The 66,948-nt window shown below is 33.1% G+C and overlaps 1 protein-coding gene across 1 annotated transcript; it reads left to right on the top strand.

Annotated features, from left to right (window-relative positions):
- The first annotated feature begins 25,734 nt into the window (after nucleotides 1–25,734).
- On the top strand, nucleotides 25,735–59,053 carry LOC143233782 (somatostatin receptor type 5-like). The gene is made up of 2 exons (XM_076470439.1): nucleotides 25,735–25,861; nucleotides 54,945–59,053. Exon 2 carries the CDS (start codon nucleotides 55,265–55,267, stop codon nucleotides 56,507–56,509), a length of 1,245 nt encoding a protein of 414 aa, XP_076326554.1. The 5' UTR covers nucleotides 25,735–25,861; nucleotides 54,945–55,264; the 3' UTR covers nucleotides 56,510–59,053.
- Nucleotides 59,054–66,948: the final 7,895 nt, after the last annotated feature.

Here is a 66,948-nt window from a genome sequence, read left to right as displayed (position 1 = left end):
CTCATCTTAGTAGTGCGAGTCAATACCGTATTAATTCTTCATTTTCATCTTGGTGGTGATAGTCAATACCCTAATAGTCTTTTATTGTCACTTTAGTAGGATCAGTCAATACTCTAGTATTTCTTTATTGTGTTAGTCAGTAGGTTCGCAATTCTTTATTCTCATCATAGTAGTATCAGTCTTTACTACAGTATTTCTTTTTTCTCACCTAATTAGTGTCAGTAAATATTCTAGTATTTCTTTATTGTCACCTTAGTAGTGTCAGTCAATACCCTAGTAATTCTTTATTCTCACTTTAGTAGCGTCAGTCAATAGTCTCGCAATTCTTTATTAATATTTAGTATCTTTTAGTATACTTTAATATCTTTTATTCTCCCACTAGTAGTGACAGTAAATACCACAGTAATTATTTATTCTCACCTTAATAATATCAGTCAGTACCTTAGTAATGCTTTATCCTCACCTTAGTTGTATCAGTCAATACCCTAGTATTCCTTTATTCTCACCTTAGGAGTGTCAGTTTATACTCTACTAATTCTCTTTCTCACCTAAGTGATGTCAGCTAAAACCCCAGTATTTCTTTATTGTCACCTACCTTAGTAGTAACAGTCAATACCCTAGTATTTATTTATTCTTTCCCTATTAGTGTCAGTCAATACCCCAGTAATTCTTTATTCTCACATTTGTAACGTCAGTGAATACTCTAGTAGTTCTTTATTCTTACCATAGTAGTTTCAGTTAATACCATAGTAATTCTTTATTCTCATTTTAGCAGTGTCAGTCAATAGACTCGCAATTCTTTATTAATATTTTAGTAGTGTCAGTGAATAATCTCGCAATTCTTTAGTGTCCTTTAATACTCTAGTAGTTCTTTATGCTCACATTAGTAATGTCAATCAGTAACCAAGTAATTCTCTTTTCTCTCATTAGAAGTGTCAGTCAATATTCTTCTTATTCTTTATTCGTGACTTAGTAGTATCAATCAATACTCTAGTAGTTCTTGTTCTCACTTCCGTAGTGCCATTCAATACCGTAGAAATTCTTTATTCTCACCTTAGTGGTGTTAGTCAATAATCTTCTAATTCTTCATTCTCACCTTAGTTGTGTACGTCAATACCCTAGTAATTCTTTATTCTCACCTTTGTAGTTTCAGTCGTTACTTTAATAATTCTTTATTCTCACCTTGGTAGTGTCAGTCATATTCTAGTAATTCTTTATTCTCTCTTTAGTAGTGTCAGTCAGTACCCTAGTAATTTTTTATTCTTACCTTAGTAGTGTCAGATAATACGTTAATAAGTCTTTAGTCTCGCTTTAGTTGTATCAGTCAATACGCTAATAATTGTTTATTCTTACCTTAGTAGTGTCAGTCAATGCTCTAGTAATTCTTTATTTTTAGATATTCTTTCTGGTCTGTGAAGACGTGGTCGTAATTTTTAGATTCGTAGATTTCTGACAGTAACCAGAAAGAGTGCTGATGAGTAACTTAGATTAAGACAATTTTGGCGTCTTATCACTAACATTATCGCCACGTCGGTTGTTTCCTATGTGACGACCATATATGATGACAACAGCTGTATACCATATTTTTCATAATAGACGAATCTGTTTTTAGATGTGTTTTTTCGTAGCAGAAGTTTCTCTCTGCTTCTATATATATATATATATTGTTTAAAGAAAATTATTGCTAATAAAGTTAAGTAGAAATTCAATAGAAAGGACTACATTAAAAACAGCAAATTCAAACCTTTGACTTATATTAGTTCGTCATAACAAAAAGAAACAGGCCAAAAAAAAACCAAAAACGCTGCACTAATTGAAAAGATCCTAGAGTGCAACCTATAATATGGGATTATGAAGTATATCCTAGGTTTGGGAAGTAACAGAATGTAGGGCCCACGTTGCGGTGGGGATACACTGTCTATCAATCTTAACCTTCATTCGCCAGTTTCGTCAGAATTAAAAGAGTAGCAATAGATACAGAAATAGAAATTAGGTGAGCGGGATGTGGGTGCTCAAGCCCACAACGTCTTACACTATATCACCTTTCACTGCCTGCAAACTGTTGTGGGAAGGTGATTGTTTTCCAAAGTAAAGAACGAAAAAATAATTGAAATAAGAATGTAAGGTACTGCTACCTGGGGGTAAGTATATCGAAAACTTACTTCTTGAAGTTAGCAGTCGAACCTCCAATATGGTAGAAAGACACCAACTGATAGCACAGTAAACGAATTATGCTAGTAGGAAGCGTCCCATCCAGTTATCTAAACAATCTAGTATAGCTCCCAACCAACACCTATTTATTAAGTCTACTGTGACTATCATGCTCTAAACAAGCCTTTATATGTGGCAAGATGTATATCTGCATAAAGTAATCCCAAGTTCTTAAATTACTTTATTCATAACTAAAAATAGTTAGTAGAAGTTTAAGTAAAATTTCTCTAATATTTATTTAATACATTCTTATATTTGTTACAGAATGATTTCTTAATTTTATTTAAAGTTTCTTTATTAAGTCCATTAACTATGAATTTTTGTATCAGTATTTAAACATGACTGATAAAATATCGTAATTTGTTACAAATTTTGCAATATCTGACTAATATCTGCGTTAGTCGTCCCTAATTTAGCAGTGTAAGACTAGAGAGAAGGCATCTAGTCATCACCACCCACTACCAACTATTGGGCTACTCTTTTACAAACAAATAGTGTGATTGAGCAAACATTATAACGCACTCACAGCTGAAAGGGCGAGTATATTTGGTGTGACAGGGATTCGAACCCATGACTCTCAGATTAGGAGTCAAATGCCTTAACCACCTGGCCATGCCGAGCCGAAGGTTATGGTACATTACTATTAAAATAGGATAAACTATAAATTAGAAAGGCAAAATATTTTCTTTTATCAAAAATATGTATATTGATATCCTTATCAGTTATTTTAACTTCTAAATCTAAATAATGTGTTTCTGTATTAGATATTGAAGTATTTTGAGTTTCTAATTACGCTGGATAAATAGTATTAATAACATTATTTATTTCAGGATTATTTATACTAATTAAATCATCTGTAAGTTAAAGTAAAAATATCTGGATTTGTGTAGTTTTCAATAAATATATTCTCATAATAGTAAAGATATACATTTGTTATACAAATAGAATAGTTAACTACTATTGGAACTACTATTACTTGTTAAAAAATGAGTGCTCGTTTGTACCCTAACTCCTTTCGAGCTCATTGGGCCAATCTCAACCAAACTTCTTATGTAAACACTATGAACTCCGTGGAATGTCTTAAGAGGATCAAAATTAAACTTAATCCTATTTATATTCAGTAAACTCTTTTGATTAATTATTTCCAGCCTGATAAGTCAATCTCAAATAATCTTGGCAAGTTGACATTTTAAACAATGTTCAATATTCTAAAGGGATTGCAGTTACTGGACTGTTTCTTATAAACAACCATAATTTTCTCATGGTTAATGAGATTATGTTGTTTAAGGTGGAGTCTCCACAAAATCTTCTTCATTTGTTGGTTTAGACAATGTTTATGAAGAAGCTTTGTTATAAATTTAAAGGATGAGATAAAGCTAACCTTCAAGTTTTTCTTGGGAATATATGATCATCGTTAAAGTAAAAAAATCGTGTTAATTTGCAATATATGATTGTTATTAAAATTACATCGTGTTAGTTTGGAATATATGATTGTTATTAAAATTACATCGTGTTAGTTTGGAATATATGATTGTTATTAAGATTACATCGTGTTAATTTGGAATATATGATTATTGTTAAAATTACATCGTGTTAATTTGGAATATATGATTGTTGTTAAAATTACATCGTGTTAGTTTGGAATATATGATTGTTGTTAAAATTACATCGTGTTAGTTTGGAATATATGATTGTTATTAAAATTACATCGTGCTAGTTTGGAATATATGATTATTGTTAAAATTACATCGTGTTAGTTTGGAATATATGATTGTTATTAAAATTACATCGTGTTAGTTTGGAATATATGATTGTTATTAAAATTACATCGTGTTAGTTTGGAATATATGATTGTTATTGAAATTACATCGTGTTAGTTAAGGTTAAACATTCCTCATCAGTTGACTGGTATTTCAGCATCCAATTTATATGAGCCAAATGGTGTATGAAGACAAACGTTTGAAACGTCGGACTGGAATTTATAAGTGCTGCTTTAGAGAATTTGACCGGTATGTAGTAATACATCTAAAAATACATGACTAGCTGCCTTCCCTCTAGTCTTACACTGCTAAATTAGGGACGGCTAGCGCAGATAGCCCTAGAGTAGCTTTGCACGTAATTCAAAACAAACAAACAAACAAACAAGACGCCTTACTTTCCTTACCACATTGGGATACGTCTTGCTGTAGACCTCTTTCTAAACGTTCGTTGTTTCTCTAAGTTGATCCATATTCCTTTGTTTCTAATGTCATTCGGAACAAGTTATGTCCCATCTTGGGAATTCTGAATTCCCTATGCGAACAGATTTTTGTGATCGAAGTGTATGAATGCTTAGTGTCGGAAAGAGTTGTTATACACCTTTTACTGAAATGATAAATTTTTGGCTAACCCAGTCAAACGTAGTTCTGATACATTCCCTTATACTATGGCTTTGTTATGTTAGATTTTATTAAAACTTATTCTACCCTTTATAATGTCCATGGGAGTTAAAATTCTACACTGTTTTTAAAATATGAACAATTATTAAAATAATACGATACACTCTTACACAAATTACAGTGTACGTTCCTTGATCATTCGTCCAATGTTAACCTAAACATAAAGTTGTGAGTGGCAATTAATGTGAATAACATAACCTTCATAAAAGAACGAAAAGCATTTCCTGCTATTGTTTTTAATGTTCGCAACGAATTCTGAAACCGCGTAATTTTTCTGATAATGGTTAACTTCAGGAAGGGAAGGGAAATGTCACGTATAACTAGACTAGTAAGTGAACGTGCATTATGAAGTTAGAATATTTTGTATGCTTGTGGAAATCCTCGGATGGGAAAGATTAAATATTAAGCCTCATTTGTATTATTTAATCATGACTATACTGCTCTCACTGGGTTCGTATCAATATATTATGGCGACCCGTAACCAAGATTATTTTATTCGAAGTATATTATTAAATCATGACTATACTGCCCCCAGTGGTATCTCTATCAATAAATCATGGCGACATGTTACCAAGATTATTTTATTCCAATTATATTATTAAATCATGACTATACTGCTCCTAGTGGTATCTACATCAATATATAATGGCGACATGTTACTAAAGTTATTTTATTCGTTTATTAACCGCTTGGGTTGTTTTCGTAACAAGTTTTCAGATATTTCAGGGAATTTGTTTGCAACGCCATGGTTAATCGTAGTCTGATTTGATCAAATGTCATAATTACGCGTCACTACACAATTACCTACTGAATAGTGCATAATTACTGGAATACAGGTGTCGCTCCTGTACAAGCTCTTATAAAATGTCGATAACAGGTAATCGGTTATCCCGATGAGTAAATGATTGGAACTGTTTGAAGAAATAATACCTTTGATCTCATGTTGAATTCTAAATAATTGTTGAAACACGGGTTTCGGAAAGCGATTGCTAATATAAAGCCTGTATATGTCTAATATATTTATTGTTTTATATTTTCTAATATATATATATATATATATATATTTTAGGGAATAAAAGTAACGTTTGGTAATGTGTGCAGTGTAATATTTGTTCATCGAATGCTTTCGGCGCTAGCCGTTCCTAATTTTGAAATGATAGACCAGAAGAAGTGAAAAAATAAAATAAAAAACACACCGTATAGTTTTGGACGTTACATTATAACAATACCACGGCTTGAAAGGCAAGAACGTTCGCAAACGGGTTACGATTGCTCTTGGAGTATCCTAATTACCAGACTGTAACAGAAGTTAAGAGGAACTTGTTTGAAATCTTTATAAGTAGATACTGGTTATATTTTTTAAGATCAAATACAAAACTGAACAATTTAACATTTTAATGATGTTTGAAATACAATAATGTGAGATGCTTCTTGGTTTTACAAATTTTGATTATGATCAGTTTACTATGAAAACCATTCATGCAAATGTGACCGTTAGTTTATTTTTAAAATTAGCCATGGTAGTGTGGACAATAGCACAACGAGAGAGTTTGAACGTCAGTTTCAATAAAACTTTTCCTGATCAAAATCGTAACAGGTTACAACATTGTTATGAAATAAATAGTTTCAATAAAACTTTTCCTGATCAAAATCGTAACAGGTTACAACATTGTTATGAAATAAATAGTTTCAATAAAACTTTTCTTGATCAAAATCGTAACAGGTTACAACATTGTTATGAAATAAATAGTTTCAATAAAACTTTTCCTGATCAAAATCGTAACAGGTTACAACATTGTTATGAAATAAATAGTTTCAATAAAACTTTTCCTGATCAAAATCGTAACAGGTTACAACATTGTTATGAAATAAACAGTTTCAATAAAACTTTTCCTGATCAAAATCGTAACAGGTTACAACATTGTTATGAAATAAACAGTTTCAATAAAACTTTTCCTGATCAAAATCGTAACAGGTTACAACATTGTTATGAGATAAATAGTTTTCAGTTGAATGCCGCGTTTCTTTTTCCATTCTAATGTTGTTTAAAATAACGTTTCTCTGAAAATCACTGACAGTTGTTTGACGTGATAATATATTTTGTCAGTAACTAATTTAGTGAAGTAATGAATCGCTCTGTTTGTTTACTTCTTGGTTTGGAAGCTAGACACTTCAGACATCCTGATGACAACTAGTGATTGGATTTTATTTGTAAAACCACTTCACATCGGGCTGTGTGTGTAACATCATGTGGTAATTATAGTGTGTGCAACATCATGTCTCTCTTTTTTGTCCCCCGCTGGTGCAGCGGTAAGTCTACGGATTTACAACGCTAAAATCAGGGGTTATATTCCCTTCGGTGGATCCAACAGATAGCCCGATGTGGCTTTGCTAAAAGAAAAACGCGCATACACTCTATATATAATAGCTAAATTTCTGTCTGTCCCACACTGTATCTCCCCAACCGTTAATTGTATAAATAAATAAATATATACATACACACACATCTATCAAAATGCTTTTTCTCAAGAATACTACAGAAACATTGTTCATTTTTTGCAATCCCTGAAATTTTACATCGATATCAACTTCGATCCGTCAGTATTCGTGCTGAACGGTCGGTCTGAGAAAAACTTATTAAGATCAAACACGTTTCTTTTTATGATGAAATTTCGTGTAAAAAACAACAAACGGGGCCTCCTTAGTTGACTGATTATTCGAAGTATTTTAAAGATAAGCGCATGAACGAAAAAGAAACATATAGAGAGGTCTGTGCTTGACTATATACATATTGTTGTTCGGTTTTATATATGTGTACCTATATTTTCATGTCAGTATTATATATAAACATGATTTTATTGTACCATGTCGAATAAATTGATTTGAATTGAATATCTCACTTTTCATGCTTAAAAAAATTATACTTATCTAAATATATTTATTTCGGCAGCGGTGTTTTTTACGCTCAGTAAATTGATAAAGAACGGTGGCATCCAATGAGAAAATCCTCGTGGCTACTTAGCGAGCTTGAGCGCTCTGTTTTGCTGGCTGTGCCCATTGTACTAAAACCCAAATATTTTTGACAATAAAATATTGTAGCAAGACTCTTTTGCTCAAAAACAAACGCAATGCGGTTGTCCTTATTCAAATAGCACATGGAATGAGAGGAAACGGTTGTAAATGGCCCACTAGACAATTATATTGCGTCCACGCTTCGATCTTAGAGATTAGATTAGCTGCACATTTTATACTTATTAATAAGTATTTTTATAAAAATGCTACGTTGTGTCAATGAGCCTCTCTAGTATTACATAAAAATATGATAGCTAAACATAGAGGTTTCCTTCTTTAAGCTCGTAACGCCATATATTAGTTGTTGATACACGTGGAGCTTGTAAAATGAAGTACATTTGTTGTGGACAGCTGCAATTAAATGTGACTATCATAGTAGCCTAGCAAGTGTAATCTGTTATATGATACAGCATCTATTGAGGTATGAAATTGGGCATCGTGGATAGAAAGATGCTTGTTAAAATGTAATAAAATGGAAGATGAAAATTAGGTTGATGAAATTGGGCATCGTGGTTAGAAAAATGCTTGTTATAATGTAATAAAATGGAAGATGAAAATTAGGTTGATACTACGACAGCCAATAACAAGCAATCTTTTGCTAGCACGGAGTTACCAAAACAGCCCATTTCTTCCACATGAAAATGATCAACAGTTCGAACACAAGGGTTAAGAGTGAAAACAGCTGTTACAGAACACAATATAAATTAAATGACCCAGGAAGACTATAATCCAATTGTAGAACTTTATTGACTCTAAAGATTTACTGCCGAGGTTGATGAATCTTCTAGAAATCAACATGAAACGACAACAACAGCTTTTACTTAAAACAAAAGGGAATTCTCAATAGCTACAGCACTTGAGACTGCTTTTGGCACGATTAGAGTAAATTAATCTATGAGATCCTTTCCCCCCAACAATACACCCGATTCAATTTTATTACTCTTCAGAATTTCTACCAGCCTACCCTCAAATTAAAATTCTTTTAGGCAGGATTAAAGCGCATTAATCTATGAAACATTGAGCATGGTCAAATATATCAATCAAAAGGTTTGACATCCTGAGTCCAAAACTGTAATTAGATCTCAAATCTGTCAAGAAATGACGACAGAGCTATGTACCTGAAAAATCAAAGCTGTTTTGTAAGCCAATACTCCGAGACTAAAAAACAAACTAATACCCAACTGAGTTTCAGAACAAACATCCATGATGAAAAATTTAAAGTATTTAAAAATCCTTTCACGTGTTGTATTGTCACTAATTATACAGTAATATCTCATTATTGGGTCTTAAAATCAAGTACCAGTTAACAACTAGTTACCATGTTTTATAACTAAATACCAGATAACAACATGTTACTGGATTTTATAACTAAGCACTAGGTAACAACTCTTTACTTGGTTTCATAACACCAGGTAACAACTAGTTCTAGGTTTTATAACTAAACACCAAGTAACAACTAGTTCTGAGTGTTATAACTAAATACCAGGTAACAACTAGTTCTGGGTTTTATAACTAAATACCAGCTAACAACCAGTTCTGGATTTTATAACTAAATACCAGCTAACAACTAGTTCTGGGTTTTGTAACTAAATACCAGGTAACAACATGTTATTGAATCTTATAACTATATACTAGGTAACAACTAGTTCTGGGTTTTATAATCAAGTTTAGGATCTAGTTTTATGTCCTTTTTTACATTTATAAAATAAAATTACGTGGATAACGACTGTGACAAGCTATAAACTCTATCATAATATACTATTTTTTATAAAGTAAAACAATTTATTTTTATTCTAAATATTTAAAGCACCTGCTTTTCGCTCATTTCTTCTAATGTTATTAAACTTCGTCTGTTTGGTCCGTATATGTATCATTAACAGTGCATCTTTCAGTCCATTTAGGTAGCCTTCTACTGACATTTAATAAATATCTTTCATCAATTTTTGTATGATAGTCCTTGAAATTTTTTTTAATTTTCCATATACATCTGTCTCTGGCATGACTGGGTTGTCACTCCAAACATGCTCGCCCTTTCAGCCGTGAGGGCGTTATAATGTGTCGATCAATCCCACTATTCGTTGGTGTAAAAGAGTAGTCCAAACGTTGGCAATGACTAGCTGCCTTCCCTCTAGTCTTACACTGCTAAATTAGGGACGGCTAGCGCAGATAGCGTTCGAGTAGCTTTGCGTGAAATTCAAAAAACAAACAAACTTACTTGAACTCCATTGTCTGTTCAAATGGCTGTCAATTTTGTCAAGCCATGATTTGAAACTATTCCGTCGTACTTCTGTTGTCAGTTCAAATTACACATTCACAAACTCATCATTTATTGCGGTTGTTTGAGTGTTTTTCCTAGCGATGACTAGGAAGATTAATTTATGTCGGGTTTCAAGCCAAAGATGTATTAAGTGGCACTTACAGTGCGCGCCTTTTAGATTAGACCATTGTATCATCTTATTAAGAAACTAAACTTTTCACACCCTCTTAACTTTACTGACATTGTATATCATCCAGCTACCTTTAACAACCATGTATTATAACTTTAATTTTAAGTTATAAACTTATACTTCTAACTTTACTGACATTGTATCGCAACCTCTTGGCTTAAAGGAAATTGTCCCACACCTTCCAATCTTTGAGAAAATTGGACTATTTTCCAACGAGTCCAGATCTTCACAGTTTCCAGACAGCGGACTAGCTTCTGTTTGCTATATATCCTTCAAAGGTTAACTGTCTGCAAAGCACAACAAAATACGGTGGCATTTTTGTCGTGTTGTGATTGTCGTTTTGGTAGGTGGAAAATAACAACTGCTAGTATCGGAAGAAATGCCCGCTGCTGCTCGATATGTCACAATTTTTGAACAAATCATTCCTTCTGTTTATATCGATGACCATCTTATCACAAAACTGTCTTTATGCAAAATGGGGTTTCTGGTAATTCTACTCGACTCCAAAGACTTCGGTTTTATCATCCTCTCGTGACTACGTCAGTCACCGGATATGAACCAGTGCTTTGGAGCATAGTTATCCCGTTCTTGATAGGTTCTTGTGAAAGCTTCCCAAACAACCAAATTATGGGAATCGTCTCAGCCAAGTTCTTTGTCAGAACTTGTTCTAACCTCACGGAAACAGGTATTAGATCTAGTAATTGCGATGTGCAACTACGATCAATTTCTAACAATGCGAGTAACATTTATTAACTCTTAATTGTACGTTTGTTTATTCAATAAAACGTTGAGTATTTAGTTACATATATAACTGAGGAGTTGATTGATATACATTATACAAGGGATTTGTAAATTACGAAAACATTGAACATTTATGATATAATTATTTTATGTAAACACTGTGTATAATTGCTGTTTAAAGCAAACAGTTTGTTTGAAATAGTTTTTACACTAATAAACGACTGGTATGGAACAATATTTTTATTTATACTTCATTTACAACCAGTCTCTAAAAGGATATGAATGAGTTTCAAACTTTAGGTTGAAAAAAGCTATTAAATCGGATAATACCCAAATTGTCAGAAAAGATCTGTATATACATTCACACTATTTAAAGAAGAATTTAAACTGAATTATAGTTCGAAATTAATCTATAACATGATCGGAACGCGAATATTTGGTTCAAGAAATTGGTGGTCAATAGAAGAATTAGATTTGGTTTATGATCTAGGGAAGGCTGTACGTTCATAAAACTCCACTTACCGATTTGTGTGTTTGTATAAGTAGAACATTTTTATTATTTTACCTCGTGGTATATTCATCAATGCATTATCTGCCCTGGATATTTCCATAACTTACATTAGCAAAGATAATATCAAGATACGAGTTAAACTTTATGTTTATACAACGAGAAGCACAGTATTAAGTATTCCAAGGCTCCCTTTTTCACTTTTAGGCACGGACTACGTGCATTTGCTTCATTGTTAAAATTGTCTCAATACAAATCGATTATAATTTTCGCTTGATGTTTCGCGATAGTAATCCAGCTAAGTTTCAATGAATATGAATACCTAACATCCTTTTACTGGCTAAAAAGAAAAGTAGGTTATCAATAATTGGTGCAAATGAGAGAGCACAATGTAAATAAGTGTCAACAGTAACGTAATGTACTGCATAAATATATTGGGCTTAACTGTGACTAGTGGAATCAGCCATTTATATTAATTAGAGTAAATCATTAATCCTGTAGCGAGCTATAGTAAAATCAAACAACACAAAAGTAAATGAATACTGTATAGCATTTAACAAATCAATAGCTCTGTATTAAAGGTTAGTAATTTACATTTAAGTTATGGATATCAATTGTTCTCATGGTTAGTATCCTATATGATCACTTAAGCCTGATTATAAATCAGTTACTAATAAATAATTAGATCGAGGTAGGACATCAGCGTTAATTTTACGGACTTATAACACTAAAATCTAGAGTTAGATTCCCAACACTGGACACAGCAGATAGTACGTTGTAGATCTGGTCTAAAACTAACGATATAAACCATGATAACCAGTAGCAGAGTTTAATATTGTATTAATATTTGGTAAGTCATTAAAGTAACGTCAAATCCTGCACGACATTTTAATAAGACAATTATAATTAACTTTAAATATTTTTCCTCCTTTACTAATTTGTTTGATTGTTAAACATTCTTCTATATTCTGTTACTATCTTTCGCTCCACAGAAAGTCACTACACCGATTCGTTTCCTAACAAACTTGTCCATGGTGGGCGACCTAGGCTTCTCACCATTAGTCATTACAACAAAAGGCTGAAGGGTTTTACACTATCATTTTGTATGACATTGTGGCGTATTAACCTAGTAACATGCTTCATGCACTGTACAAACACAGCTCTAAAGCTGTAAGAAAACAAAATAAAATATTGTACAAAATAATGTCACTGAAGGAAACTGCCACGTTTGATATAATGTATTAAATACACTTACGAAGTTTAAAAAACAAGTAGTAATATTTATTTGTGACTAACCGCCCCTAAAACTCTCATAAAAACAACACAAAACTGCTCTAAAATTCATTGTTTTAATTGAAGTTGTGTAAAAATCAAAGAAAATTTCTGAAAATATCTCTTGGAGTTTTTAAGTGAACTCACATTGTTTGAGAGAGGGCAATTGGACGTGTAACGTGTTGTCTGCGGCGAAGTGTTAGTCTGCTGAGACATTTTGTACATTTAAACGTTGTTGGTTGAGGACTACACGAGTGGAACTGTACACAGACCAATGTTGTTTGTTAAGGACTATACAAACGGAACTGTACATATACAGACCAGTGTTGTGGATCAAGGACTACATCAATGGAACTGTACACAGACAAACCAGGGTTGTGGATCGAGGATCACACCATGTGCACGTTTATATACGGAGTACGTAATTCGTCATGACCAAGAGTTATATGTTTATATACAGAGTGCGTAACCCGTCATGACCAAGACATATAGATGTCTATATACAGAGTATATAACCAGTCGTGACCAAGACTTCTAGATGTTTATATCTATAGTATGTAACCAGTTATGATCAAGACTTGTTTCTTCAGTGTTGTTGATTACTTCGAATCAGACAATTTTATCGTAAACTTAACCTGTTGTTGTTCACATATTGATGTTGATATGGTCAGTGAGTTCAAGAAACATAATTACAAGTATAATCGTTCTCACTTCTTTGAATAGTCCGACCAAATAAGCTTTTATTTATTCTAACACTATTTCCCATACTTATTTCATTAACGCTTTCACAAGCTTTCTAGTGGTTGAGGAGAGGGCCAGTGAAGTATAATATTTACTTGCTTTACGTAGAGTCACGAGTTCTGCATTATGTACCAAGAAATGATAGGGTAAGTATGTTATTCTGAAACCTTTCCACTTCAACTCTGAGAGAAGTTGTTGACAGACTGAAGTTTAACTGTCAACGGTTGTTCACGAACAGCATCAAAGGTATGGCATTTGTACAAATCAAAATAAAGGTAACTTAGTACGATTCGCCATTTTTTTTTCTTCAACTTACTGACTTCACGTTCTCCCTGCTCGTTTGTCTTTGTCAATTATACTGCAGTTCAGGTATTCCAGAGGCAAACGTCTTATATTTTCTGATTGTTCCGTTGGGAGTACTCGTTCCTTGTACTGTTTCCCATAGCAACGGAGAGAGCTGAAATGTAAGATAAAACATTTTTCTTCTTGCCTTTCATGTCAGAACGTTTGTTTGTTTGTTTGTTTTGGAATTTCGCACAAAGCTACTCGAGGGCTATCTGTGCTAGCCGTCCCTAATTTAGCAGTGTAAGACTAGAGAGAAGGCACCTAGTCATCACCACCCACCGCCAACTCTTGGGCTACTCTTTTACCAACGAATAGTGGGATTGACCGTAACATTATAACGCCCCCACGGCTGGGAGGGCGAGCATGTTTGGCGCGACGCGGGCGCGAACCCGCGACCCTCGGATTACGAATCGCACGCCTTACGCGCTTGGCCATGCCAGGCCCTTCATATCAGAACGAATAGTAACCAATTTACGGCAATTTGATGTTTTTAAAACTACCTCGAGAAACGGCCTTATGTACTAATACAAAACCATCTGCTTTGTCTTAATACAGTAAGGCTCGGATTTTTATGAATTTCTTCTTACAAATAAAATTGACTTTGAAAGGTGGAAGCAATAAAACATTTCAAATGTTATTCCCATATGTCAGACACGTCCTTAAAATCTACAATATATTGTCTTAATAAATAGTTCTCGATGGGTCAGCGGTCATTGTAAGTGTTCATATATCAATGATATATCTGGTCGTCTATGAATATTTTAAGTTAATTCCCAAATAGTTTTGGAATAATAAGTTCTGGAGGTTTTTAGTTATCTTTCACATTATGGCCGAAGTTTCTGAATCGATTATTAGAACCTCTGGCTTGGCACTTCTATGGCCTCTTATGAAACTGCTTTTTGTAAAATTTACTTTCCTGTGAAACTGCTGGTTACTGTATTAATATATCATCTATTTAATGTCTTCTATCAGTTCTGATCTTTCACAAACTGTTGTCACAAAACTTGAACTATATTCAAATTACGAACTAAAGTAAAATCTATGTTATACAAACAATACCTTACAAAACTCTATAACTGAAGTATTTTTCACACTTCTGTGTTATACATATAAAACATGAGAAATTATGTATTTTCGACATTACAGTATTATTCACAAAACCCCAAAAATCCAAGAAATAATCAATGTTTTAGCACCTCTGTTTATATCGTTTCTCAGAAGAGTGTTTTGTTTGCCACTGGAATAGTAACAAAGTTTAAAACAAAAATTTATTCGATTTATAAATTAGTTTAGTTTTTAAATTGTGTTTCATATTGATACGTAGACAACAAAGTGAAAATCGTTATGTGTATAATTGAAATGATTCACAAACAAAGATAAAATCATCGAGAGCTTTTTTATTGAACGCACTATCCTTTTATCCTCTCGTGTCTTTAAAATAAACATTCTCGTCATTTCGGACGGGATGTTAGTTTTACATCTAATTATTGGACAGATTTCTCAGTTTATAATGCTATCTAAAAACAACAAATAACTTAATAAGTCTGCGTAGTCTTCTACATTTCAAAACCAATTTTTTATATAGACAAATTCAAATAACTCTCTAGCATACTTTTAAAGTTTCTGTTTTATACTAGCACTAATGTATAGCCCATCAAAAATGACAAGACAAGTACAACCACCCCCATCCCAATGTATAACGTAACCTCACATTTCGTAGGTAACTGAAACAAATACATTTTGCGAAATAAAGCTTGACCATAAAGAGGCAGAAAAGTGTAGTTCAGGTCGTCAAACGTCAGTAAATTTCTTTGTGAGCCAATCAAAATTAAGATGATGAAATAAATTTGTAATATTTCGTAGAATAAATATTCATAAAAATATGCTAGATTAACGACTTCTAATGTATAGAAAAGCTGGTGAATTTTGGTAACAATTGCTTTTATGTCATGTTGCTTAACAGCAAATAAATGTTTAGCGTAAACTTGTTAGGCTATGTACTGGAAGTATAACATGAAATGTATAGACAAGAAAACTGAAAATATATCTGTTGACAAGCTGGAGTACCTGTCCCAAGGACAAAGGTTATGTAAATTCATTATTAATGAAAGATTATCTTGGGACATGAAATTTGTTTCTCTTATATGTAATTATACCTAGAAGTATTACAAAACATAAAAGGTGAAACTCTTAAATTCACACATATTTCTGCATGGGCCCAACACACCATGTTGTCGTAAATGTCGTAAAGATACATTAGAAGGGGAAAAACAGTAGTAAAAACATACCCATAAATACCAAAACTGAAAATATGTATGAACCTTCATACCAGTTTTGGTGAAACTCCATATACTCCCTGCAGTTTAGTTACATAGACATAGTTTGTGTTTGTTTTTGAATTTCGCGCAAAGCTACTCGAGGGCTATCTGCGCTAACCGTCCCTAATTTAGCAATGTAAGACTAGAGGGAAGGCAGCTAGTAATCACCACCCACCGCCAACTCTTAGGCTACTATTTTACCAACGAATAGTGGAATTGACCATCACATTATAACGCCCCCACGACTGAAAAGGCGAGCATGTTTAGTGCGACCGGGATTCGAACCCGCGATCCTCGGATTATGAGTAGAACGCCTTAACCCACCTGGCCATGTCAGGCCAAATAGACATAGTACTATTGTGTTTATATCTATTTCTTAATTGAGAGATTCCTTCGATTAAAGAGGTTGGTTTTTTATTAAACACGTTAGTGAAATAATACAAAATACCTTAGTTCAAAAACGATTTAAATTTTAAGTAGAATTAACATTTTTACTTTCATGACAAATATTAGGCACTTGGGTTTAAAATGGAATCAATATTTTTACTTTCATGATAAATTTTAGACACTTCGCTTGAAAATGGAATCAAAAATTGTTACTTTCATTATAAACATTAGACGGCTTTAAAATGGATTCCACATTTTTCCTTTCGTGATAATTGTTAGGCACATGGCTGTAAAATAGATTCAACATTTTTCCTTTCATGGTTTTAAAATCAATCAACATTATTACTTCCATTATAAACGTCAGACACTCGGCTTTAAAATGGAATCAATATTTTTACTTTCATGATAAATGTTAGACACTTAGTTTTAAAATGGATTCAGAATTTTTACTTTGATGATAAAAGCTAGGCACATCGCTTCAAAGTGGAGTAAACATTTTTACTTGAGCTTTTCTAACTGGATAAAAACGGAATAAAATACAATAGCATAAATATTCAACTTATATATCTAAGTTTAAATATTGGATAATATACAACAATATGAAATATTCAACAGATATACGTACCTTTAAATTTAAGATAATCTATAACAGTCAAAGATAATATACAATAGTATGAAATATTCAACATATACATATACCTTTAAACGTAAGATAATATACAATATTATGAAATATTCAAGACACACACCTACCTTTAAATGTAAGATAATATACAACAGTATAAAATATTCAACAGACATACCTACTTTTAAATGTAGGATAATATACAACAGTATGAGATATATAAGAGACATACCAGCCATTAAATGTTGGATAATATACTACAGTATCAAATATTCAACAGACATCCGTACCTTTAAATGTAAGATAATATACAACATACGAAATATTCAACAGACACACCTACTTTCGAATGTAAATTAATATACAACAGCATGAAATATTAAGAGACATACCTACTTTTAAATGTAAGATAATATATAACAAAATGATATACTCAACACACATACCTACTTTTAAATGTAGGATAATAGACAACAGTATGAAATATTCAAGTGACATACCTACCTTCAAATGTAGAATAATATACAATAGCATGAAATATTCAACAGATATACCTACTTTTATATGTAGGATAATATACAACAGTATGAGATATATAAGAGACATAACCTCCATTAAATGTAGGATAATATACTACAGTATCAAATATTCAACAGACATCCGTACCTTTAAATGTAAGATGATATACAACAGTATGAAATATTGAACAGATATACTTATTTTGATAGGTAAGATAACATATAACACTATAAAATATTTAACAAACGTACCTACTTTTAAGTGTAACATAATATACAACACTATCAAATATTTAACAGAGATACCTACCTTTAACTGTAAGATAATATATAACAGTATTAAATATTCAACAGTTATACCTACCACTGAATGTATGATAATATACAAGAGTATGACATATTCAATAGACATACCTACCTCTAAATGTAAGATAATGTACAACAGTATGAAATTTTCAACAGACATGCCTACCTTTCAAAGTAATATAATATACAACAGTACGAAATATTCAACATACATACGTACCTTTAAATTTAAGATAAAATATAACAATATGAAATATTCAACAGAAATACCTACCTTTTAATGTAAGTTAATGTACAACAGAATACCTACTTTAAATATAAGATAACATACAACAATATGAAATATTCAGCAGATGACATACTTTTAGATTTAAGATAATATACAACAGTACGAAATATTCAACGTACATACCTATCTTTATATGTATAGTAATGTACAATACTATGATATATTGAACAGATATACGTACCTTTAAGTATAAAATAATATGCAACGGTACATAATATTTAACAGACATATCTAACTATGAATGTAAGATAACATTCAACAGTATGAAATATTGAACAGACATACCTACTTTTAAGTGTAAGATAATATACAACAGTATGAAATGTTCAATAGACATATGTGCCTTTAAATAACAGATGATATAGAACAGTATGAAATGTTCAATAGACATATGTGCCTTTAAATAAAAGATGATATGGAACAGTATGAAATATTCAACAGATATACCTACCTTTAAATCTGAGATAATATACAACAGTATGAAATATTCAAGAGATATACGTAACTTTAAATGTAAGATTGTATACAACATTATGAAATATTGAAGAGATATACCTACCCTTAAATGTGAGATAATATACACCTGTGTAAAGTATTAAACAGACTTACTTACGTTGAAGTGTAAGATAATATACAACAGTATAAAAGTTTCAAGATACATACCTACTTCTAAACGAACATAATATACAACAGTTTGAAATATTTAACGACATGCCTACCTTTAAATATAGGATAATATGTAACACTAAGCAATATTCAACAGACATACCGCCTTTAAATGATGAATAATATATACAACATTATGAAATATTCAAAAGACATACTTACTTTTAAATGTAAGATAATATACAACAGTATGAAATATTCAACTAACATATCTACAATTGAAAAGTAGGATAATATAAACAGTATGTTATATTCAACAGAAATACTTTAATTTAAATGTAAGATAATATACAACACTATCAAATATTCAACAGAGCTACTTATCTTTATATGTAAGGTAATATATAACAGTATAAAATATTTAACAGACATACCTACTTGTAAATGTAAGTTAATATACAGCAGTACGAAATATTCAACGTACATACCTACCTTTGAATGTACAATAATGTACAACAGTATGAAATATTCAACAGACATACCTACTTTAAATTTAACACAATATACAACACTACGAAATATTCAACATACAGACCTACCTTTGAGTGTAGGATAATGTACAACAGTGTAAAATATTGAGCACACATACCTACGTTTACATGTAAGATAATACACAACGGTATGAAATTTTCAACTGGCATACTACCTATGAATGTAAGATAATATACATCAGTATGAAATATTCAACAGTCATATTACCTTTAAATATAAGATAATACACAACAGTAAAAATATTCAACAAACACCCCCCCCTCTGAATGTAGGATAATATACAACAGTATGAAATATTCAACAGACATAGGTACTTTTAAAGGTAAGATGATATTCAACAGTATGTAATATTCAATAGATATATCTAATTTTAAATATAAGATAAGAGTCTTATATACAAGAATCTGAAATATTTGACAGACATACCCACCTTTAAATATAGATGATATGCAACAGTACGAAATATTCATCAGATATACCTACCTTTGAAGACAATATACAACAGTGTGAAACATTCAACAGAATACCTATTTTTAAATGTAAGATTATATACAACAGTATGAAATATTCAAGAAACATACCTAACTTTAAATGTAAGATAATATCCAACAGTAAGCAATACTCAACAGACATACCACCTTTAAATGTAGAATAATATACAACATTATGAAATATTCAAGAGACATACCTAGCTTTAAATGTAAGGTAATATACAACAGTATGAAACGTTTAAGAAACATACCTGGCATTAAATATAATATAATGTACCATAGTATGAATTATTCAATAAACATACCTACCTTGAAGTATAAGATAATATACAACGGTATGAAATATTCAAAAGACGCTCTTACTTTTAAAAGTATCGTAATATACAACAGTATAAAATATTCAAGAGATGTGCCTACCTTTAAATCTAAGATAATATACAACAGTGTGAAATATTCAACAGACATACCTATTTTTAAATGTAGGATTACATACAACAGCATGAAATATTCAACAGATATACTTACCTTTAAACGTTAGATAATATACAACAGTATTAAATTTGAACAGACGTATCTACCTTTAAACAGTATGAACTATTCAACAGACATTCCCACACTTAAATGTTGGATAATATACAAGAGTATGAATTATTTAAGAGACATATCTTCCTTTAAATATTTGATAACATACAAGGATATGAATATTTAACAGACATATGTGCCTTAAAATGAAAGATAATATACAACAGTATGTAATATTCAACAGACATACCTACATTTAAATGTTGTATAATATACAACGGTATGAAATATTCAAGAGATATACCTACCTTTCAGTGTAGGATAATATACAACAGTATGTAATATTCAACAGACATACCTACATTTAAATGTTGTATAATATACAACGGTATGAAATATTCAAGAGATATACCTACCTTTCAGTGTAGGATAATATACAACAGTGATAAATATTCAACAGATATACCTACCTTTAAATGTAGGATAATATAGAACAGTATGAAATATTCAACAGGCATATTTACTTGTAAAAGTAGGTTAATATTCAACAGTATGAAATATTCAACAGGCATATTTACTTGTAAAAGTAGGTTAACATTCAACAGTATGAAATATTCAATAGGCATACCTATCTTTAGATGTGAGATAATATACAACACTGAAATATTCAACTTATATATCTGACTTTAAATGTATGATAATTTACAACAGTATAACAAACCTGTATTCTTAATTCTTTGTATATTTTGACGCCTTAATGTCCCTGAGAAAGGGGAACTTGTCCAAATTGTTGTACTAACATATATATATGTGCGTGTTTAAGTAGTACTGTTATAAATTATTGTTTTTGATACTAGATGCCATAATGCTGTTAGTTTATTCGCCGAGTTTATACACGTATATACTATTAAACAAGGCTGCAAAGAAGTAGCCTCGCACATATATGGCGTACATATAAAACCAGGATAAGGACTTTACGGTAAGTAAATATATTCTGTTGTAATAGTAAGTAAGGGGTGGTAAGGGGGTGTAGAATGACTCGTGCAGCAGCTGTGGCGAATATAACACTAGATTTGAGATATATTTTCAAGCAAGGTATATAAAGTCTTAACCGGAAATAAGAAAGGCTAGTTATGAATAGTTTCACAAAGCAAACCAAGAAAACCACAGAACTGTTGAAGATCATAATTAACCACGTAATAGAAGATATATGTATTATAGCTTATATTTTTAAATGTAATACATCGATCAACCTGCTGTATTAGTTAAAGTAGTATTGGAAGATAGTGAAATTAGAGGGAGAGTAGGTTTCTCTAAGAAAATTAATTCTCAGGTTTCCTACTTATGCAAGAGGCCAGCAAGCGAAGTCGTGTTTTTATAGAAATCTATTCGGTCCCTTTTTCCTGCTACTCAAAGAAGGAACACCGTGAATGAAGGTGACGTGGTGTTTGGGAGAAGTTGACTGATTATTTAGAAAAACTTTCTGGTGAGAAACGACTCATTTAAAGTAGCAAATGGTGTTGTTGGCTTTGTTTTAAAAGTGAACTTTTATTTGTATTATTACAAAACCTTAAGGACGAATTATGTCAATAATAAACCTTTCCAACTCTAAGAATAAAGTGTAAACATTTTGGTAGTTATGGTTAACATCAACATAATTACCAAGACGACGTTCGTTCTTCTGGTGGAGGGAATCTAGACTGTGAAGGCCTAGTGAACAAGTTAATAACGACAGTTCGCTGTAGTTATTAGTTTAAATGTTGAAAACAATAAACGTGTAATTACTTTTTATTTTCACATCAGTCCAGTCCAACTGTGCGATAAAACACAAAATATTCTATGAAAACGATATATATATGCGCACTAAAATACTATGAAAATTACAGTTTGACCAAAAGTTTTAATATGGAGCGACTCGTGTCAGAGAGACAGAGAGAGAAAAAAAAAGATCTGAAGTGATACTTCTTCAGAAACACCTGATTTCAAGCAGAAATTAATATATTAAGAAAAACGTGGAAAAACAACACATCTGTAATTGGCTTGTTTTTATAATAGTTTTTAAGTCTATTGGATTTATTCCACTTTTGTTGTTTAAGCTGTAACTATTAAGAGATTAAATTTAACAGCCGCGTATAATCTAGTAGTTAGATTCCCTGAATGCGGCTAGTGTTCAAAGTTCGAACCTCTATATGTTGCCGAAGAGTATCTGCAGTTTCAATTTTTAATGATGACAGTTAAGCGAGCTTGTTCATTCCCACGCCTTGACAATGAAGCCTTATATTCCGTTAATAGTAGCCGTGTAAGTGGTGGGTTCTACTGAGAGATTGTCACTTAATAAGTTGAAGGTAACTATGTCGGAATTTTAGGTATGTCTGACCTGGCCATGTGTAGGCGTGTTGAAACAATAATTTATCTAACTACCACTGTGAACAGGACAAATTAGTATTTTAATTCAGTGTATATTTCCATAGTGTGTTTCTCTTGTTTATGAGTGGCTCTAGATGTAGAAAACAATAAATTAACGACCAAGAACCCCATATAAGAAACAGAAACACTTTATTTTCATCCAAACTTTTGTTATTATAGCTTTCCTCTTTTAATTTTTCTTCAAGCTTGTTACAAAAGTTCCCTTGTTATTTGTGCTTCTTGAAATATTACGTCTTTTAACTGTTCTATTACATCTTCATATCTTATCTCTTCATCTTATTTTCTATCTCGTTTTTCAGTTTTGCTCTCTTTGTTATTGAGTGTTTAATATTTTTCAGCAAGCTTTTGATCTTATTACTTGCCCATATTGTTGTCAACTTAAATATTTGAAATTCATGTTCACTCAAAGCTTTATTTTATTTTTACCAAAATAATCCCACTTCTAATCTCGTTTTCTTTTATTGGGCATTTTTGCATCGTCTCATAAAAATAGTAAGAAATTTAGTCCGCGTAATGATAACGAATTAGTTGATTTCTCTCATAACGTTTGTTATAGGCTACTTTCAGTTGTAGGCCCAAATGCACAAACAACGAATCAACGGAAATTCCAAGCCTAATGGGAAGTAGACCTAACTCGCAAATATACCTGCAAACATTGCGTCATTGTTAATATTTTTAACGATGAACTGCGAGTGATTTTTTTTTTTACATTGAACTCATAAACTCACTAAATACTCATTAACTTATTAGCTGCTTACTCGTACTTTGAAGTGTTGCACTCTTACTAACATTTAGGAGTTAAATTATAACATTGAAAATATAGCTTACTGCACAAGCGTGAAATGTTTTCATCATTATTTATCTTGGACAGCTTTCAAGGATAGTTTTGCATTATTTTCCCTATTTTTGTTTGATGAGTATATAGATGTAGGGTTAAGTTTATTATAGTCAGTGTAATATATTTAAATGTCCAGTACGAATTGTTTACAAGTGAAACACACGTAACTACAGAAAGGTCCAATAAGCTGATGTCATTTACCTCCACATAATTGAAAAAAGCTTTTTCAATAGACACGAAAGGTCTCATTTTCTACAAATATTGGATCACTTCGACTGATGTCATGGGATCAAGGACTGACCTGTTTCTACTGGCCGGAAATTATATTTCTTACTGTTAACCGAAAGTGTGTTTCTATAGATATTTGTAGAATACTGTTCTAAGTATACCATTCACCTTGAAAATCATTACAACTGCTGTGTCCGTATAAAAATACATGGTGTGAAGCTTCGAGTTTAAATAACTTCAAGTTATAAAAAAATGTTTAGCTACGTAACTTTCCCGCTCAGATTTACTAAAGATTTTAACAGATTTATATTCCCTCACACACGCTAAGTAAGATCTTTCTTTCTGTCACATGAAAAACATAATCTCCTGAAATACCAGACATATACTACTTTTAAAGTCAACGAAACTAATTATTTTTAAACGTGATTTACATTGTAGTAATAAGAATGTAGATAAAGGTGGAATGAATAGAAAGAACATAATTTATGTGGTAAGTAATTAATATGTAGATAAAGGTGGTATGGATAGAAAGAACGTAATTTACGTGGTAAGTAATTAATACGTAGATAAAGGTGGAATGGATAGAAATACCGTAATTTGCGTGGTAATTAGTATGTAGATAAAGGTGGAATGGATAGAAAGAACGTAATTTACGTGGTAAGTAATTAATACGTAGATAAAGGTGGAATGGATAGAAATAACGTAATTTGCGTGGTAATTAGTATGTAGAAAAAGGTGGAATGGATAGAAAGAACGTAGTATATGTGGTAGTAATTAGGAGGAAGAAAAAGTACGTGATATAAGAACGAAAATTACTATTCGGATGTTATTAGTGGAATGGACACGTTTCACATGATGTTAAGTATACACCCGTTTCTACTAGGTTATTTGATAAAGTTTTAACAGTGTTTCAGAATCTATGTTATTTTCGTGTTTCATTTTTCAGGTGGGAATCAAATTTTTGTTTGTGTGTTTGTAGTTGAGTACAAAGCTACACAATGAATTATCTGTATATGCTTATCACGGGTATCGAGTCCCGGTTTTTAGTGTTATAAGCCTTCAAACTCACCGCTGAGCCACTAGATGGCCTGCTAAATGAATAAATTATCAAAACTTGAAATCTTACACGAAACTTGGAATATCTCTCACTTTACCACTAGAGTTTCTGGATTTGCGTGTTTTGTTTTCTAGCTATTAAAATAACTTAAGTTAAACACTGGATGAATAATAGTTATTGGAAGTTATGTAATGTATGGGGATAGGAAAAAAAACAACAAGGAAAATAGCGCCCCCAAGACGTATTTTTATATTAAATCAACTCAAAGGATGTAAAAAAAAAAAAAAAATCAAGATGACTCGGAATATTTATTAAATGTTCTAAAAGCATACAGTGCAACAACTTGATATTTCCGAATAAAAGAGAACGACATAAGTCAAGGAACTGGTGGTATTGGTGCTTTAGCAGATGTACAAGAAGGGAGGGTCGAGATTCGACTCATGTTCCGTGACCTGGAGCTCTACAGTTTTGCTTGAAACACTAAATTAGACTGTTTAATTGTTCCAAAATCAAATCAAACAATATCTGTAATAAATATACCATAATATGCAAACAATAAAGGTGTAAAGAAAACAAGCCTACTACCTTGCAGTTTGCAGTTTGAGCCCCAACTTAACTCGAAGAAGTTTATTGCAATAGCTTGGTAGTTTTTTTTTTTAAATGTAAATACGACCTGGCTCTTCCCATCTCTCCTGTGTCGAAGTATTCACTCAGTAACTCACTTGTTCTTGAGCGTAAGGATTTAAACGTCAACCAGAAGGTGGCGCTTCTCTTTGAGCGATATTAATATTCTAGCTTACACGAGCTGAGAGTCAACTCACATCTCTGGAACGTATGAAGACGTTGTCCTATCGGAAAGCCAACAACGCAGACATAAGAATCAATTCATATCGTATCAAGTATGACTATAAAGAAGTTGAAAGTAAGTATTTTTAGCTAGAAAAAATAACTAATTCTTTACTTGTAATATTATCTTTATGTAACTACTTCTAGTCAGATATAACTGTAACTAGTTATGATAAGTAGGTCTAGATAAAGTTTAATATTGCTTTCACGAATAAGGATGGCCTAGATTAGTAAAGTTCTTTATTATTATGTTAAATAGCAGTAAATTAACAAACTATTATTTCAAGCGATATTGATAAGTATGTAATGGTCAAACACGTAGTGTTGTCTAATGCAGTAAATATTAACGTTTTTTCTTAATTTACAACAAAAGGTAAATTAGTCAATTATATAACTTTATCTAATCACAAGTTTAATCCAATTAGTCTGTTTTTAAAACGTAAAATACTGTGTTACAATTATACTTTATATCATGACAACTAAGTGGTACCGTGATACAAGTATACTTTATAGCATGATAACCAAGTGGTACCGTGGTACAAGTATACTTTATAGCATGATAACCAAGTGATACCGAAGTACAAGTTTACTTTATATCGTGATAACCAAATGGTACCGTGGTACAAGTATACTTGAAATTATGATAACCAGCTGGTACCCTGGTACAAGTATACTTGAAATTATGATAACCAGCTGGTACCCTGGTACAAGTATACTCTATATTATGATAACCAGCTGGTACCATCGTGCAACTATACTTTATATCATGATAACCAAGTGGTACCGTGGTACAAGTATACTTTGTAGCATGATAACCAAGTGGTACCGTGGTACAAGTATACTTTATAGCATGATAACCAGCTGGTACCGTGGCACAAGTATACTCTATATTATGATAACCAGCTGGTACCTTCGTGCAACTATATTTTATATCATGATAACCAAGTGGTACCGTTGTACAAGTATACTTTATATCATGATAACCATTATAAAGTGTAACAGTAAAGATGTTATAGACATGGTCATAGTTTACTGTTACAATGTCCATACTAGCACCATTATAAAGTGTAACAGTGAGGATATTATCGACATGGACAGAGTTTACTGTTACACTTTATAATGGTGTTAGTATGAACATGGACAGAGTTTACTGTTACACTTTATAATGGTGTTAGTATGAACATGGACAGAATTTACTGTTACACTTTATAATGGTGTTGGTATGAATATGGACAGAGTTTACTGTTACAATGTTCATACTAACAAATGCCTCCCCAGTGGCTCAGCGGTATGTCTGCGGACTTACAACGCCAAAAACCGGGTTTCGATACCTGTGGTGGGAAGGGTACAGATAGCCCATTGTGTAGCTTTGTGCTTAATTCAAAATAATAACAATAACAATCATACTGACACCATTATAAAGTGTAACAGTGAGGATATTATAGACATGGACAGAGTTTACTGTTACGCTTTATAATGGTGTTAGTATGAACATGGACAGAGTTTACTGTTACAATGTTACAATTGATTCTTTCACGAACTGGCACAATGGATAAACTGGTTTAGTCGCGAACTGAGTAACTGGATAAATTGATTCAGTCACGAACTAAGTCACTGGATGAGCTAGTTACAGTTACGAACTGACACACTTCATGAGCTGATTTAGTCATGAACTGACTTACTGAATAAATTGGTTTAGTCATGTACTGACTCAGTGTATGAGTTGGTTCAGCAACGAACTGATACACTGAGTCACTGCATAAATTGGTTTAGTCATGAACCTAGTTCCTGGATAAATTGGTTCAATCACGAACTAACTCATTGGATGAGCTATTTACATTCACGAACTGACACTTGATGAGCTGGTTTGGTCATGAACTGACACTCTCTATAAGCTAGTTCAGTTGCGAAGTTTTGAGTTTGTATTTACCAAGTGTTTCTAAAAGTGAGAACTGAGTATTACAGTCTTTGGTTTAAAATAAACATTAAACAATACTTGAGTTAAAGACCGGACTTATTCTAATACGAGAACGACTACAAACGAAAACATCACATTAACCCATTACCTACCTTACAAGTAATTCACAATAATCACATTGGCTAATGTCGGGAATGTTACTTGGTTAACTGTTTTTCTTTCCTTTAAGACACGTTTATGATTTTATTACAGAAAGGAGTTTAGAAAACTTTGTCAACACCAGATTGTTCTGATCTGCTTCGCCTCAAACCAGGTAATAAAACAGAATACATCAACATGTGTCAAGATATTCGCTCACTTAATGACTACTCAGTAAGTATAAATAAGATCGTCAAAGAGGTGTATAATAACACAATGTGGTAATATAGCTGACAGAGTGAGCGAGGGCTAGTCGTTTGTGTACCTCCACAGTGAATTCGCTGAATCGTGGTTCGTATCCAGCTAACGCAAAAACTCTCCGCATCTCGTACACCGGTTGTTCTACAACAGTAATGGTGAAATCCCGTTATTGGGTGGAATCGATTTGTTCTTTTGGACCGTGGGGTGTGGTATACTATAGTCGGAACCTCTGTGGGGGCTGTTAGCTAGCTGGGTTCCTCTAGGATATTCATTCAAATTTGGGAACGGCTCTGCACAGCTTGCCCAGACTTAGTCTTGCGCGAAAATTCATAACAACGACAAAGCTGTGTAAATCTAATGAGAAGGTAATAAGGGCGGACGTCACAAGTCGAACAAGTACGAATTCTTCTGATTGGTTAATTTTTAAGGAAATGTTTCACTAAGAGGGTCAACAACCTCATCTCGTGCTAAATCGTGTGTCTATTAGCGACCTTTCTTAAAATCATGATAGTGTGATTAAAGTATTTATTTATATTACATACATTACGAACGGTTTCTTTTGTCAAATTTCTACATAAAAATATAGTTACAAAATGAATTTTTTTCGTCGACACGTGCAGGTTAGTGACATTTTTAGAGCATTTTCATTATAAACTCACAAAAGGAAATACCATTCTGTTGTCTGGTAACATTAAAATCCTTGGTCCGATTCTTGAGGTGTACGTGGTGTGTGTAGTATCATAACTTAATAATGGAGCTATGGAAGACAACGTCTCGTGTACTCAGAATTCCAGGCGTGTTGTAGACTTTGAAACTTAACAGCTTGCTTTCTCTGACGGTTCGTATTTGAGTTTAATAGGTGATCAGTTTTTATTTTGACGCCCTCCTTACGTCGTAATTACATGTTCTATTAGTTAGAAATATTGCCGTTGTCCTCCTACCAAAATAGGTCATCAGTCTTCGACTACAATTATACGGAATGGTTCTAACCCAAATGTGTTTATTGGTGAAAGAAGAGAATGCAAATCAAAAGAGCATCAAAATGTCATCAGACATGAAAAACAAGAACAGGTGTCCTGCAAAATCCAGGAAATTGTATAAAAACCCGTCAGAAAAGAAAGTTACAAACAGAAAAATATTCCTTGTTTATAGACAACAGTCAACCATATCAAAGCAAAACAGATATTTTTTGGTTAAACACAAGAGTCTACCATATCAAAACTGAACAAATACTCCTTGTTTATTGATAACACTCTACTATATCAAAACAGAACAGATATTCCACGATAATTAACAAAAGTATCCCATATCAAATTAAGTAAGGAAGTTCGGAAAGCCTTTCATTTTAGTGTTCAGTTCTTTGTTTTTAATAATATATTAATTACAGTTTATTTTACATTTCTCGGATGTTATGTTTTAACATAATAATTCTAATAACTGGTCCATGTGAAACAATCAATATACGGTAGTCGAATTGCAACAGTCAATATACAATAGTCCAACTACAACAGTTATTCTAAGGTAGTTCCACTAAAACAGTTAATCTACTGTAGTCCAACTACAGCAGTCCATGTACGCGTGTTTCACTTGTAAACAACAATTCGTACTGGACATTGAAATATATTACACTGACTATAATAAACTTAACCCTACATCTATATACTCATCAAACAAAAATAGGGAAAATAGTGCAAAACTATCCTTGAAAGTTGTCCAGGATAAATAATGATGAAAACATTTCACGCTTGTGTAGTAAGCTATATTTTCAATGTTATAATGTAACTCCTAAATGCTAGTAAGGGTGCAACATTTCAAAGTACGAGTAAGCAGTTAGTAAGTTAATGAGTATTTAGTGAGTTTATGAGTTCAATGTAAAAAAAAAAAAAATCACTTGCAGTTCATCGTTAGAAATATTAACAATGACGCAATGTTTGTATACGGCAGTTTAAATACAGCACTGAATATACGTAAAACACTGGGAGGAATGCACGTCAACCAAGAAGTGTACGTCACTCACCAGAATAAATGTGCTATGAGCAATAGAAAACTGGAAATAAATGAATGATTTTGAAAAATATATGAAACAAAGAGAACATCACATTCGTAACATAACGAAAGGGAACTAATTATGTCGGACAAAATTATTCAAGTAGTTAGTCTTCTGCGAAATTTGACTGGGTCTTCAGGCCATTGTTTTTCTGTTTTTGTACTAATACTTTTCATAGATGTTCATACTGCTCCGCCCTTTACTACATAGGTTTCGTACCTCGATTTGATGAACTTTTATGGAAACATTTTGAAGTAACATATAAGTGAAGGCACGTGTACAAAACAAGAAGATACAGTATCTTACATCCATCTGTATCAAGGTGAAATAAAACTATTTTATGGCCAAAAATATAATTATCACACACTTCCGCCCTGAACACCTGTCGGGTATATGTAAAATTATCAAAGTACAGTGACAGGTATGTTTGTTTAAGTATCTATAAGGTTTTGTTGGTTGTTTTTTTCCTTGAGGGGTCGCGTATACAATATTTAATTACACATTAATTTTGCTGTAGATATAATAGAACATCGTATACCTGAGGTAAAAGTTCACAACCTGTTTGCCGTTTACTGTTATCAGTTTTATAGTATTATAGCAAACAAATCCAATAAGATCCAACAAATAATAATGCTGTGAAATATTAAAACTATGGTCGTGACAACAGAATATGGCGAGTTGTTAAAACCAAATTCTAATCAAATTAGTGACTTTAAGGACGATACCTAGCGGACCTTAACTTCTCATTATCCCAGGATTTGTCTATCCTACTGTGTGATAATGTGATCAAACTTCGACAACATTCTGTAACGTAAACGGTTTTAGATTAATGACTTTCAAAAGGAATAATCATTTCTAGCGTGAGGTTGTGACGTCGCTACTGTTGCCACGGTAACAACGTCGACTGTCAGCAGACCTCCAACAAAACATCTTCAGGCCTAATGGTTATGTTGTAAATTGAATTATTAGCGAAGCCCATTTTCCTCATCTAAAGTTTCGAGGGCGTACTGTCTTCAAGGGTCTAGGTAATCACGGTAAATTATTTACAGCAGTTATTAATATTAAACGTATAGTGTGTCGGTACCAGTTTATTTAGAAGGGTATACACTGGACTTACAGCAGTCATTAACATTCAGCATACAGTGCGTCGATACCAGTTTTAGTGTCTGTGATGAGTCCTACATGTCATTAACTCTAGACAGAAAAATGTACCATGTTTTAGTGTCTTAGTTTCTCAACTGGAGCTTGGTTTAAGAATGTGGTAACAAAGCTTAGTTTATGAACTGGAGCTGGGTTTGAGAGTGTGGTAACAAAGCTTAGTTTATGAACTGGAGCTGGGTTTGAGAGTGTGGTAACAAAGCTTAGTTTATGAACTGGAGCTGGATTTGAGAGTGTGGTAATAAAACTTAGTTTGTCAACTGGAACTGGGTGTGAGTGTGATAACAAAGCTTTATGAACTAGAGCTGGGTATGAGAGTGTAGTAACAATGTTTAGTTTATCAATTGGAGCCGGGTCTGAAAGTGTGGTAACAAAGCTTTGTTTATCAAACTGTGGCTGGGTCTGAGATTGTAGTAACAAAGCTTTGTTTATCAACTGAAGCTGGGTTTGATAATGTGGTAAAAAGCTTAGTTTATCAACTGAAGCTCTGTCTGAGAGCGTGGTCACAAAGCTTTGGTTATCAACTGGAGCTGTGTCTCAGAGTGTGGTAACAAAGCTTTGTTTCTCAACTGAAGTTGGGTCTGAGAGTGTGGTAACAAAGCTTAGTATGACAACTAGAGTTGGGTTTGAGAATTTTGTAACAAAGCTTAGTTTATCAACTGGAGTTGGGTCTGAGAGTGTGGTAACAAAGCTTTGTTTATCAACTGTGGCTGGGTCTGAGAGTGTAGTAACAAAGCTTTGTTTATCAACTGGAGTTGTGTCTGAAAGTGTGGTAGCAAAGCTTAGTTTATCAAGTGGAGCTGGGTTTGAGAATGTGGTAACAAAGCTTAGTTTATCAACTGGAGCTGGGTGTAAGTGTGATAACAAAGCTTTATGAACTAGAGCTGGGTCTGAGAATGTGGTAACAATGTTTAGTTTATCAACTGGAGCTAGGTCTGAAAGTGTGGTAACAAAGCTTTGTTTATCAACTGTGGCTGGGTCTGAGAGTGTAGTAACAAAGCTTTGTTTATCAACTGGAGCTGGGTCTGATAGCATGGTAACATAGCTTAGCATAACAACTAGAGCTAGCTATGAGAATTTTGTAACAAAGCTTAGTTTATCAACTGGAGTTGGGTCTGTGAGTGTGGTAAGAAAGCTTAATTTATGAACTGGAATTGGGTTTGAGAATATGGTAATAAAGCTTAGTTTGTCAACTGGAGCTTGGTTTGAAAATGTGGTAAGAAAGCTTAGTTTATCAACTGGAGCTTATTCTGAAAATGTAATAACAAATCTTAGTTTATCAACTGGAGCTGGGTTTGAGAATGTGGTAACAAAGCTTTGTTTCTCAGCTGGAGTTGGGTCAGAGAGTGTGGTAAGAAAGCTTAGTTTATCAACTAGAGCTGGGTTTGAGATCGTTGTAGCAAAGCTTTGTTTATCAACTGGAGCTGGGTCTGAGAGTGTGGTAGCAAAACTTTGTTTATTAAATGGAGCTGGGTCTGAAAGTATGGTAACAAAGCTTAGTACGTCAACTAGAGCTAGATTGGGAGTGTGGTAACAAAGCTCACTTTTTAAACTTCAACAGTAATGAATATCTGGGTTGTTTCTAACCTCACTAGAAATGCTTTTATTGGAAGCAAAATTTCTCTCTTCATCGGATTGACTGAATATATGAAACCTTCCTTGATTATTATGTCATTAGAAAGAAAATAAGTTTTACTGCTAAAGTGAATTTATATAATGAAAACAAAAAATGGTTAAAGATGTGTACTTCTTTAATCTATAATTGTTAATTATAGATGTCACATCCACATCAGTTTTCATATTTATTACTAGTATATTTGATGTCACTACATAAAAGAAATGCTTTTTCGTTGCTGTTTAAGACCGGGTGTGGCTTACTAGTTACCGTGCGAACTTCAAGGCGTTACCTCCAAGGCTCGGGCCGTAATATACTGTTCAATACCCCTAGACCTTCATTTTTGGGAACGTTATAATTGTGACAGTAAATTTCCTTAGATAAGGGTAGCCAACTAGACGGTGATTGTGTCTGGCTGACGCAGATGCAACTTAGGGATGTTTATGTGTGAACCATTTTGTTTCTGATCTTGTCATTTAGCTAACGTGCTAGTTAGGTGCTGTTCAAATCAAACTGGGAAATAAAATATCTTGCTACCATAAATGTCACTTCAGTCGTAGATACTTGTGTCATATTTGCACCTGTCAAAACAATATTTATTTATGCTGCACAAAAATAAGATTAGTAAATGTAATAGTCAAGCCTGTGGTATTAAATACTGGATAGGAAAATCGTTTCTACTGTGATGGGTTCAGCAGTTCTATATCAGTAAATGTCTTAAGGTTCTACAAATTTGAGTATAAATAACGACTATTGTACCTTTAACAACCAAGCTCTTGAGTTATACTTTCCATGGCCTTTTTGTAAATCTGTCTTTGTCTTGTTTATAAGATCTAGGCGAGAAGCCACGAGAAGACAAAAAAGTTGTCCTTCTGGTCAACATAACCTTGCCGTATTTCTTGCAAGGTCAAATATAGATTGATTTTTTTGTTTGTAATATAAGAACAAGAAAGAATATAATACTAGAAGGCTAGGCTATAAGAAATTAGTAATTTAAGTAAATACCAAGGTAATGGATTCCGTTGCCAGACTTAGTCGCTAACATTACTTATATAGTTAACTTGACCACACGGTTCATTAAAACGGCTAAACCCATTTTGTATGGATGTATCCCACGGAATAAACATCATCTCAGTGTCAGACATAATCAGATAATAAAGTCATTTGATGCGTAGTTTAACACGAAGATAATTGTTAGGTTATTGCTCAAGCCGGATCTGGGATTTTTTTTAGTAATAAAACTTAATTATGTAATAATGTTTTATTACAAACTTAATAACTTTATATCTAAAAACGTTCAAGTAATCAAATCAAAACAGACTGTTTTTCGAAAGTAGATTGGATCACTCGCGTCATTTGAAAATCGTTTCCTGAAAAGCTTGATTATTTATCTATTAGTTTAATTAACTTATCGGTATTTTAGTTAACTAATAAGAACAGGTATTGTGATAAAACTAAAATTCTTGAATGAAGGAAGATCTTATGAAAGGTGACTTATGGTAGGCAGTAGATAAACCTGAAAACATACGCTTTTATATATGTGAATCGAATTCCTACTTTAAGAAAAGACGGATGTGAAAAACATTGTTTTAGGCTGTGTTTGTATTAAGTAGTTAGAGAAATGTTTAAAGTCAAATTATAGATTTTTCTTTTACGTTCAGGAATCTTTAAACGCTATGAAAGCGAGTTACGCTGGAGTAGGTTATTGGTTGGTTATCAAGTCTGATGCAGTAGTATATTGATTATTGTTTTTTGTTCGGTTAGTATTAAGCACAAAGCTACACAATGGGCTATCTGTGCTCTGCCCACCACAGATATCGAAACCCAGTTTTTAGCGGTGTGAGTCCGCAGACATACCACTGTGCCACTGGAAGATTAGTGATTATTTACTTAACCTTTTCATTAGTAATTTCGTTTATCACTTTAGTTTTGTGAATATAGGACTCGTGTTTCAAACAAGTATTACACACATACCAGACAATGCAGTATGTCTGAGGGTAAATTAGTGACATTCTGTTCGCGTCTGCTCTCGAACAACGAAAGTTACTCAAGCCATGTTGTAAATTGTTGTCGAACAAATAAAACACTTTCGATGTCATTAAGTGGACTTCACTTTGTGTTCACATTCTTCACTGAATAACCCTCACCAACAACAGAAACCGCTACAATGGAGTGTGATTTCTAACGACAAAAGGCATGCGGAACGAATTTTTACGTGTAACATTTGGGTTTCTCATAACACTAGCTTAGTCATCTAGCAGTAATGAGGGAGTTTCAAAGATTTGAATCATCGCTTAAAGCTTACAAAGAAACTTATTATTATACTTTATAAAGATATTACATAACAAACTCTCATCGTAGTTTATCAGAATCCAAACAAACTTTATCAAGCTAAGAAATTATTCTAGCAAGCGTGTTATAATAAAGAATCATTTCCCAGAATCGATAGTGTTTATTTCTACTTTACATTACCGTAGTGCTTCTAGCCATAAAACTATTCATATGTACACAGTCACGAAACTGTTTGTACGAACTGGAAGTAAAATAAGTGCACTGCTCATTCATTATAAGCATAAAATTCACTTCCGAAGGAAGAAAACCAGACTTTACTGCCATTCCTGAAAGAAGAAAACCAGTCTTTACTATCCCTCCTGAAGGAAGAAAACCATTCTTTACTGTCACTCCTGAAGGAAGAAAACCAGTCTTTACTGCCTCTCCTGAAGGAAGAAAACCATTCTTTACTGTCACTCCTGAAGGAAGAAAACTAGTCTTTACTGTCACTTCTGAAGGAACAAAACCATTCTTTACTGTCACTTTTGAAGAAAGAAAACAAGTCTTTACTGTCATTCCTGAAGGGAAAAAACAGTTTTTACAGTTATTCGTATCTATAGGCTATTTGTGCTTTGCCCATCACGGGTGTCGAAACCCGGATTAAACCAGTGTGAGTCAGCAGACATCCCGCTGTGCCACTGGGTGAACTGGGGCGTTATCTCTATACAGATGTGGATATAATATGGATATCTCTATATAATATGTGGATATCATTATAACAGAGGCGTTATCTCTGTACAGGTGTGGTTGTGTTAATATGTAGATGATATTATAACATGGGCGTTATATCTATACAGCTGTGATTGTGGTTGTATAAAGATGGAATGATAACATGGACATTATCTCTGTACAGATGTGATTGTGGTAGTATAAAGATGGAATGATAACATGGACATTATCTCTGTACAGCTGTGATTATGGTAATATATATATATATATAATTATAACATGCGCGTTATTTCATTACTGGGATGACAATTATTATTTACGTTTCTCAAGGAACTAAATTTTATAACGTGGTTCTTAGATAGGTTTCATGTCCACATAAAATTATTATAAAACATTGACAAGAGTGAGATAAAACACTCCTCCAGGTCTATAGAACTCTGACAAGAGTGAGATAAAACACTCCTCCAGGTCTATAGAACTCTGACAAGAGTGAGATAAAACACTCCTCAAGGTCTTAGAGCATTGAAAAGAGTGATATAAACTACTCCTCAAGGTCTTAGAGCATTGAAAAGAGTGAGATAAAACACTCTTCAAGGTCTATAAAACATTCACAACAGTGAAATAAAACACTCCTCAAGGTCTGTAGAACACTGACAAGAGTGAGATAAAACACTCCTCAAGGTCTATAGAACTCTGACAAGAGTGAGATAAAACACTCCTCAAGGTCTTCGAGCATTGAAAAGAGTGAGATAAAACACTCTTTAAAGTCTATAAAACATTCACAACAGTGAAATAAAACACTCCTCAAGGTCTGTAGAACACTGACAAGAGTGAGATAAAACACTCCTCCAAGTCTATAGAACATTGAAAAGAGTGAGATAAAACACTCCTTAAGGTCTATAGAACATTGAAAAGAGTGAGATAAAACACTCCTTAAGGTCTATAGAACACTGACAACAGTGAGATAAAACACTCCTCAAGGTCTAAAAACACTGACAACAGTGAGATAGAACACTCCTCAAGGTCCGTAGAACACTGACAAGAGTGAGATAAAACACTCCTCAAGGTCTATAGAACTCTGACAAGAGTGAGATAAAACACTCCTCAAGGTCTATAGAACTCTGACAAGAGTGAGATAAAAGACTCCTCAAGGTCTTAGAGCATTGAAAAGAGTGATATAAACTACTCCTCAAGGTCTTAGAGCATTGAAAGGAGTGAGATAAAACACTCTTCAAGGTCTATAAAACATTCACAACAGTGAAATAAAACACTCTTCAAGGTCTATAAAACATTCACAACAGTGAAATAAAACACTCCTCAAGGTCTGTAGAACACTGACAAGAGTGAGATAAAACACTCCTCCAGGTCTATAGAACTCTGACAAGAGTGAGATAAAACACTCCTCAAGGTCTATAGAACTCTGACAAGAGTGAGATAAAACACTCCTCAAGGTCTTAGAGCATTGAAAAGAGTGAGATAAAACACTCTTCAAGGTCTATAAAACATTCACAACAGTGAGATAAAACACTCCACAAAGTCTATAGAACATTGAAAAGAGTGAGATAAAACACTGTTCAAGGTCTATAGAACATTGAAAAGAGTGAGATAAAACACTCCTCAAGGTCTATAGAACACTGACAACAGTGAGATAGAACACTCCTCAAGGTCTATAGAACACTGACAACAGTGAGATAAAACACTCCTCCAGGTCTATAGAACTCTGACAAGAGTGAGATAAAACACTCCTCAAGGTCTTAGAGCATTGAAAAGAGTGATATAAACTACTCCTCAAGGTCTTAGAGCATTGAAAAGAGTGAGATAAAACACTCTTCAAGGTCTATAAAACATTCACAACAGTGAAATAAAACGCTCCTCAAGGTCTGTAGAACACTGACAAGAGTGAGATAAAACACTCCTCCAGGTCTATAGAACTCTGACAAGAGTGAGATAAAACACTACTCAAGGTCTATAGAACTCTGACAAGAGTGAGATAAAACACTCCTCAAGGTCTTAGAGCATTGAAAAGAGTGATATAAACTACTCCTCAAGGTCTTAGAGCATTGAAAAGAGTGAGATAAAACACTCTTCAAGGTCTATAAAACATTCACAACAGTTAGATAAAACACTCCACAAAGTCTATAGAACATTAAAAAGAGTGAGATAAAACACTCCTTAAGGTTTATGGAACACTGACAACAGTGAGATAAAACACTCCTCAAGGTCTAGAGAACACTGACAACAGTGAGATAAAATACTCCTACAGGTTTATAGAACTCTAACAAGAATGTGATAAAACACTCCTCAAGGTCTGTAGAATATCGAAAAGAGTGAGATAAAACACACCACAAGGTCTATAGAACATTCACAACAGTGAAATAAAAATATCCTAAAGATCTGTAGAACGTTGACAACTGTGAGATAACACACTCCTCAATGTCTATGGAACACTGACAACAGTGAGATAAACGAATGAGATGTGGACAAAGGTAAGTTATAGTTGTATATGTTGTGTTAAAGACTTCAGTTCAACTTAGCTATTAGTAGTGAATAGTTGAAACTTCTCTCATAATAGTGACGTTTAAACAGTGATCTTAATGTTTTATAAGAGCCTTCATACATGTTTGTGTATATATGTATTTCATTTAGATTTGCCAAACTTGTATTTATTTCTTAAAAATACATCACAATAGTTTTCATCTCGATAGAATCTCTACCTCTTTCTGTAATTTTGGATCAATTGAAATTATTTTTAGAACTTTAAACGTCTTTTCATAGAGGAAACTCTTCATTGGCCATATGAGTAAACTGAATTTTTTTTACTGTTATGATTTGTCTACATGTCTACACGATCATCTAACTGTCAAAATTCCTCAGTAGGATGCAAAATAGAAATGATTTTACTAATCGATAGCTAAATGTAACGTTTCTCAGGACTATAAACTTTCCTTACATTGTAACTCTCCTGATGTTAGGGCTATAAACGTTTATTACGTTGTAACGCTCCTAGTGTTAGGAATATAAATCTTCATTACGCTGTAACACTCCTAGCTTTAGGGCTATAAACCTTCAATACGTTGTAACTCTCCTGGTGTTAGAAGTGTAAACCTTCATTACTTTCTAACATTCCTGGTGTTAGGAGTATAAACCTTCATTACGTTGTAACACTTCTGTTGTTAGAAGTATAAATTTTCATTACGATGGAAACACCCTGTTGTTAAGACTATACACTTTCATTACGTTGCAACCATCCTGGTGTTAAGGCTATAAACCTTCATTACTTTCTAACACTCCTGGTTTTAGGAGTATAAACATTGATTACGTTTTAACACTTCTGTTGTCAGTAGTAAAAACCTTCATTACGATGAAACATCCCTGTTACTAGAACTATGGATCTTACGTTGTCACACTCCTGGTGTAATGGCTATAAACATTCATTACGTCATAATACACCCATAGTTAGGACTATAAACCTTTATTACGTTGTAACACCAATGTTGTTAGGACTATAAACATTCATTATGTTATAATACCCCTGTTCTTAGGACTATAAACCTTCATTACGCTGTAACACTCCTGGTTGAGGAGTATACACCTACTTTACGATGCAGCACTCCTGGTGTTAGTACTGTAAATCTTCATTGCATTGTAACACTGCTGTTGTTAGGACTATAAACCTTCAATATGTTGTAACACCCTTGCTGTTAGGAATATAAACCTTCATTACGTTGTAAGACTCATGATGTTAGGAATATAAACCTTCATTACTTTGTAACACTCCTGGTGTTAGGAGTATAAACCTTTATTTCGATGTAACAACTCTGTTGTAGGACTATAGACCTTCATTACGTTGTAACACCCTGTTGTTATTACTATAAACCTTCATAACGTTGTAACACCCTGTTGTTATTACTATAAACCTTCATTATGTTGTAACAACCTTGTTGTTAGAATTTTAAATCTTCATTACGTTATCACACCCCTGTTCTTAGGACTATAAACCTTCATTACGCTGTAACACTTCTGGTGTGAGGAGTATAGACCTTCATTTCGTTGTAATCCTTATTGTTAGGAATATAAATCTACATTAAGATGTAACATTCCTGGTGTTAGAGCTATAAACTTCCATTACGTTGTCACACTCCTGTTGTTAGGACTATAAACCTTCCTTACGTTGTAACACCCTCGTTGTTAGTACTGTAAACCTTCATTTCATTGTAACACTCCTGGTATTAGGAGTATAATCCTTCAATACGATGGAGCAATCCTGTTGTTAAGACTATACACCTTCATTACGATGCAACTCACCTGTTCTTAGGACTATAGACCTTGGTTACTTTGTAATAACCCTGTTGTTTTTACTATAAGTGTTACAATGTAATGAATGTCTATATTCCTATGAAATGGGGTGTTACATCGTAATGAAGGTTTATACTCCTAACTACAGAAGTGTTACAACGTAATAAAGGTTTATACTCCTAACACCAGAAGTTTTAAAACGTAATGAAGATGTATACTTCTAAAACCAGGAGTGTTACAACGTAATGATGGTTTATAGCCCTAACACCAGGAGTGTTACCGTGTAATGAAGGTTTACAGCCCTAAGAACAAAAGTGTTACAACATAATGAAGGTTCATACTCCTTAAACCAGGAGTGTTACAACGTAATGAAAGTCTATAGCCCTAAATCTAGAAGTGTTTCAACGTAATGAAGAATTATAATCCGAACACCAGGAGAATTACAATGTAATGAAGGTTTGTTGTCTAAATACCGGGAGTATTACAACGTAATGAAGGTTTATACTCGTAACAACAGAAGTGTTACAACGTAATGAAAGAGTATACACCTTCGTCACGATAAAACACTTCTGATGTTAGGATATAAACGTTCATTACGTTGTAACACTTCTAGTGTTAGTGGGATCAGCGTTCATTACGTTTTAACACTGCTAGTATCAGAAGTATGAACCTTCTTGATGTTATAACATTCCTGGTATTAGGACTATAAACCTTCATTACGTTGTAATATTCCTGGTGTTAGGACTATAAGTTTTCATTACGGTGTACTACTGACAGTGTGTGTAATATCATCTCTCTTTACAGTGTAGTACTGACTGTTTCAGTATATGAGCTGTCATTATATTATTGTACTGAGAGTGTCAGTAGTTTCAGTTGTCATTACATTGTAGTACAAACAGTGTCAGTAGGGTCAGATTCCTTACATTGTAGCATGACAGTGTCATTAGTGTGAGCTGGTACCGCAGTTAAACACTAACTGACTGTCGGTTATCTTTCAAATTATTTGTTTAATACCTCCTGTTGTGAACTTCCTGTGCATAGTTTGGTATCACGTTTTAAGAGTTACTTCTTCCCGATATCTCGCAGTTAATGTAAGAATTACTTATAAAATATAACCACATGTACCTGTAAATTAAAATAACCAAGATTTATAGAAGAGATAGCTCATTGTTGTTTAGAAGTACAATGAACCACTATATCAGATTACTTGGAGCAAGATTTTACTTCTAAAATGACGCTGGTCATGGAATAATACGTTACGTTCAAATTGACTTGTATTAAGTGTAGGCTCCAAAAGTCTTGTCAACGCGACGCCACAAGCTTAAATTTTAGATTTTCAGTAACACTAAGTGTCACAGTTTCAGCTCTTGAAAAGAGTGAATGAGCATAAAGTATCTCAATGTCACCACTTACACAGTTTCATTATTCCTTTTTAATAAATGTGCTCATATTTTCTGTTGCTATTCGGATTTCTACATATCACAGGACATTATCAGAGATATAAAGCAGAATTATATATTTAAATAGGCTTTATATTTTATTATTTCAATACGTATATTTCCTTAGCTATAAATAAGGTGAAAAAAATAAAAAAATCAAATCCATAGTTTTATAATTTTTATTAATGACACTTGTAAAGTAGGTTTGAAATACATAACGAATCGGTAACGGTTTAACCAATAACTGTGAACATAGTCGTATAAATTCCCAGTAGCAAAACTTTTAATGAACGTTTTTGATCACACACATTCCATATTCAGTAACTTACTATAAAATTGCAATTACAACTATTAATCTGAATGTTAGGAAGACACTTTGGAAAAAAATTAAGATCCAGTAAATAAATAATATGGTAAAAATGTGTACATGGCTAATGTTAAAGGTTTAAAACAAATGTTAACCAACAGATTTTCTTTAATTAGTGATGACGAGAAAACCTACTTGTAGAGAAAAATATATATGTAAAAACGGCTGGTTTGGGTTGAGAAAAATTACCTCTACATAAAAAATTTTCTCAACCTAAACCATTCGTTTTTACATATATAGATTTTTTTTATTAATTATACTCTATTTAATCATAGTTAAAGCCTGACGGTATATGTGGCCAATTCTATAAGAAATTTAATGTCGTCATGGATATGTTCACAACGATGGAACTTAGAGATATTTTATTAAACAATATAAAAAGTCCAAAACTGGCTCCGGAGTAGCTACCACAGGTACACAGTACATGGTTTAAGAACGTCCTATTCAAAGGCGAATGTAGTGGGAAAGTGTTTTATGAAGTACGTTTCCTTCAATATAACACTATCATGTCGTCAAGATTACATCTACCACGTCATGTGCTATCGAGGCTTCGTGAAATATAGAAGAATATAAACCATGGTTTATAAATCCGGCTGGTACTGGTATAGACATTACAACTGGTGTACAAAATTCTATAGTGGTTTACACGCTATATATCTTATAAGTTTTCATGAACAACGACTGTTACGATGTGAACTAGATTAAGTAAATTATACTACTTTTATAATAAATATTCATTAACAACAACTGTTACCATTTGTATCAGATTCAGTAAGTTATACTACTTATATTACCAATATTCATTAACAACAACTGTTCCGGTGTGAGCTAGATTAAGTAAATTATACTACTTATATAATAAATATTCATTAACAACAACTGTTACCATTTGTATCAGATTCAGTAAGTTATACTACTTATACTACCAATATTCATTAACAACAACTGTTCCGGTGTGAGCTAGATTAAGTAAATTATACTACTTATATAATAAATATTCATTAACGACAACTGTTACCATTTGTATCAGATTCAGTAAGTTATACTACTTATACTACCAATATTCATTAACAACAACTGTTCCGGTGTGAGCTAGATTAAGTAAATTATACTACTATAATTTTATAGTACTACTACTATAATCTATTTTGTTATCATCAGGTATGCTGGTTAAGGAGTCTATGTAGATGTGGGTGAATTGATCTTCCAGACAGAGATTCTTGATTATGTTTATTTTGGTTACATGAACAGATTTTATAACTGACCTTTGTGTTGGCGGATTATGATCTGTTACAAAATGCTACAATGTGTATTAAATGTTACCTGTCACTTTATAGGTGGTCCTTGTGTTTCAAGCTATTCGATATTTCTTTGGTTCTCAATGCTATTACATACAAGAGATATGTCCTTTCTCGAAATTATGAATTCCAGATCTGACTACATATTTATGATCTGAGTGTATGAATATTTAATTTTGGAAAAAATTGCTATTTATTCTTTCCGGAAGCGGTTGACTTTCGCTATCATCACACTACCTGCTAATTTAATTTTTGGTGTATGACGTTTTACTGCGACTATACATATGAGCTGTGGTTGTTTCGTGACTTGCTGAACCCTTTATATGTCTAATATTTTATTTTGTGTTCACATTTTGTCGCCTAGTTTCACCTCTCTATCATATTAAATAGTGAATACGAGTTAATTGGAATATTATTTTAGTATAGTGATACGCTATTCATAACGGAATTTAACATCAAACCACTGAATAATAAACTGTGATACGGTCCTATATACCTAACATATAGAAAACTTTAAAACAGTTATTTCAGCCAAAGGGGGTAACACTAGCTATTAGGTTTTGGGGTATCCTAACTTGTTCCTCAGTTAGAATATGCATTTTTGTAGAATTACATTTACAGAAGATCTTGAAATTTTTTTTCTTCAATTTTAATTGTTTAGTTATATTCCTATAATCTCTCATTATTGTTGAAATTGAGATTAAATATCTATATATCCAAACATGTTACAAAAATACACAGGCTTTCATAGGGTGTCCTAACTTTTTCACATGACTGTACTATACAACCCAATTGATGAGACAAATTATTTTTCTGTACTCTGTTATTACAATACAGTTTGCGATTATTATACTTTAAAGTAGACACAATACACTCTTTATGCCTAAGCTCATGATCACCTGGTTTATATGTATCTAATGTGTATTTTTATTTACTACTTTTTCAAAATGTATATTCTCGACAACAATTCAGAACTTTTTCGACACTACTAGATGTTATATGATGAAACAATGCTCGATTACAACAACGAGAAAGCCAAGGAAGATTCTAGTAAATGACGTCAATTCTCAACAGTTGAACTACAGAACAAATGAATCATAAATAGTTCCGTATATACACTTGCCATAACTACCGTTTCTAAAAATAACTTATTTTAACGTTCTTATTATATATCCTAAATAATAACTTCGTATTAAACTTAAATGAACAATTGTGTACGTCTAAAAGGGTTACTTTTAGGATTATTGCTGACATTTTTAATTTGGACTACTTTTGGGATTATGGCTGATAAGGTTAATATAGGCTACTTTTGGGGTTATTGCTAAAAACATTAATGTGCCAGTTGCTAAATATACTAGCACACAAATGACTTTGTTTTATTAGGTTGAGATTAAGAGTACAAATTCATGTTGAATACATCGTCAAGTGTTGGGTACACTTCCTGCAAAAAGGAGATATGATGTGTAGAGTAGAAGCACAAACTTGAATATCATGATTAATACATCGTAATTGTAGCTAAGCCTAGAACTGTAAGCTGCTATAAATGATTCCATTCCTTCTTTGTGTTGCTGTCCACGTCGTATGATCCAACAGAAATTATATCGGTATTTCTTGAAAGAAATGTAAATTAACGGTAATAACACATGTAAGGAGTTCTATACGACAAGAAGTTAGCTGGTTCACGACCGACTTTCATTTCTCGTGTGGGTTTCGCTAACTTGATTTTACACACATGGAGAGATGTGATAAGAATACGTTGACCTTTTCCATTGTTTCCACACAGCAGATAAATTTGAAGAACATCTGGTAACATGAGTGTCTCGAAGAAGCTTCTCATTGTACGAGATTATTACATTTTTGAAAAACTAGAGATGTTCATTCATTAACAATTATAACAATTAACAGTGCAGGTAACATCTGCACTGTTATACTAACAACGCTGAATGTAAAACATTTTAATCAATCAACAGTGCAGGTAACATCTGCACTGTTATACTAACAACGCTGAATGTAAAACATTTTAATCAATCTTCTAAAAAAGGTAGGTAACATCTGCACTGTTATACTAACAACGCTGAATGTAAAACATTTTAATCAATCTTCTAAAAAAGGTAGGTAACATCTGCACTGTTATACTAACAACGCTGAATGTAAAACATTTTAATCAATCTTCATTAAAATATACACGGTCCACACTGTTTAAAAATTCGTTAAAACATGTATAGTGCATACATTAACATTTCATTAAAACATGTACGGTGTAACTAGTTAACAGTTCATTAAAACGTATGGTGTACATTATTTAACGAAGATTAAAACATGTAAGTTCTACACTGTTTAATGGAGATTGACTCGTATATTGGGAAATTAATTACACACGGATGCTGTTTCTCTTCATATAGCACAGCATCTTTAAAAGTTCGGTCTTATTTGTTGAAAAAAGATAAACAGAAGGTCTACAATCTTCACGAAAAAACTCACTTTCTCCCTAAAAGTACAACTTGTAGAATCAACATATATTCATTAAACTTTAATAAAAGATATTAGTTATTAATTACTATTCCTTACCTCTTCTTACACTTGAGAGGGAACTATATATATGTTCATCTAGATACTGTACCAGTCTAGTTGTATCTGATATATATGTTCATCTAGACAGTGTACCAGTCTAGTTGTATCTGATATATATGTTCATCTAGATAGTGTACCAGTCTAGTTATATCTGATATATATGTTCATCTAGATAGTGTACCAGTCTGGTTATATATGATTCATAACTCATCTAGATAGTATATCAATCTGGTTGTATATGATTCATAACAAATCTAGATAGTATACCAATCTGGTTGTATCTGATTCATAACTCATCTAGATAGTATACCAATCTGGTTGTATATGATTCATAACTCATCTAGACAGTATACCAGTCTGGTTATATATGATTCATAACTCATCTAGATAGTATACCAATCTGGTTGTACATGATTCATAACTCATCTAGATAGTATACCAGTCTGGTTGTATATGATTCATAACTCATCTAGATAGCATACCAGTCTGCTTCTATCTGACTTACAACTAATGTAGATAGTATACCAGACTACTTGTATCTCACTTATAACACATTTAGATAGTGTACCAGTCCAGTTCTATCTGACTTATAACTCTTGTAGATAGTATTCCAGTCTCCTTCTATGTGACTTATAACTCAACTACATAGTATGTATACCATTCCGGTTGAATCTGACTTATAACTCATGTAGATAGAGTACCAGTTTAGTTGCATCTGACTTACAACTCCTCTAGATAGAATACTAGTTGGGTTGTATCTTACTTATAACTAACTCTTCGAGATAGTATACCAGTCTGGTTGTATCTGATCTACAACTCATCTAGATTGTATTTAAGTCTGCTTGTAACTGACTTATATCTCTTATAGATAGCATACCAGTCTGGATGTGTCTGACTTATAAGTCATCTAGAGAGTATACCAGTCTGGTTGGATCTGACGTATTACTCATCTAGATAATATTCCATTCTGGTTGTATCTGACTTACAACTTTTCGAGATAGTATACTAGTCCGGTTGTATCTGTCCTATATCTCTTCTAGATAGCATACCACTCTGGTTGTATCAGATTTGTAACTCATCTATTTAGTACACCACTCTTGTTTTATCTGACTTATAACTCTTATACATAATATACCAGTCTAGTTGTATCTTACTCATAACTAATCTAGGTAGACTACCAGTCTGGTTGTGTCTTATTTATAACTCTTCTAGATAGTATAATAATCTTGTTATATCTGACTTATTACTCTTCCCGATAGTATACAAGTCCGGTTGTATATGACTTATAACTCATCTTGATAGTATACCAGTCTGGTTATATCTGGCCTATATATCTTCTGGATAGTATTCCAGTCTCGTTCTATCTGACTTATAACTTATTTAGATAGTATATCTCTCTGGTGGTATGTGATTCATAACTCATGTAGATAGTATACCAGTCTAGTTGTATCTGACGAATAACTCATCTAGATAGTATACCAGTCTGGTTCCATTTTACTTATAACTCTTCTAGATACTATATCAGTGTGGTTATATCTTACTTATAGCACTGCTAAATAGTATACCAGTCCGGTTGTATGTTATTTATAACTCATCTAGATAGTATACCAGTCCGGTAGGATCTGATTTGTAACTCATCTAGGTAAAATAGCTGTCTGGTTGTATGTGACTAATAACGCATCTAGATAGTATACCAGTGTGGTTGTATCTGTCTTTTGTCTCTTCTAGATAATATACAGATAATATTCTGTTTGTGTCTGATTTATAACTCAACTAGATAATATAACATTCTGGTTGTATCTGATTTATAACTCTTCGAGATAGTATACTAGTCCAGTTATATATGTCCTATATCTCTTCTAAGATAGCATACCAGTCTAGTTGTATCTGACTTGTAACTGAATTTGATAGTATACCAATGTGGTTTTATCTGACTTTTAATTCTTCCCGATTGCATACAGGTGCGGTTGTATGTGACGTAGAACTGATCTAGATAGTATATTAATCTGGTTGAATGTGACTTATAACTCATCTATATTGTGTACCAGTCTGTTTGTATCTGTCTTATATCTCTTCTAGATAGTATACCAGTCCAATTGCATCTGACCTATAACTCTTCACGATAGTATACCAGTCTGATTGTATATGACTTAATACTCATTTATATAGGATACCAGTCTTGTTGTATCTGACTTATAAATCATGTTGGTGGTATACCAGTCCTGTGGTATCTTATTTATAATACATGTAGACAATATACCAGTCTAGTTGTACCTGTCTTATAATTCATGTAGCTAGTATACCAGTCCGGTTCTATCTCACTTATAACTCATCTAGATAATATACCAGTCTGCTTGTATCTGACCTATAATTCGTCTAGATATTTTCCCAGTCCGGTTTTATATGAGTTATATATAACTCGTCTAGGCAGTATACTAGTCACTGACTATAATAACTTGTTTTCTATTTCCAACCTTTTTGAGTTTGTTTACCGTCTACTTGCACGTGAGAAATTTTTATCATTAAATTTTATTTTGAGAATATTTCCATTTTGTGTATTTTATTTTGCTTCACTTTATTATCAAGTCAGTATTTGTATATGTTCGTACTTTTATAAGATAAAACTGAAGCACACACAGTCCGCTGTTGACCAAAATAGGAAAGTTCAAAATTTGATATTTGTTACTTCCAAGAGGAAAATCCATCTAATTGAAATGTAATCCAGGAGCCACTGCAAAATTTATAGTTTCTAAATTTGAAGATATATCAGTTTCCATAACAATAATATTGGATAGGAAATCTGATTGTTATATATATACGTTTGTTCTCTTGTATATTGTTTGCAAACAATAAGACGACAATATGTTACACAGTTGAGATTCATTATAATCCATAGGATACTATTGAATCTGTACAATATAGCGAATGAAGAACATTGAAGTTATTTTCTGTAAGAATACTCGAGTATGATACAAGTAAAGTGCAATCTAAACTATTTTCACTAAATAATGTAATAGTTACTGAGATACATGTCCTGTAAAGGTTTTGTTTAAAAACTAGAGAAATGATATTGTATCACTTAAACAAATCCAGCAAAACTTATAAAGTGAACACATACAAGGCTTCACCCCATAACTTTAGACTTGTTGACTTCATTTGTAGAAAAACGAACTTCAACAGAAACCCTACGAGTTTACTTTAGATGACTTACAACTTGTCCTTTTACGCCTAATGCCTCAAACATAGGAAGTTATCACCAAATATTTCAATCTATTTATACACAGTAAGTGTAGTGTGAAACATATTATTTGTTTTTCAAATAAATTCATAATGTAATGTATATTGTGTTTCTTTTAGTGTAGAATACCGCTTGATTGTCACAGACATTACAAGTATTAACCGAATTCAATAAAATTGTTTTCAAAAAATTTTCACATCTGCTAGGAAAAGCTCGTATCCAGTGGAATTATTCGACTTCCAAATATTGTTGTGATTGGCACGAGAACACCTAGTGCTTTCTGTTGTCAACACCCCTTTTTGACACTTTCTTACATTTACAATGTTTCAATGATCATATACTGTGTTAACTACATGTTTGGTTACAGTGCTTTAACTTTTATGCACTGTGTGCACTATATGTTTGGTTACAGTGTTTTAACTTTTATGCACTATGTGCACTATATGTTTGGTTACAGTGTTTTAACGGTTTTGTACCGTATTCATTATATCTTTGGTTATAGAGATTAAACGATTTTGTAGTTTGTCCTTTATATGTTTGGTTACAGTGTTTCAATGGTTGTGTACTGTGTTTACTATATGTTGGGTTCCAGTGTTTTAATGATTACGTACTATGTTCACTATATCTTTGGTTAAAGTGTTTTAAAGGTTACGTACTGTATTTACCATATGTTTGGTTACAGTGTTTTAACGGTTTAGTTTTGTGTCCACTGTATGTTTGGTTACAGCATTTTAACGGTTACGTACTGTATTCATTATGTGTTTTGTAAAAGTGTTTTAACAGTTATGTTCTGTGTCCTCTATATATTTGGTTACAGTGTTCTAACGATTATGTACAATGTTCACTATATGTTTGATTACAGTGTTTTAACGGTTATGTACCGTGTTCACTGTATGTTTCATTACAGTGTTTTGACGGTTGGGTACTCTGTTCACTATATGTTTGATTACAGTGTTTTAACGGTTATGTACCGTGTTCACTGTATGTTTCATTACAGTGTTTTGACGGTTGGGTATTCTGTTCACTATATGTTTGGTTACAGTGTTTTAACGGTTATGTACCGTGTTCACTGTATGTTTCATTACAGTGTTTTGACGGTTGGGTACTCTGTTCACTATATGTTTGGTTACAGTGTTTTAAAATTAGGTACTTTGTTCACTATATGTTTGATTACAGTGTTTTAACGGTTATGTACCGTGTTCACTGTATGTTTCATTACAGTGTTTTGACGGTTGGGTACTCTGTTCACTATATGTTTGATTACAGTGTTTTAACGGTTATGTACCGTGTTCACTGTATGTTTCATTACAGTGTTTTGACGGTTGGGTACTCTGTTCACTATATGTTTGGTTACAGTGTTTTAACGGTTATGTACCGTGTTCACTGTATGTTTCATTACAGTGTTTTGACGGTTGGGTACTCTGTTCACTATATGTTTGGTTACAGTGTTTTAAAAATTAGGTACTTTGTTCACTATATGTTTGATTACAGTGTTTTAACGGTTATGTACCGTGTTCACTGTATGTTTCATTACAGTGTTTTGACGGTTGGGTACTCTGTTCACTATATGTTTGATTACAGTGTTTTAACGGTTATGTACCGTGTTCACTGTATGTTTCATTACAGTGTTTTGACGGTTGGGTACTCTGTTCACTATATGTTTGGTTACAGTGTTTTAACGGTTATGTACCGTGTTCACTGTATGTTTCATTACAGTGTTTTGACGGTTGGGTACTCTGTTCACTATATGTTTGATTACAGTGTTTTAAAAATTAGGTACTCTGTTCACTATATGTTTGGTTACAGTGTTTTGACGGTTGGGTACTCTGTTCACTATATGTTTGATTACAGTGTTTTAAAAATTAGGTACTCTGTTCACTATATGTTTGATTACAGTGTTTTAACGGTTATGTACCGTGTTCACTGTATGTTTCGTTACAGTGTTTTAACTATTATGTAATGTGTCCTCTATATGTTTAACGGTTATGTTCTGTGTTCACTATATGTTTGCTTACAGTCTTTTAATGTGCTCGCTATATGTTTGGTTAGTGTTTTACCAGTTGTGTAGTGTAACCAGTATATGTTTTTATACAGTGTTTTAACGGTTATGTACCATGTCCACAATATGTTTGGTTACAGTTTTCTAACGGTTAAGTACCATGTCCACAATATGTTTGGTTACAGTTTTCTAACGGTTAAGTACTGTGTTCTTAATGTGTTTGATTACCCTGTTTTCATGTTTACATACTCTGTTCACTATATGTTTGGTAACAGTGTTTCAACGGTTTGGTACTGTGTTCCCTATATGTTTCATTACAGTGTTTTGACGGTTGGGTACTTTGTCCACTATATGTTTGATTACAGTGTTTTAACGGTTATGTATTGTGTTCTCTATATGATTGGATACGGTTCCTTGACGGTTATGTTCTGTGTCCACTATATATTTGGATAGAGTGTTTTAACTATTATGTACTCTGTCCACTTTATGTTTGGTTACAGTAATTTAACGGTTATGTACTGTTTCCATTATATGTTTGCTTACAGTCTTTTAATGGTTACGTACTGTGTTCGCTATATGTTTGGTTAGATTGTCTTATCAGTTGTGTAGTGTTGCCATATATGTTTGTATACAGTGTTTAAACTGTTATGCACTGTGTTCACTATATGTTTAGTTATAGTGTTCTAACGGTTTTATACTATGTTCATTGTATGTTTGGTTACAGTAGTTTCACGGTTATGTTCTTTGTCCACTATACGTTTGTTTAGAGTTTTATAACGGTTATGTATTGTGTTCACTATGTTTGGTTACAGTGTTTTAACTGTTTCTTATTGTGTTCCCTCTATATTAAGATACAGTATTTTAAACGTGTAGAACCTGTGTTTCACACTTATTTATCCCCTTTACATGTGCTCTTTTGTAGACTTTTTTTTCAATACCTGAATGATTTACTGGGATATATAAACTATCTATTACTAGCTGTATTGGCCCGGCATGGCCAAGCGTGTTAAGGCGTGCGAATCGTTATCTGAGAGTCGCGGGTTCGCATCCCCGTCGCGCCAAACATGCTCGCCCTTTCAGCCGTGGGGGCGTTAAAAAGTGACGGTCGATCCCACTATTCGTTGGTAAAAGAGTAGCCCAAGAGTTGGCGGTGGGTGGTGATGACTAGCTGCCTTTCCTGTAGTCTTACACTGCTAAATTAGGGACGGCTAGCGCAGGTAGCGCTCGTGTAGCTTTGCGCGAAATTCACAAACATAAAACAAACAGACAAACATCACCCCAACATTACTTATAAAATACAATGTGATAACTGACACGACTTGTATCTTGGAGAAACAAGTAGAAAAATGGAAACCAGATTCAAAGAACACAAAAAGTCACCCTCACATATTTTCGAACACTGCAAATCAAATACACATAACATTAACATAGGAAACACTCAAATACTAAACAAAGAAACAAACATAAACAGATGCAAAATTAAAGAAGCCTTACTTATACAACAACTTAAGCCCAAAATAAACCAATACAAAGGAACACCTTTATACCTATATTAATAAATATAATCAAACATCTACATTCCTACACTCAGTTACACAACTCCCTTCAAACATGTGGTCAGCTATAGGTCAGTTACCTCTTTCTTTCTTTGTGAACCTGACGATGACCGAAGAAGGTCGAAACGTTGTTCGCTCCTCTACATAAAAAAGTTTCTCAACCAAAAACCAGCCGTTTTTACATATATATTGAATATCATTGTTCATCCAGAGCAATTCTCCAAAAGAAAAAGAAAGTACGCTAAAAATAGTTCATTTTCATCAAATATTACTTAAAAATATTTTATTTTCTATTATAACACCCCATATTGGAAGATAATATTACATTTAGCATTATTTTTATTATAACGTAAGAAGTACGTGTCGCTTTCTGGTTGGCTAGTCTCGGTAACTGAGGTCGTTTCTGTTTAGTAATCCATATGTTTAGGTAAGATAGAGAGGTGTTTTCTGTGTTGTTAGTCATATGTTTGAGTAAGGTAGGTAGTTGTTTTCCACTTTGTTAGGCATATGTTTGAATACGTTAGGTAGGTGTTTCCTGTGTTGTTAGTCATATCTTTGATTAAGGTAGGTAGTTGTTTTCCACGTTGTTAGGCATATGTTTGGGTACGATAGCTATGTGTTTTCTGTGTTGTTAGTCATGTGTTTGGGTAAGATAGGTAGGTGTTTTCCATGTTGTTAGTCATGTGTTTTAGTAAGAAAGGTAGGTGTTTTCTGATTTTTAGTCGTGTGTTTGGGTAAGATGGGTGGTTGTTTCTATGTTCATAGTCACATGTTTGATTAAGGTAGGTAGTTGTTTTCCATGTTGTTAGTCATAGTTTTGAGTAATGTAAGTAGTTATTTTCCATGTTGTTAGTCATATGTTTGAGTAAGATAGGTAGTTCTTTTTTCTGTTGTAAATCATAAGTTTGGGTAAGATAGGTATGTGTTTTCTATTTCGTTAGTCACATATTTCAATAAGATAGGTGTGTGTTTTCTATATTGTTAGTCATGTGTTTTAGTAAGATCAGTAGGTGTTTTCAGTGTTGTTAGTTATGTCTTTGAGTAAGATAAGTAGGTGTGTTCTATGCTGTTAGTCATATGTTTGACTAATGTAGGTAGTTGTTTTCCATGTTGTTAGTCATATGTTTGAATAAGATAGGTAGTCCTTTTTTCTGTTATAAGTCATATGTTTGGATAAGATAGGTATGTGTTTTCTGTTTCGTTAGTCATATGTTTGGGTAAAATAAACAGGTGTTTTCCATGTTGTTAGTCATGTGTTTTAGTAAGAATGGTAGGTGTTTTCTGATTTGTTAATCGTGTGTTTCAGTAAGATGGGTAGTTGTCTCTATGTTGATAGACATATGTTTGACTAAGGTAGGTACTTGTTTTCCATGTTGTTAGTCATAAGTTTGAGTAATGTAGGTAGTTGTTTTCTGTGTTGTTAGTTATATATATATGGGTAAGATAGCTATGTGTTTTCTGTGTTGTTAGGCATGTGTTTGAGTAAGATAGGTAGGTGTTTTCTATGTTGTTAGTTATATATTTGAGTAAGATAAATAGATGTTTTTTTCTGTTGTTAGTCATTTCTTTGGGTAAGATAGGTGTGTGTTTTCTGTGTTGTTATTCACGTGTTTGGGTAAGATGGTTGATGTGTTCTATGTTGTAATTCATATGTTTTCGTAAGATAGGTAGGTGTTTTCTATGTTGTTAGTCCTAGTTTGAGTATGGTATATTGGTGTTCTCTATGTTTTAGTCATATGTATGGTAGGTAGGTGTTTTTTGTTTTGTTACTCATATGTTTCAGTAAGAAATTAAAGGTGTTTTCTGTGTTGTTAGTGATGTGTTTGAGTAAGATAGGTAGTTGTTTTCTATGTTGTTAGTCATATGTTTGAGTAAGATTGGTAGTTGTTTGCTGTGTTGTTAGTCATGTGTTTGAGTAAGATGGGTAGGTGTTTTCTTTGTTGTTAGTTATGTGTTTTAGCAAGATAGGTAGGTGTTTTCTATGTTGTTAGTTATATGTTTGAGTAAGAAATGGAAGGTGTTTTCTGTGTTGTTAGTGATGTGTTTGAGTAAGATAGGTAGGTGTTTTCTGTGTTGTTAGTCATATGTTAGGGTAAGATAGATAGGTGTTTTCTGTTAATTGTGTTTGAATGAGGCAGGTTTAGCTGCTCATCTTAATAAAGTATGTTTTAAATTTCTGTTTGTTACTCTTAACTTTGTGCCTTTTTCTGTGAACATTAAAATTTAATCGATTGGTTCTAACTTTTTTTTTGTTTTAGATCTTGAAGCAAAGTTCGATTTAGTGGAGATAAATATGCGTCACTGTTTACCCCAAATCTATTAATACCCAGTGGGATGTGAATAGTCACCGAGCTGACCAGTGATATCACAGCTGCAACTCTTCCTGACCAATTGAAATTGGTATCAGCCTGACAGGAAGTTCTAGCTGACCATTAAAAAGGGTTACTTGTATCCCGATCTGTACCTCTGTCAGTATTGATTTGCACCTGTTATTTATAGTTTGTGTAATTGACAAAGATTTGAAACAAGTTAACAATTATTAGAAACTCCCAGGCTTCTGTGTTTCAGCAAATTAACAATGTCAAACAAAACGGAAGACCTGAACGAAACTGTGCTCTTGTTTGGCGATACTAATAGTTCTCTGACCAACGGAACGAGTCCTTCCGAGTCGATGCCAGGCTTTGTTCTCGAGCTAACCAAGATCTTGTACGGAGTTGTTTGTCTGGTTGGTCTGGGTGGAAACTCTCTGGTTATTTACGTTGTTGTGCGCTACTCGAAAATGCAGACGGTAACTAATATGTACCTGCTCAACCTAGCCCTTGCTGACCAGATGTTTCTGATTGGACTACCCTTCCTTATTGCAACTATGGCTTACGGATACTGGCCCTTTGGTCTGGTCATGTGCAAGCTTTACATGACCAGCACGTCAATTAATCAGTTTACCAGCAGTGTTTTGCTAGTCGTAATGAGCGCGGACCGTTACGTGGCAGTGTGCCATCCGATCTCCGCTCCACGTTACCGGACGAGTTTTATCGCCAAACTGGTCTGTTTCTCGGCCTGGACGCTATCTGCCCTTCTTATGATTCCAATCTACATCTATGCTAATATAACGCAGTCCAGCGGAGCCAGTACCTGTACCATTTTGTGGCCGGAAAGTGATTATACTGCTGGCGGGCAGAAAGCCTTTGTCTTATACTCCTTTACGATGGGGTTCGCCATCCCCTTAATCCTCGTCTTGCTTTTCTATTTCCTGGTCATTTGTAGGTTAAGAACAATTGGACCCAAGAAAAAGTCCAAAGAAAAAAAACGGTCACACCGAAAGGTCACTTACTTGGTCCTAACGGTTATCACGGTGTACGTGATATGTTGGTTTCCATACTGGGTAACACAGGTCTACTTGTCCTTCCTGCCTCCAGACAACAGCGGCAATAACGTGGGGATGCTGGTCTTCCTAGTGGTCGGTTGGTTGTCCTACGCTAACTCTGCCGTTAATCCAATTCTCTATGCTTTCTTCAGTGAAAACTTCAAGAAGAGTTTCGCCAGAGCTTTCGTCTGTGCCGCTACCAAAGACTTCAATAACCAGCTTCAGGTGGAAAACAGCATGTTTCCGAAAAACAGCAGTCGGAGGTTAGGACGGAAGCGTGCTCACCAGGGAAAAGCAATCGGAGAAAGTAAGACAGACGTAGAGATGTCGACGGGCGTTGTTCTAGTTTCTCGCTCTAGCAATCCCCTTGGAGAGAAAGAATCTCTGATGACAAATGGTCCAAATCAAATTCCTCTAAGCACTGAAGTTACTCAATCACAACCCCAGCAGCTCGTTTAACAATTGAAGTTGAGTTGTTCTTTAGGGTGGAAAGAAATAACTTCAGAACACTTGACTTGTTCGAAGGTTTGGGCTTTATATTCGAAACTGTATAGCATGCAAAACATGGTCAGGTATCATAGAAACATTGAAACTCAGTTTAGTTCAAACATAAACCTGTAAACAACCTTCATTAGATCCGAGTGTAACAGATGTTGAGAGTATAATTTTTTCAATAAAATTCTTGGGTAATCTGGAGTGTTCGACTTTTTCCCCAACAGTACTGTTCAACTCTTACAATAATATTTATAGCTAATCTGGGCTATTCAATTCCTACGTCAAACTTAGTGGCTAATCTGGAGTGGTAGACCCCTACATCAACGTTTGTGATTAATCTAAACTGTTGAGCTTTCATACAAACAGTAACTGAGTGTGGAATTTCTTCGTCAAGAAGCAATATTTATTTGAAATATTGAATTATACCCATAAGAAACTGTACACCATCAAGAGTTTTCATTAGGGTGATGGCCAGTATCTTGTCTAAACGTTTCGAATCAGACGATGGGTATTGCACATGGACTCTTGAGAAGTAAACAAAAAGTTAAATTTTAATACTAAATGTTTCTTCGAGTAAGTCTTTGCCGGGTCAACAAGCTGTTCATGCGCCACATTTTTTTGTCCTGGAACTAACTTTTTACGGAATGGCCAGTTCTGTCTAGAATGATGTGACTCTTTGGTACGACTGTCCCATTCACAGATGAAACAATAGTACTTTGTATAGCCGAGCTGCAGTTCCAGTAACAGAGCAACGACTTTCAGATCTCCACAGATATTCCAGTTGTACTTGCTGTACTGGATGTGCTTCAGCAACATTTCCATGTTCTCGTAGGTTTCTTTCATGTGTTCTGCATAGCCAACAGGTATTGAAGGGTTAACGTTGTCATTGTGCAACAGAACAGCTTTGAGGCTTAACATTGATGAATCAATAAACAGGCGCCACTCTTGCGGGTCATGGTCACAAACCAAAGCAGAGAACAATCCTTCGACTTGTCAACTTGTGCAAAGAATTTGGTTATATCATCTTGGCAGCTTCGAAAAACAGAAATTTTCGTACCTGGTGACAGCAAACACCATTCCTGCAGTCTCGAACCCAACAATTCGGCTTTTGCTTTTGACAGACCCAAATCTCTGACCAGATCGTTTAATTTTGACTGTGTTATGAGATGTGGATCGCCTGAGAAGCACGCTTCAAAATCCGGTTCAATGTCACTGCCAGTTCCCTGCATTGCAGTTTCTTCATTTGGTTCGTCTAAGGTCCATTCCTCTGGTGGTTTCGGAATTGGAAGACTGTCGTTACATGACACGGGTCTCACTGCTGAAGGCAGATTAGACTATTCAATTGACTTCTTGTTTTTGGCAGATATACCAGACACATTAGTCAAACAGAAGTAACAGTCCGTTACATGGTCTTTCTGTTCTCGCCATATCATCGGGACAGCAAACGGCATTATCTTTCGAGTGCCTCTGAGCCAAGCTCCCGGACAGACAGCACATGTCGCACAACAAATGTGAGGCGCCCATTCCTGGTCTTGATCACCAATTTTACAGCTGAAGTACAGATGATATGCTTTCTTCACAAGAGCAGTCATTGAGCGTCTTTGATGAACAAGCGTATACTCGCCACAAATATAGCAGAATGTATCGCGGCTGTTACGACATTGACGAGACATAATGACCGACACCAATCGTCCTGTAAAACGTCTATAACATCTAACTTACTTGTTATAGTGTTACTGAGGCAATTCTATATTCTGAAACAATACGTACACACTATAAGGTCTATATTAACCCAATGAGCAGCATCTGTGTATGCAAACCACTTTTATAGCCTGCTGAGACAGTGTCAAGCGGGCTCTGGCCTGCCAAGGCATACCTGGGCTGCATACTTCCACAGAATAGCTTCCAACCTGGCTGGATTTTATGTCTGGACATGTCCAAACTGCACGAAACATTGTTTAAAGGTCTCTTACAGAAACGGAAATTTGTGGACACAAATATAAGAAAAAACATGACAAAACTGAAGATTTCGATGAAACGTTACGTGATTGGAAAATCTGGATGCGATTTTCGTGATCAGCAGCCAAAAATCTATAAGGAACACCCAACAGTGTTCAAGAATAAAAAACTTTGTTGTACAGTGTAATGGACTTCTGTATAACAACTCCAAATAGTTAATAAAAGAAATGACACTATTGATCTAAAGTTCAGAAAAAATATATAATAGAAATGAATGGAAATAAAAACATAAACCATTAGTGTTTCATATAGATGTCAGACGTAAAAACCTGTGAATGACACTTATATCATTTATGTTTCATTTCGATGTCAAACATTAAAACCTATGAAAGACACTTAAACCATTAGTGTTTCATCTGGATGTCAGACGTAAATACCTTCAAAGTTATTAAACCCATTATTGTTTGACGTGTATATTAGATATAAATAGCTTTCAAATATACGCTATTAGTATTTCATCTGTAAACCAGAAATAAAAGGTTTTGAAAGTGATTTCTGCCATTATTGTTTGACATAACAATTATAAGTCCGAAACCAAAAATAACTGTTTGAGTATTTCAAATTTGTCGCTATTTTATTGAAGTATGTCTTTTTCTCTTTTTTAACCTAAAATACAAGTTTGATCGACATAAAACTTTTGTGAAAGAAATGGAAACTATTATTCTTTAAGATATTACTGTCATTTGAAAAGCACATAGTACAGAATATGTTCTGCTTACTGTAGGTATCGAAACTCAAATTTTAACGATATAACTCAAAACTTAACACTGCACTATATCGAAAGAACTAATCAAGAAGACTGAGTTACTAGTGTCCTGAAGTTCACCAAAAGAGTGAAAAGACACTGAAGTTCAACATATACAATGTGTAAAACATATGTAACATGTTAGTGTTAAACATTGAAGTTAAACATATAGAATGTATAAAAAAGGTGTAAGATATTAGTGTTACACATTGAAGTCAAACATACAGAATTTCTAGAACAGATTTAAGATGTTAAGTGTTAGACATTGAATTTAAACAAATACAATGTATAAAACAGATGTAACATGTTAGTGTTAGACACTGAAGTCAAATATTCAGAATGTGTAAAACTGATGTAAGATATTAATATTAGACATTGAACTTAAAAATACCCAACGTGTAAAACAGATGTAAGATGTTAATGTAAGACTTGGGAATCAAACATATGAAATGTGTAACACACATGAAAGATGTTAGAGTTAGACATTTAAGTCAAACCTACAGAATGTGTAGAACAGATGTAAGATATATATGTAAAAACGGCTCGTTTGGGTTGAGAAAATTTTTTACGTAAAAATTTTCTCAACCCAAACGAGCCGTTTTTACATATATATTTCTCTACAAGTGGGTTTTCTCGACATCACTGAACAGATGTAAGATGTTAGTGTTAGCCATTGAATCAAACCTACAGAATGTGTAAAACAGATGTAATATGTTAATGTCAGACACTGAAGTCTAACATACAGAATGTAAAACAGATTAAGTGTTAGTCAAACATAGAGAAATCGTAAAACAAATGTAATATGTTTGTGTTACACATTGAATTCAAACATACAGAATGTGTAAAACATATTTTAGTTTTACATGTTCAATTCAAACACAGGTAAGGCAGATGTAAGATTTTAACTGTTACACATTGAAGACAAGCATATGGCATGCGTAAAACAGATGTACGAGGTCTGTTCAAAAAATACGCGGACTGTTTGAATTGCGCGGCTCCAGTTGGTTCCAGGGGAATCCGCTTGGTGTCGCTAGGTTTGCACAGATAAGCTGATTACGACGCCATTTCCCGATTGCAGATATCTTCATTTGTGTATTAGCTACGCGGTTTTAAGTGAAGTGCGATTTTTTCGTTTGGCGGATTTCAGAATGAATGACCTGAAGGAGCAACGACTTGCTGTGAAATTTTGTGTTAAACTTGGAAAATCTGAGGCTGAAACTTTTGCTATGCTTAACACGGCTTACGGTGATGTTGCTATGAAGCGTACAGCATGTTTCAAGTGGCATGAACGTTTTAAGGATGGTCGACAGTCCATTGAAGATGATGAGCGTCCTCGACGTCCTTCCACGTCAACTGACGACCCACACGTCGACAAAATCAACACCCTGGTGCGGGCAAATTGATGTCTGACTGTCAGGGAGCTTGCTGAAGAGTGTGGGATATCAGTTGGATCTTGTTACGAGATTTTGACCGAAAAATTGAAGATGCACCGCGTTGCTGCGAAATTTGTGCCTCAGAACTCGTGAGTTTTTGGCCAAACACTCGATCAATGTTCTCTCCCACCCCCCTACTCACCTGACCTTGCTCCTTGCGATTGTTTCTTGTTCCCCAAACTCAAAAGACCCTTAAAAGGAAGAAGATTTGAGACGATTCCCGAGATTAAGGCAAATGCGACGAAGGAGCGGGAGGACATTACAAAAGAAGCGTACCAGGACTGTTTCAACATGTGGAAACACCGTTGGGATACGTGTGTGCGTTGGGGAGAAGAGTACTTTGAAGGGGTCCCAGACCTGTAACTTCTAAATAAAGTACATTTTGTTTTATGACGTCAGTCCGCGTATTTTTTGAACAGCTCTCGTAATACGTTAAAGTTAGACATTGAAGTCCAACATACACAATGTATAAAACAGATGGAAGATATTAATGATAAACATTGAAGTCAAACATACAGAATATGTAAAACAGATGTCAGATGCTAATCTTAAACATGGAATTCAAACATACTGATTCTGTAAAACAGAGAGAAATATGTTTGTGTCAGACATTGCACTTAAAAATACAGGAAGTGTAAAACAGATGTAAGATGTTAATGTTAGACATGGAAGTAAAACATATAGAATGAGTAAAACAGATCTTAGATGTTAATGTTAGACATCGAAGTCAAACATACACAATACGTAAAACAGATTTAAGTTTTAAATATTGAAGTCAAACATACAGAATATACGTAACACATGTTAATGTTAGACATTGTTGTCATACATACAAAATGTGTAAAAAATGTAAGATGTTAGTAGTGTTACACTTTGAAATTAAACATTTATAATGAGTAAAACTGATGTAAGAGGTTAAGTGTTAAACATTGAAGTCAAACATATAGGATATATAACACAAATGTAAGATCTCGATGTTAAACATTGAACTCAAACATATAGAATGTGTAAAATAAATGAAAGATGTTAGTGCTAGACATTGAAGTAAAACATACAGAATGTTTAAAACAGATGTAAGATGTTAAGTGTTAGACATTAAAGTCAAACATACAGAATGTGTAAAACGGATGTAAGATGTTAGTGATACATATTGAAGTGAAACATACCGAATGTGTAAAACAGATGTAAGCTAGAAACATGTAAGTCAAACATACAGTATATGTACCACAGATGTAACATCTTGATGTTAGACATAAGTCGAACATAAAGAATGTATAAAACAATGTAAGATGTTAGTCTTACATATTGAAGTCAAACAGATGGATGAAGTCAATGATAGACATTGAAGTTAAACATATAGAATGCGTAAAACCGATGTAAGATGTTAGTGTTAGACATTAATGTCAAGCATATACAATATGTAAAATAAATGTAAGATGTTAGTATAAGACGTGGAGTCAAACATATAGAACGTGTGAAACAGATCTAAGATGCTAATGTTAGACATTGAAGTCAAACATGCAGAATGCATAAAACAGGTTAAGATGTTTGTGTTACATATTGAAGTCAAACACACAGAATGTGTAAAGCAGGTTTCAGTGTTACATATTAAACTCAAACATACAGAATGTGCAAGACTGATGCAAGATCTTAACTGTTAGACATTTAAGTCAAACATACAGAATGTATAAAACAATTGCAAGATGTTAATGACAGATATTAAAGATAAACATACAGAATGTATAAAATAGATTAAGTGTTATACATTAAAGTCATACATACCGAATATGTAAAAAATATGTAATATGTTAGTCTTAAACTTTGAAGTCAAACATACAGGATGTCTACAACAAATGTAATATGTTAATGTTTACATGGAAGTCAAACATACAGAATGTATAAAACAGATGTACGTTTTAGACTTGTAACTCAAAAATACAGAATATGTAACACACACGTAAGATCTTAATGTTAGACATTCAAGTCAAACATACAGAATGTGTAAAGCAGGTTTTAGTGTTACATATTAAATTCAAACATACAGAATATGCAAGACTGACGCAAGATCTTAAATGTTAGACATAGAAGCCAAATATATAGAATGTATAAAACAAATGTAATACGTTAGTGTCGACATTGAAGTCAAACATACAGAATGTGTAAAACATATGTAATAGGTTAGTGTTGACATTGAAGTCAAACATACAGAATATATAAAAAAGATGTAAAATATTAGACTTATTCATTGAAGTCAACCATACGGAATGTGTAAAACAGATTATAAATATTAGTGTTAGACATTGAAATCAAACGTAGAATGTGTAAAACAGATGTAATGTGGTAGTGGTGAAATTGAAGTTAAGCATATAGGATGTGTAATACAGATGTAAGATTATAATTTTAGGCATTGAAGTCAAACCTACAAAAGGTATGAAACACATTTTAAATTTCGACATTGTAGTCAAACATACAGAATGTGTAAGACAGATGTAAGATGTTAAGTGTTAGACAATGAAGTCAATTATATATAATGTGTAAAAAAGATGTAAGATGCTAGTGTTACATATTGAAATCAAACACAGAGAAAGTGTAAAACAATTGTAAGATGTTAGTTTTTCACATTAACTTCAAACATGCATAATATGTGAGACAGATGTAAGGTGTTAACAGTTAGACATTGAAGTCAAACATTTAAAATGTGTTAAACAGATGTAATATGATAGTGTTGAATTTGAAATGAAGCATGCAGAATGTGCAAAACAGATGTAAGATGTTAGTGTTAGAGTTATAGAATGTGTAAAATAAATATCAGATGTTAACGTTAGACATGAAAGTCAAATATATAGTGTGTGAAGCTTATGTAAGATGTAAGTGTTAGACATTGAAGTTAATTATATAGAATATGTAAAACATATGTAACACACTAATGTTAGACATGGAAGCCAAAAATACAGAATGTGTAAGACAGAGGGAAAATATTAGTGTTAGACATTGAAATTAAACATAGAATGTGTAAAACAGATACACGATTTTAACTGTTAGACATTGAAATTAAACATAGAATGTGTAAAACAGATACACAATTTTAACTGTTAGACATTGAAGTCAAACATACAGAATGTGTTAAACACATGTGATATATTAATGTTACATATTGAATTCGGGTATACAGAATGTATAAAACAGAGGTAATATGTTACTGTTACAAATTGAAGTCAAACATAGAGAATATGTGAAACAGATTTAAGAGTTACGCATTGGAGTCAAACATACAGGATGTGTAAGCCTGATGTAAGATGTTTAGTATTAGACATTGAGGTCAGACATACAGAAAGTGTAAAACAAATATAATATCTTTATGCTGACATAGAAGTCAAAGATACAAAATGTGTAAAACAGATGAAACAGATTAATGTTACTCATAGATGTCATACATACAGAATGTGTAAACCACATATAAGTTTTAGACTTGTAAGAATTAGGATTATCTCTGTTCCGTTTTATGTAAGTAGTAAGTTAATTGTAAACTGCCCATCATTTAATATATTAGATTAAAATTATCTATAATCAGTAATTATCTAATTAATACCTTAATATGTTCAGTAACAAGCTAACAAGTATCTTAATAGAAGACTGCCCAGTATTTAATAAATTACATTATTAATGCCTAGGTTCAAAAATTATCTGAGTAATAACTTAAGAGTAAACTGCCCAGGATTTAATAGGATAAATTAGGATTATCTATGTTTAATAATCATCTAAGTAGTAACTTAATAGTGGAGTGCACACTATTTAGTAGATTAGATTAGGATTATCAATGTTCAGTAATTATCTAAAAAGTGAATTAATATTAAACAGCCCATTATTTATTAGATTAGATTAAAATTATTTGTGTTTAGTAATTAGCTAAGTGATAAATTAAGAGTAAACTGACCATTATTAAATAAATTAGATTAGGATTATCTATGTACAGTAATTATCTAAGTTTGAACTTCATAGTAGACTGCCCACTACTTAATAGATAGCATTAGGATTATCTATGTTTAGTAATTATCTGAGTATTACCTTAATAGTAAACTGCCCAGGATTTAGTAGATTAGATTAGGAATATCTATGTTGAGTAATTTACTAAGTAGTAACTTAATAGAAAACTGCAAAGTATTTAGTAGATAATATTAGGATTATCTATGTGCAATAATTATCTAAGTAGTAACTTAATATTCAACTGCCCTTTGTTTAATAGATTAGACTGGGATTATCTATGATCAGTAATTATCTAAGAAGTAACTTAAAAGTAAACTGTCCATTGTTTAATAAATAACATTGTGATGATCTATGTTCACTAATTATCTAAGTAGTAACTTAATTCTAGACTGCATGGTATTTAGTAGATTAAATTAGATTTAGGTTCAATAATTATCTAAGAAGTAAATTAATAGTAAATTGCCCCGTATTTAATAAATTATATTAGGATTATCTATGTTCAATAATTATCTAATTACTAATTTAATGGTAGACTGCCCAGTATTTAATATGTTAGACTGGCTTTATCTTAGTTTAGTAATAAATAAGAAGAAATTTAATAGTACCCTGCCTAATACTTAATATATTAGATTAGCAATATCTATGTTCAGTAATTATCTAAGTAATAACTCCATAGTAGATTACACAATAGTTAACAGATCAGATTGAGACTATCTATGTTCAGTAATTATCTAATTAATAACTAAATAGCAAACTGCCCATTATTGAAAAGATTAGTGGTTTAACAGAAGAGATTGAGACTATCTACGTTCAGTATATTATCTAAGTAGTAACTTAATAGTAGACTACCCAGTATTTTGTAGATTAGATTAGAATTATCAACGTTCAGTAATTATTTAAGATGTAACTTAATAGTAAACAGCCCAGTATTTAAGAGTTTACATTACGATTATCGATGATTAGTAATTACATAATTAGTAACTTAATAGTACCCTGCTCAGTATTTAATAAATAAGATTAGGAGTATCTCTGTTCTGTAATTATCTAAGCAGTAACTTGATTGTAGGTTGCACAGTATTTAATAGATTAGATTAGGAGTATCTATGATCATTAATTGCCTAAGCAATAACTTAATAGTAAAATTATCTATGTTAAGTAATTATCTAATTAATAACTAAATAGAAAAGTGCCCATTGTTGAAAATATTATATTTGCATTATCTATGTTCAATAATAATCTAATTAGTAACTTAGTAGTAAACTGCCCATGATTTAATAGATTATAATTATATATGTTTAGTAATTATCTAAGTAGTAACTTAATAGTAGACTGCCCAGTATTTAGTAGATTAGATTAGGATTATCTGTGTTCAGTAATCATCTAAGTAGTAACTTAATAGAAAACTGCCCATTTTTAATAGATTAGATTGCTATTATCTATGTTCAGTAATTATCTCAGTAGTAACTTTATAGTAGGCTGATTAGTACCTGGTAGACTAAATTAGAATTATCCACGTGCAGTAATTATCTTTTAGAAGTAACATAATATTAATCTGCCCAGTAGTTAATAGGTTTGATTAGGATTATCTATGTTCAGTAATTATTTAGGTAGTTAGTTTATAGTACCCTGCTAATTATTTAATAGGTTAGATTAGGACTTTCTATCTTTAGTAATTATTTAAGTAATATCTTGTTAGTAGATTGCACAGTATTTAGTAGATTAGATTAGGAATATCTGTGTTCAGTGATTATCTAAGTACTAAGGTAATAGAAAACTACCCAGTATTTAATTCATTGTGGTGGTATTATTTATATTCATTAATTATCTAAGTAGTAATTTGATAGTAAATTGCCCAATATTTGGTAGATTAAATTAGGATTATCTACGTTCAGCAATTATTTAAGATGTAACTTAATAGTACCCTGCCAAGTAATTCTTAGATTAGATTTGGGCTATTGAAGTTCAGAGATTATCTAAGTAGTAACTTGATAGTAGATTGCACAGTATTTAGTAGCTTAGATTAGGATTATCTATGTTAAGTAATTATCCAGGTATGAACTTAACGATAGACTACCCATTATTTAATAAAATGTATTAGAATTACCTGTCTTCAACAATTATCTATGAAGTTTCTCAATAATAAACTGCCCAGTGTTTATTAGAGTAGATTAGGATTATCTATGTTTAATAATTATCTAAGTAGTGACTAAATAGTAGACTGC

This window comes from Tachypleus tridentatus, chromosome 12 (assembly GCF_004210375.1).
Source record: "Tachypleus tridentatus isolate NWPU-2018 chromosome 12, ASM421037v1, whole genome shotgun sequence".
Classification (NCBI taxonomy): Eukaryota; Metazoa; Arthropoda; class Merostomata; order Xiphosura; family Limulidae; genus Tachypleus; species Tachypleus tridentatus.
The sequence above is the reverse complement of the archived record's forward strand: the minus strand, read 5'-3'. Positions and strand labels throughout refer to the sequence as shown.

Coding starts and splice junctions, on each gene's coding strand:
- LOC143233782 (XM_076470439.1), top strand. CDS start 55,265: ATGTCAAACAAAACGGAAGACCTGAACGAAACTGTGCTCTTGTTTGGC.